This window comes from Euprymna scolopes, chromosome 21 (genome assembly GCF_053919585.1).
Source record: "Euprymna scolopes isolate OS-2025 chromosome 21, ASM5391958v1, whole genome shotgun sequence".
NCBI classification, from domain to species: Eukaryota; Metazoa; Mollusca; class Cephalopoda; order Sepiida; family Sepiolidae; genus Euprymna; species Euprymna scolopes.
The window spans coordinates 256,443-328,531 of record NC_136502.1 but is presented as its reverse complement, the minus strand read 5'-3'; the positions used below and the strand labels follow the sequence as shown (position 1 = coordinate 328,531).

General features: G+C 36.3%; 2 protein-coding genes across 3 annotated transcripts; one reads left to right on the top strand and one right to left on the bottom strand.

The window, feature by feature from the left end:
- Positions 1-18,275: 18,275 nt before the first annotated feature.
- On the bottom strand, positions 18,276-32,438 carry LOC145241948 (uncharacterized). Its single transcript, XM_080104822.1, has 2 exons — positions 32,219-32,438; positions 18,276-21,076 (listed from the first exon to the last, which is right to left on the bottom strand). The coding sequence occupies exon 2, from the start codon at positions 20,931-20,933 to the stop codon at positions 20,157-20,159; it is 777 nt and encodes a 258-aa protein (XP_079960948.1). The 5' UTR covers positions 20,934-21,076; positions 32,219-32,438; the 3' UTR covers positions 18,276-20,156.
- A 27-nt stretch (positions 32,439-32,465) lies between these two features.
- On the top strand, positions 32,466-52,097 carry LOC145241947 (uncharacterized). Of its 2 annotated transcripts, none has more exons than XM_080104821.1 (3): positions 32,466-32,708; positions 42,854-42,964; positions 49,033-52,097. In XM_080104821.1, the coding sequence occupies exon 3, from the start codon at positions 49,956-49,958 to the stop codon at positions 51,174-51,176; it is 1,221 nt and encodes a 406-aa protein (XP_079960947.1). In that variant the 5' UTR covers positions 32,466-32,708; positions 42,854-42,964; positions 49,033-49,955; the 3' UTR covers positions 51,177-52,097. The 2 variants fall into 2 exon arrangements, with proteins under 2 accessions (XP_079960947.1, XP_079960946.1); XM_080104820.1 differs by lacking the exon at positions 32,466-32,708 and adding an exon at positions 40,868-41,400.
- Positions 52,098-72,089: the final 19,992 nt, after the last annotated feature.

Sequence of the window (72,089 nt, the reverse complement as noted above, 5' to 3'; positions counted from 1 at the left end):
TGAATAAATTGTAATAGAAATAGAGACTTTTTAAATGAACAAAAAGGTTTTATTCAACATAAAATACAACCAGGATGGATGCATAACAAACGAACGACAAACAAAACGAATGAATGCACCAATTTCCAACGTTATTTTTTTAAGTCTATACGGTGCGTGCGTACTAACACTACACATCACATCATAACACAAAGTTCTTCACTATACCCGATGCATCAAATGCATTCTGGCAGATCAAATTGATGAAGAAAGCTTCAAACTTCTTACTTTCAACTCGTTTGTGAGCGGTTCAGATTCATACGTCTCTCATATAGCGTACACGGTAACAGTGAAATGTCATGCAAAAATAGCAGCTATTATTGAACATGTTGAAGGATGCAAAATTTCACAGGATTATATCATTATCTGCGCAGATACTACAGAACTTTTATCAAATCAAACTATTGAAGTTCTAAATGATATAAGAAAATCCAGCATGAAACTAAATCAATCAAGGTAGCAGTTCAACATAACTGAGTTGACATTTTAAGATACAAAATATCCAGTTGCGGAGTTGAACCTGATAAAAATGCAAAGCCATCAAAAACATGCCAGATCTAAAAAATAAAACAGAACTCCAGCGTTATTGTAGGCATGATAAATTACTTAGGAAAGTTCATTCCTAACTCATCAAATGAAACTGCACCTCTTCGCCTCTTATGGGAAAAAGATAACTCATGGTTTTTTGATAAACCACAAAAAGAAGCTATTCAACAATTAAAAAATTTAGTTATGCAGAATCCAACATTAAAATACTTTGACCCAGCACTTCCCACCAGAGTCTCTTCAGACGTATCAACGTTAGGGCTTGAAGCTATATTAGAACAAAAACACAATAATATTTAGTCACCAGTAACATTTGCTAGCCACTCTCTCACATCTATTGCCCCCTTGAACTTGAAATGTTGTCCATAGTATTTGCCTGTGAACATTTTCATTAATTTCTATATGGCAAACACTTTCTAATAAACAATGATCACAAGACATTGTGTCGTGTCAAAGTCATTGTCACAAAACCAATTGCTAAAACACTACCCAGAGTACAACGCTTCTTATTGCGCTTACAGAAATATAATCTTGAAATTTAGTACACTCAGGGCAAAAATCATGCATGTTGCTGATGCACTCAGCCGTACGGCACAGAAATATAACACTCTGGAAATCTCTGATAAATAAATTAATCTTTTTGTCCACTCCATAATGTCCTCAATACCCATCAGTGACAAACGTTGAAAACAGCTGACAACTGAGACAGCTAATGATGAAACACTACAATTGCAACAGCAAATTATGATAGGATGGCCAGATCATCGACACAACCTCAGCACCTGTCTCCTCCATAATTTGATTACAAAAATGACCTAACATACCAGGAAGGACTACCATTGAAGGGCCAACAAATTGTTGTCCCAACCAATATGTGAGCAGAAAGGCACATTTAAAAATTAAAAAAAAAAACTAAATCCAACGCCAGGCGGGCTCTTTTTTAGCCAAACATGAACAAAGAAATAGAAGACATGATAAAAAACCCCCTGCTATTCATGTTAACGGTTTAGAAATTAACAAAGTTCGGACCAGAGGTGTCTCATAATATACCCAACCAACCATGGCATAAACTTGGCACAGACCTCTTCAGACTGCGATGGAAAGATTATTTCATAGTAGTGGATTACTACTCAAATTTTTTAAAATTTAGTCATCTCACTGACACATCTGCATCAACAGTGATAACTAGTATAAAACACATCTTCTCTAAGCATGGAATACCTCAACTGGTAATCTCCACCCCAATTCAAGTTTCATGAATATAAGAAATTTGACAAAAAATAGGACTTTTCCCATGTAACTAGCAGCCCAGAATACCGAAAATCTAATGGTCTAGTGGGGAGAATCATTCAAACGGTTAAGAAAGCATTGCTCAAATTTTTCCAGACTGGAGATAACCCATACCTTGCCCAACTAATCTTATGCACAACACCCAGAAAAAACAACTCTTGTTCACCAGCAACTAAACTGATGAATCGCCTACTAAGAATACTTTTTCAAATAGGAGAAATTATAGTCATGATCCTCGCTGATCATCTTTGACTAACAAACCACAACAGCAATCAGTGTGAGCTGGCTCCACTAAAGATAGGGGATCATATCCGATTACGCAATAGGAAAACTTGGCTCAGGGTAAGCAAAGTGATTCAATATTGTTCCCAACAAAGGTCATACTTGTGTTGTTGTATCATAAAGGGGATCATGTATGATCGTCTAGTGGTCAGTCTATTAAATGATATGTTCATATGCTTTTGTGTGTGAATGTGTGTGTGGTACATGTATTTTCGGACATACCTTCTTGCGTGTTGGATGTTGGTCTATCTGGATTCATCTCGTATCTTGGAGGGAGACTGGTACCTGTTTGGACGAAAATTCAATCACTCCAAAACGATGAATTGGTTTTTATAGTTTATTTCACTTTCCAGATGTCTTGCAGAAGGATGGAAAGTGAATCTCTAGCTTGCGTGGTCTCTCTTGGTCTCATTTTTACACACGTCAGCGTCCCCCCCAGTGAAGAGGAGGAGACGTCTGTGAAGCCGCCCGTCGCCTTCTAAGTCCAAACCAAATCTCTTCGAGTCAGCTAACCTGATCATGTGACTCACATGCAATCCGATCAGCTGACCCTGACTTCCGGTCAACATATCTACAATATAATTTACTCATCCCCCTCTCTCTCTCAATCCATTCTATAACACTTGGTATTAATGGATAATGGCTGAAGTATATGCTGAAACTGTTGACATTTATTGCTGATACCTCTTTCAAAGATACTAGCAGCACAACCTTACCCAGACACAATACTCAATGTACCCAAACAGGTTCATCAACCAAGATCAAGAGCACCAGATCCAGCACATCAGAATTAGGAGCTCCATTAAGACCAGGACGACTAATATTTCAACCAAGATGAAAAAGATAATATATATATAAGTTTATGTATACAAACATTAATGGCTACATATGTGCATACATGTTTCTGTAATCACATGTGCTTAGGAAGATTACGTCTTCAGACCATGAATTATCTTCAAAAACTGCCATTTCAAGACACAAAAAGGCAAAAAAACAACAAACTTTTCTACATTTCGTTTACAAACTTTAAAAATCTTGCCACCTAATAGAGGTGGGGGTTATGTGTAGGAGGATGAGCAAAGTACTTGAACGATCCATTTATCACAGGTTTTTATCTTACTAATATCTTAACCCTTTATTTTTATTATTCTTTTTATCATTCTCTTTCTTTGGTCACTCATATTAACGTGCTTAAGGGACTAGACATTTTGTCTAGTTTGGCCTGCGGTTCAAAGAGTTTAGATATGTTACCCATTGGGATGTAGCTGGCATTCTTCGTTTGCACACACATTCTATTTTAGCAGCAAAACAAACATATATACATATACACTTAATAGTGGGCACACACGTTTGTTAAAATCCAACTTACACATACGCACCGAAATATAAATTATAAGCACAAAACTTAAATATAAATATGAATTTATAAAATTTAATCAGACTACCAACTCCCACACGCATAAAATATGCATAAATTCATATATAAAACTCCCTACTTTGATACCTCTGCGTACATATAAACATACTCACACATATATATAATGATTACATACAGTTAAATCCATTTATATTAAATGTAAACACATCCATTATAACCCAACATAGATACTCATATATGAAGCTATATCCATACACCTCCGTGTTTTTCTCATATACCATCCCCATTATTATACAAGTATCAATAAAACTGTTAATCGGGAACCTTCAAACTCCAATCGGATATACCTTTCAATAAGGTACATACATACAGACATACAGGTATAGATACATATACATATAGGTATAAATATGAGATATATAAATAATATAGACATCCATATATAAATTTGCATATGGCTACACATATACAAACACATATACAGGTATCTGCTTACCCCTAATTCCAAAAATACACAGTCATACAGGTATATACACAAAACTCTATTTAATAAATCCCATTTAATTTAATAAAATATAATTTAACAAATTTTATTCCGTAAATCTTATCCAATAATGTGCCTTCTACTTCCGGTGGTGTGGTAACCCCTTTATATAAACAGTGTATTATTATAGTTTACATAGGTGTATATACACACACACACACACACACACACATAGATTCATACATGTGCATACACATATACTCTCTGGTAATATATACACTTGTTGTTATTCTTCTATATATAAGACAACCTATTTTAATAGTTCCGATATATATATATAACTACTTCATTTACTCACATAAATTTAATATACGAAAGTATAGATTTATGCGTAAACTTTAAGTATTTACTTCAAAAGTGCTCAATACGTAGGTAGAGCTAGTTAGTAATTTATAAAATATATATGGCGATTAAGCTACACTGAATATTCTGCGTTTCATCCACTCTAGGATTCGTCAGGCTTATGCGCGAATTCTGTGGTTGCTTCTTGATTTTATATATGTGGAGGATTTCTAGTTAGCCAATCAGCTTTCTAGTATCCACCGCACCCCTTCCTATCAGCCAATGGGCATGCATTTTATCGAACAAAGGATCTGTTTTAGAACTAGGTTAGTGGTTTACGGTAGATCTTGCCCTTCCTTTTTTATATATATATAAATATACCTATGTGTACACACATACATGCACATATATATACATATATATATATATATATATATATATACGTATATGTGTGATCGTTTATGTATATTCATGTTTGTTTAATTTATTTGTTTTTTTCTATTGTTATTGTTAGTTTTAAAGCTATTTTGTATCGCTATCCTAGAGTAAGTTTTATTTTGTGAACACAGTTGTTTGCTATTTCTCGTCTACAGTTTAATAGATTTTGAGGTTCTTTAAAGTACAGGATAGCAATTTTTTCATGGAGGCATAATTTACATGGGTCGTCTAAATGTCTGCACGTGGAAGCTTGTCTCATTATTTTCCATTCGACTACCGGCAAATGTCCGCTTTCTTTGAGATCCCAGTATTTATTCGCTAGTGTTGTTTTTATACGGTGTTTTTTATTTTTGAATGTACTTTTGTGGTCATAGTATCGGGTTTTGAAATCTAAGGAAGTCATGCCTATGTAATATTTCTTGTTATTCGGGTTTTCTTTCGCAAATATTGTTGCTTGATAAACTACACTTTTTTTTAGACATTTATTTTGGACTGGGCAAAGTGTGCGGTGTCTACAATTGCATTTATCTTGTTCGTTATTAGTATTTTTATTTATGGTATGGTTGTTCTTGTCCGGGGTTGGTTTTTTATTATTATTATTATTATTATTATTATTATTATTATTATTATTATTATTTCTGCTAATGTTGGTTTTATTTCTGTCATGGTGTCTACTTTTTATTTTGTTGTTGTTTACATTGTTTTCATTTAGTATTTTGTTATTATGTGCTTTAATTATCATCTCTAAATTTTCGCAACAACTGTAAGATAACTTCAAGGTATTTTTATTGAAGATTTTGTGTAAGGGGTTGGTTGCGGGAAAGTGTTTTTCAATAAGGTCTAGAAATTTCTTGCCAAGTTTTGTTTTTAACATTTGATTGTATGGGGCCGTATACCAAATTATAGTTCTTTTTCTTCTATTTTTAATTTTATTATAGTTGTTGGTGTTTTGTTGCTTATATTTGATATCGATATTTTTGTATCCACTATTTTTTAGGACTGTTTCGTAGATATTGGTTGACCTGTTAAATGCATTTTCATCGCTTGAGTTATTACTGAGTCTACTTACGATCGAGTTAGGAATGTGTTTTATAATTGATGATGGGTGGTTGGACTTAAGATTTACGTAAATTGGAGTAACGTTATCTTTTAAGTATGGTTCATATGTGTTTTTATCTAAGTTTAACGTGACGTCCAGGAATATACATAAACGATCACACATATATGTATATATATATATATGTATATATATGTGCATGTATGTGTGTACACATAGGTATATTTATATATATATAAAAAAAAGAAGGAAAAGATCTACCTTAAACCACTAACCTAGTTCTAAAACAGATCCTTTGTTCGATAAAATGCATGCCCATTGGCTGATAGGAAGGGGCGCCATGGATACTAGAAAACTGATTGGCTAACTAGAAATCCTCAACATATATAAAAACAAGAAGCAACCACAGAATTCACGCATAAGCCTGACGAATCCTATAGTGGATGAAACGCAGACTATTCAGTGTAGCTTAATCGCCATATGTATTTTATAAATTACTATATATATATATATACAAACATCTACATAGATACACACTTTTGTACGTTCACATATCCATGATACATCTAAAGTAGATATAGATATGAACGCATTCTCAACATAACTCTTCTACGCAACATTATATATGCATACTAATATTAAAGCACCCCCGCACCTGTTATTTTTCACAATTTTTTATGTTTTTTATTAGATGAAACTTATAGTAAATCCAGGTTTGAATTTATAGGTCTATCAACCGATTGGGCAACTACTCCCTTTCGGTTTATATAGATATATAACAATATATAACAAAATATAACAACAAATTCGTAGCATTTAGGTTATACAAACAGAATAGGAATGTCTACATATTGTAGTACTTACCTATTTTAATTTCATGGTGCTTTAGGTATAGATACACACAGCGTACATATATCTGCTTACTTACATAACATACACACATACATCTGTATACATTATTTTGACGTTCGTCTAATTATTTACTACTCGTTTGGTTCAGATATACCATTATATAGACATCCATTCAGAATAGTAATATTATAACTACTTAAGAGAATCGAATATTAAGGGGCTTATGTAATCAATCTGGGTCGGATCATAATCATAACCTCACCCATCCTCCTTTTTTGGAGGGGGGGACTAGACGGGGGATACTTGCTATTGTAGTTGTCTTGATTTTCATTAATTAGAGTTCCTTAAGCGTATACATTCTGAAATGTTTGTAGGTTATAGCAGTTTCTTGTTTAATATTTAATAGTTTAACCCTGTCCTTAAACCTAGCTATCTAAAGTTTTTCTGATAAGCATAATTGACATGGTGAGTTTATTGAATGGCAAGTACTGGCTCTTCTAATAATCTTCCATTCTATTTTAGGAGTTTTATTTTCCCTAACTAGCTTCCAGTAATATAATGATAATGACATGTCCTTTTCATACGTTTGATTATTTATCGAACATTTATGTTCATAAAACCTATATCTTTTCCAAGTCCTGTGATGTTGGGATGCAAGTTCTCTTGTGTAATCTTGTATTCATCTTGATTGAAGTGTTGGTCGTCCTGATCTTTATATATATATATATATATATATATATATATATATATATATATATATATATATATATAATCATACAACTACAATATCAACATCTACAATCATACAACTAGCAATAATAATAATAATATTAATAAGAATAATATTTCTCCTAACAGCCATCCTAACACTAACAACGCTCATTATCCCCTCCAAAATAGTCCTCATACAGACATTGAGCCATCCTTTGTTGAAGACTATGAACAAAATTCAAACTATTTAACTAATACAAATCAGCAAATTAATATTAATACCAGACCTCGAGCTTTTAATAAAGTACATACATATATCGGCGCTACTTCAACATTAATTAAGAAAAGAATATCAAATCACATTTCTTCTTTTAACAACCATAATTCTAATAATAACCAAGGAACTTCTCTAACCACTTTAATTAAAAAACTTAACTCTAACAATACTCCCTTCTCAATCAAATGAACTATCATAAAAAAGTTAAGTCTTATACTCCAGGCTCTAAGTCATGTCGCCTCTGCACAACCGAAGCTATAAATAATTACTTCCCCTCGAAATAACAATATAATAAATTCTAAAAACGAACTGATCTCTTTCTGTAAACATAAGTCCAAATTTAATCATGGTAATTTTGAAATTACATAGTTATTATTGATTGAGATTGTCGGACTGACTTCCTCATCTTGGTTGTTATTGTCACAACGTTTCGGCCGTTTTGCCCTCCGGCCTTCGTCAGGTGAACGGTTTGTTAGGAGTCTCGAACCCAACCCTTTATTATTATTACGGGGGTACCGTGTTCGGACTCCAGCTAGGCTTTGGGACATAGTTGCTGATTCTCTGTTTTTCAATGTTACTTTTTCACTGCCTTCGTTCAGGATTGAACTCAGCACCTTTGGGTAACTGTAAACTTTGATACAACGTCTAGGACCACTCGGCCATATGTCATATGGTCCTCGTGACATATGGCCGAGTGGTCCTAGACGTTGTATCAAAGTTTACAGTTACCCAAAGGTGCTGAGTTCAATCCTGAACGAAGGCAGTGAAAAAGTAACATTGAAAAACAGAGAATCAGCAACTATGTCCCAAAGCCTAGCTGGAGTCCGAACACGGTACCCCCGTAATAATAATAAAGGGTTGGGTTCGAGACTCCTAACAAACCGTTCACCTGACGAAGGCCGGGGGGCAAAACGGCCGAAACGTTGTGACAATAACAACCAAGATGAGGAAGTCAGTCCGACAATCTCAATCAATGAAAACAACTCATCTCAAAAATACAGACAATTACTACATAGTTATTACTTTAATCTTTCAGATAGATATATAATTTTTCTTTAACATTATCGGTTTTTTCTACATACTTTCTTAATACTTTATAACTTAATAATCCTTTACTTTTTAATTCTTTGCTTGGCCGGTTTTTTATCTGTAATTTCTGTTTTAGTCTTTAAATATTCCTATCTAATATATCAATCTACCCACGCATTCATATCCTGTATGTATATTTACTTATATTTTACTATATACATTTACTTGCTTTATCCGGAATTTGCAGATACCGGTCATCCTCTCTCCTTAAAATTTTATTTTATTTTTTATTAATTATTTTATTTATTTATTCCATTTAGTGTCTTTAACAACTCTTGCTGACATTTTCTTACGTAATAAACTTGTACATTTCAGTTGAGCTATTTTTTGCCCTATATATTTCGCCTTTTAAAGTTATTTTGTCTGGGTCATTTTGACATTTGCTTTTCTATTTCATTCTATCATATTTAATTTTTTTTCTCTCTTCTTCTTCACTGATTTTTCATAACATTTTGTCTCGGCAGCCGTGTCAAATGCATATCTTATTTTTCTTTTATTAATATTATTGGAATTCCCCCCCTTTTGCCTTGTAAATATTTGTGAATTATTCCATGGATTTCGGCCTTTAGGGTTATTTTGGACCATCCTCCAATTACGTGATTTCCTTGGATTTTACTTGTGCAAATGGAAATTCAATTAACTTTCTTGGAGTTATATTTTTGGATTTTACGATGATTGGATAATTTACCTTTCACCAGACTATCCATTCATGTGAAATAACCTTTTTCTTCACCATATTCCCTCTGCTTCACTTTTTGTTATCAAGTAAGATCTTTGACTTACTTGCAGTTTCATCAATTACTTTTTATATGCAAAATCCGATCCTGCATTTTGTTAATTCCTACCCTCTGATGAGAAGGAAAGTATTTCTTCGAAACTCTGCGGATTAAGGACTATCCACTTATTAAGTTTTTCCTTTTCAGATTAAATATGTTTTTAACTCTTTTTCAAAGTGTTTTTAACACGTTTTATTAACTATTTGCTCTTAGTATAAGCTCTATCTCCTATTTGGCTTTATCGAGCTTTTACATCTGGTTGAGATTACTTTATAAATATTAATTATTTAATATTTATAATATACTTTACTTTTACCATCTTGAATAAATTTAGTAAATTTAATTGTAATTTTTATTATATATATATATATATATATATATATATATATATATATATATATATATATATATATACACACACACACAGAAAAGACATTTTACTGCAGAATTATGATTTGTTACTTCTGGTTTGACCGAGGTCTTCCAGTAAATGACTTTTCCTCAATAAAATTTATAATATCACTCCATGTTTATTTCTTTCTTTATATCTTTTCTAAAGAACATCAGGATCTCTATTCTCTCATAATACCATGGAACACAGGCCTAAACGGCTAGAAAAATTTATTCAATCATTATCACACCCACAAATGCATAAACAAAGTCTATCTCAGTGTAGTTTCCAACAAGGTGTGTGAAACAACAATACTACACTTATATGTTAGTGTTCAGACGATTAATTGAAATTAGAATTGAGAATCAGAAAAAGCAAAACTCTTTGGAATATCGGAATCGGAAAAATTATAGCCTAATTTCCGATTCCAACCCGATTCTTTTAATTCTTTTTTTTTTTTTTTGACAATAAAAATGAAACACGCAATTTTTTTTTATTAGAACTTGTTCATTTACAACATAAGACTGAGAAGGATCACAGTATGGGTTATAAATCTCATTTACAGATTTAACATGGATTCACAGAGTTTAATTTCTTTTACTTATTGGTCATTAATCGAGAGCTAACTTGCTTACTCCCTTTATAAATTTTTCGCATCTATTTGCTAAATCTCTATATGTTCCCATCCAGGAAGTTCACTTAATTATTGAAAGGATTCAATAGCTCTGAACGGAGTTTTTAAATTTCGTTGACACCAGCTGTGCATTGGCGGTATATGACATTGGCTGTTAACAGCGATGACTTTTTTTTTTTTTTTAACAAATATAAGCGAATTTCATTCCAAATTCCACGTTTAAAAATAACGACTTCAATACAAACAAGTAGACCGAACTACATTCTAACACGTTTATTTGACGACGATACTTAAAGAAATACAACGAATCCCACTGGGATTAACAAATAAAAAAACAAAAAAGTCTGACACTTCATATCTTCAACCTTCGCAGTTTGACACGACTCATTCAATTCTCTCTTTGACAATACTTTTCAATTTTTAATGCGACTTTTAATTTTTCAGGTTTGACGCAAATCATTTAACATTTACCATTTCATCTCGGCCGCATTGGCTCCATATTTAAAGCCGAAATAGCTTCTAATCGAAAAAAAAAAAGCCTGGACTCGATTCGCACTGCTCTAACCAGGTTCCATCCAGTTCTCAAGAACTCAACGGCTGGACTCTCTCAAACATCTTAACTCCCGGCCTTATATTATCTCATTTATACAAATTAATGCGCAATTGAACCTGCTGATTTATCGCCTTCTCGTCTCCCATCGTTCGGGTTTCGAGTTCGCACATGCAGCCCACCTCCGTGACTGCAGTCACACTCAATTTTCACTACATGTTCCAAATCAACTTTTATATAAAATATGTGATTTGTACAAATGTGATGTAATATGTAAAAACTTATAAAAAACACGCCCCTTTCCTACTACAAACCCTAAGTTTGGGTCGTAATACGAAAAATAAAGCAATTACATGTGCTTTTATGGTTTTGCTGATTGGACTTAGAATTAGTGGTAAAAATTACTTGACTGCTTAAAAAGTTAGAATGTACCGGAAATGGGATCATTGTACATTATACTTATGTTCAAACTGAACACCCATTCTAAATTCTTAAATAACGTTTTAGTATGTTCACGCATAATCGTCTAAAAAAGTAAAATCCCATAAGTTTGGGGCATTTTAAATGTAAATAATTTTTTTTAAGTTAACAAACTTCTAAATGTTTGCTCTTTATATGTCCTAGCCAAGGTTTTGATAAACTTGTGAGATTTTCATCTATATTTTTCACTTTTGTAAAAAAAAAATAAATATATAAGGAAACATGAAATATTTTAGAAGATGTGGTGATCAGACAACACCAAGGTCAAACAGCGTCAGAAAGAAATGTCCAAGCATTTTAAATCTTTTAATATTAAAGTGTGAAGTCTCTTATATGCACTATATGATCGTTTATCAAATAGGCGCAACAATCTTTTTAAAATCTGTGATATTGAATAGGCAAGTGAACTCTAGAATATTTATTTTGCTTACCATAAAAACTAATAAAAAGCAAATTAAATTAGGTTGGAGAGTCAATGCTACATGTAGGAATGGGATATATTTTATTTGAGATTTTCTTTGTAAAATATGCTTGGAATAACAATTGCCACAGTCGTGAAGGATTTCCAGTCATTACTTGTGCAGTCCTTCTGTCTATCCTCTTTTTAACTTGACACATTTCGAATCGTTTCTTTTCAATTCTTTCACAATTTGCCGAATTTTTGTTTCGTGTTTATTTTGTTTTACCATACAAATTTTCAAGCTGTTTACATGTAATTACCTAAAAATGGAGAATCGTGTTTTTCTTTTTTAGGTGTATTAGAATATAAGTTGGATTTTAAAAAATAATAAACATGGTTTTTCATAGTGCTCAGTAAATATGGCACCGGTAAAAATGGCAAAAGTGAATAAATAGGTAAAAATGGCACTTTGACAACGGAAAAGAGGGACTGTCTGAGAAATGCGGATTAAGCTCCCATTCCCCTAGTTTAAAATTGGGCTACGCCCCCTTAGCTTTAGTTTGGAAAAAGTCGGTTTAGTTAGGTTCACATTCGGTAGAAGTACCAAAAACTTATTATAGCGTTTTATTTAATAATTATTTTATCATAAATATTTATGCATAATAATCTGAAAAAAAATCTAAATAAAATTTTCCCACTGCCATATTTACCTTTATTTTTTAAGTGTGGAAAATGAAAACTTAATTCAAAGATTTAATCGCTGGCGGCTACTGCTTTTAATTTTTTTTTCCACCAAACGAGTTTTACTTATTAAAGAAGAAGAATAAAACGAAAAACAAACGGGTTATTTTCTTATTTAACCATTTTATTTCTATTAAGATCCTGTACTCATTGCCCTTTCAAGCAACTATTTTTTTTTTTTAAATATAATCATCATTTAGTGAATTCTGTATACTTCTAATTGAACATTTATGTTGAAATTATGATATTGTTTTTAAAAAGCGTGCAAGGATTTCATTCGTCGCATTCCTGTTGCTGTTGGGACAGTATAAAAAGAGGTTTACTTCTCTTTACTTTTCTTTCCCCCATTAAATAATTATCTTTTTCCCCACCCCTAATATTCTTAAAAAGAAAAAAAGAAAAAGAAAAAAAACCCTGACTTATTGGTAAGGGCGATTCTCTGGGTTTACTAAATATGTATGACCAACTTATTCACGATCTTTGTACAACTGACTGCTCCAGCTATTTGTCATATAGAAACAACGTGTAAAGTAGCTTGAATCAGCAGCAGTCGAACCGGGTTTAGTAATGCCGGATTTTGATCATATATAAGGGGGTTTACTAAAATTGTATGACTACTTATGTACGATTATTTGCTACTGCTGATATTTTACTATTCAAGCAACTTTTACATGAACTTGCTACTGAGTTTGTCAGCGCAAAATATCGTAAAAATCTGTTGTATTATTAAAATAAACAATCAAATTAATTTTCTCACAAATTTCAATCGAGAGGTTATTTTTGGCAAAAATATTTTTAGATTCATATAAAAAGTATTCACCAAAATTTTTTTTTATATTATTTTTTCCAATTCTGTGTGCTACTTTTATTCCATTTTTTTTTCGTTAAAAATCTTTGTAAAAATATAAACAAATTTATTTTACCTTAGTCTTGCCTTGGTTTTACTAATTATGCAGGACTAAAAATTAAACAGGATTTATGTATTGTACATCTAATTAAATCGTTAAAACCTGAGACAATTATTTGGCACATTGTATTAGAACATTGCCCCAGTCTTTAAGGATTTAATTAGTCAAAGCAACTTCGACACGGGTGATTTACTCAATTTGTTAACGTAAAAAAAATCTTGTATTATTTAAATAAACAATTGTCGCGGTTTCAAATCACTGCCTCCATTTTTCTTTCTTTCTTACTCCCCGTTGTTCTCTTTGCCTTCCCTTGCCATAAATAAATGGCATGATTGACTAACACGAGCTAGACATATGAACAATATCTGGGTTCAGTGAATACATTCACCTTCCATTTCTTTTTGTCTTCAACTCCGATACGCATGTCGGAATTCAAATACATCAAACAAAGCGCCAATAATTCAGGCAATTGACGTTTTACTTTTTAGACAAAATTAGTTTAAATGGAATCAACAAACTCCCAAGCTACTATTGATTGCATAAATTTTGTTCTAGAATTAATTAGAGTCGTTTGTTTGTCTCATTAGGAGCAACGCCTCTAACATCACGTTGGCCAAATGAATACAGTCAGCCTCAGCCCAACGAGGCTGTTTTGGCCAGGAGCCAGACCCGACCAGGGAGTAGTTGGAGGCTCACATCGACCAAATCTACCAGCCGAAGGATTCCCAACAGCAGCAGTAGCCGTTTCAGGGCTAACAAGTTTTTCTACTAATGCGATTCACTGCTGCTTGCCTCCTGAGACACACCAGCAGCAAACCACTCCCAGTCTCCAGCGCTTCCAGCTCATTTCAGCGGCTTCCTGCTCATTCCTGCAGCCTTTCCAGTTCTTGGTGCCTCCAGCTCATTTTTGCGCCTTTCTGCTCACTCCTGCAGCCTTCCAACCCTTGGTGCCTTCCAGCTCCTCCTGTAGCTTTCTGGCAACCTTGCCTGTACCTTGCTCCTCGGCATGCAACCTCGCTCCTCCCACCCTGCAACCTCGCTCCTCCAGCCTGAAAACCTTGCTTGCACCTCGCTCCTCCGGCCTGCAACCTCACCTGCACCTCGCTCCTCTGGTCTGCAACCTTGCATGCACCTTGCTCCTTCGGCCTGCAACTTCACCTGCACCTGGCTCCCTACCGACCATCCGTTCCTTAACATTGACCCCTATGCTCTCAGTGTCGTCCATTCCTTAGCACTGACCCTACATTATCAGTGTCATCTGTTCCTTAACACTGACCCTATGTTCTCAGTGTCATCCATTCCTTAACACTGACCCTACATTCTCAGTGTTGTCCGTACCTTAACACTGACCTCCACGTTCTCAGTGTCCATCGTCCGTTCCGGATCTCCCTGACATCCAGACGATCATTCCAGACCCAGCGAGCAATCCTAAACCATGCTACGTCTCGAGTACCTCTTCCAGACCTTCAAACCTTAACCTCCGGTGACGTGTTATCTTCCAGACAACCAGCATCCAGATCATACGATTTTTTGCTTTCTTTGTAAATAAAAGGCAAACCCTCATCTTTGACTAAATAACCTATGTTTGTCATTCTTCTTTGCCTTTTTGCGGTTTACATTTTGCCTGTGTCTACCTTGTTAGTTGTTGGGTCGATTGTCCCTGGACGACCAGCCCCGCAACACAATAAAACGAATTTAGTTTTAGTCAAGGTTATTTTTGGCAAATATCTTTTTAGTTTCATACCTTAAGATATTTGTAAAATATAAACTATTGTTTTAATATTCTCTCTTAAATCAGAAAGTAAACAAAATAGAAATACAACTATTAGGTTGGTGCAAAAATAATATCGTTTTTTGGCATTCAACTTCAAGTCCAAAAAAATTACTTTTGCACCAACCTGATAGTTATGTGCTGCAAGATATTTCCAATTTTGTTATAAATTTTCGTTTCAAAGTTTTAGAATATAGTTTGTGTTAAAAAAAATCAAAGTTAAAGAAAAAAGTCACTTCAGTCCATTAAAAATTTAGTTTGACCATTTTTACTCCAGTTTAATTAAAAAACAAAAACAAAAAAGACTAGCTGTAGTCGATAACATAAACTAAAAAAATGCTTGAGAAAACTTTAAAAAATGATTTCCTTTGCTTTTTTTTGTCAATGTGCGCTGTTTGTCCAACCTGCAAAGGGTGTTTATTTTGTTCTTAACATGGGTAAGTTAAGGGTGTTTATCCCGAAAGCCGTTCTTATCAGTGAGAGGTTTGAGGTGGTTATTCCGAAAGGCATTTTCTTATTTTCAAACTCCTCACAACTTTCGGAATAAACACCCTTTGCAGGTTGGATAAGCAGGCAGCGCACATTGACATTTTTTTTTGAGAAATGAATCAGGAGTCGCGTTATCATAAAACAGAACTTTATGCAATATTAATTAAAGAAATAAAAAGAAAAAAACTGAAAATAATTTTTAAAAAATAATTATTATTTACTTGCCTTCCCACAAGAGCAGTTAGATACTAATGTTTTAAATGTGGGGAAAACTAGTTCCCCCAGAGGCACACAGGATTGAAAACATTGTTTCAGTTTAAAGGAATTTATTCTACTTTAAAAAAAAATTTTTTTTTCTAGTTCTACATTGCTATTGTGTTATAAAATTCAGATTAAAAAAAAGATCACTTGTAAAATTTAATTTGAAAAAAAACCCAAAAAACTCAGCTGAAAGTTGTGACTGACTAAATTCGTTTTGTTTTTATTTCAGTAATAAAGAAATAAACTTATTTATTTATTTATTTTAAAACGATTAAATTTTAAAAAAAGTGGCACACAGGTTTGAAAAATGTATCGGTCTTTAAAAATTTGCCAAAAGTAATTGCGACTGACTAAAGTGCTATTGTTTAATAACATTTTTCTTTCACACTGACAGACTCAGTAGACCGCTCATATAAGAGATAATCTATAATATAAATCTCACCGTCTGTTTAAAAGTATGTATGCATGTATGTATGTTTGCCTAAAACTTTCGACAGAAACGATGGATTTTCATGAGATCGGTATCATTTGGAAGCTTGATGACAAATATTGAAAAATTGGCCAAAAACATTAATCTCTTCACCCTGAATTGGACAGTTTTCTATAAGGAGGGGGTCGATTTTTGTGAGCCATTTTTCCAACTAATTGTATCGGTTGGATTGACTTTGCCTAATTTTAACGTTCTGAACTTCTGGTCACATCATGGAGTAATGGTAAGATATTATATTTTCTTTCACTTTCTTTTCCGCCTTCACGTCACGGGTTTGAGCCTATCTCACTGCCTGCCTACTACTACTTTTTTTTTCTACACACACCTCCAAAGACCCGGGAAATCAGGCTAGTATTTAAAAATCGGGACTTTTCTTTAGTTAATATCTTTTTAGGCATGGACTTAAAAAGATATTTTACAAAAATTAACCTCTCGAAACTTCTGAGTAAATTCTTTTTATTGTTTACAAGTAATTAAACCCAGCTTTGCTCGGGCCATGACTTTATGTGCATATGTATATATATATTAAAAAGTTTGACTCATCTTCAGTTAATCTACATCTAAAATTTCAAATTAATGGAGGAGTTTGGTAGAGTCTGCAAAAGTCAACTCTTTCGACTTTGACCTCTTGGCAGCCAAATTTTCGCCCAAAAACTGATTAAAAAGCTTGCTGTATGTCTGAATACCCTTTTTGTAAAATTTCAAATGTTTAGATAAAAAAAAATGGCTAAATAGTTTGCTAGAGACTGCAAAGGTAAAATCCTTTGAACTTTGACCCTTTAGCAGTCAAATTTTCGGCCAAAAACCGATTAAAAAGCTTGCTCTAGTTCTGAATACACTTTATATAAAATTTCAAATGTTTAGACCAAAAATTGGCTGAGTAATTTGGTAGAGACCGCAATGGTCAATTTTTTTTTTAACTTTGACTCCAATTATGATCCCTTAACATTTATTGTTTAGGGCTCAAATCAAATTAAAAAGTTTGATCTATGTCCAAGTAACCTACATCTTAAATTTCAAGTGTTTAAACCCAAAATTGGCGACGAAGTTTGGCAAAGTTTTTAAAGGTCAAACTGTTGAACTTTGACTCCTTGACAGCCAATTTCTGGCCGAAAACTGATCAAAAAGATTTTCCCAAATCTCAATATCCCTTATGTCAAATCTGAGGTCTGTAGACTGAAAATTGACAGAGTAGTTTGGTAGGGAAATGTACACATACAGACAATTTCACTTTTATAAATATATAGATTACAAGATTGTTTTGCGATATTTTATGCTGATCAACCCAGCTGATCGCCTGCGTTGAAGTTGCTTTAATCAGCAGCAGTGGCAATTTAGCCGTGCAATGATTGGACATCATTTTTAGTCGTACATATTTAGTAAAACCTGGCAATTCTCCTTAACCAATCAGCGGGCATGCTGAATACAAAAAAGCCCCTTATTCTCCCTCTTTTTGAATACGAGACAATCCAGTCAATAAGGAAACTTTCCGCCTTAATTTAAATATGACTTAGTTATAATGTGCTACCGTTGTACATATTGTCCTGAAGGGAAGCAGAGTGGTGTCACTGCACCATCAAAAGAATTGCAGCCAGGATGCAGTGTTTTATTTCAGAAGTTGTGTACTGGTATAATGTGACACCTAAGGATGATGCAACACCATCAACTCTGCAAGCCAATGGAATTTACCACTACGAACAGTTATAAAAAGAATAGATGTCACACTATCAGTTGTTAGAGTTGTCGACACACCGTATAAAGTGGTAGATCGTGTTTGGGTAAAACCACCAAATGCTTGTGCACTACAAGGTTTGGTAATGGACGAATAGAAAAAATAATAAGTCCTCAGACTATATTCGTTGATGGTGTCCACCATCATGTGAAAGATACCCGCCCCTGTTGTGTCTCCTCTACCTCAGAGGACAATGAGGAAGGAAACATACAATTTGAGAATAGCCCTGATCTTCTACTACCCCTTTGGATGAGTTCAGAAATGCTGTCCACAGGACCAAAAGAGGAAATTGTGGAACGTGCCGGTAGTGATAAGGAAGATGGGAATGAGGAAGTGACACTTCCAATTCTACATAGAAGTACACGTCAAAGGCGATCACCATCTGCCTGCTATTTATGTGATAGTGATATCAAGAGGAGATGTAATAGAAATCACTCTCACAAATGAACTCATGTTTGCTTAGCCTGTAAAATGCCAGCAGAAAACGTAGAAAAGACAAGCATAATTTTGTAGGTCGCTCATTGTTGAACGTATGTCATTAATTTGCATATGAACACAATTGGTAACTGTTAAATGGGATGAATTCTAAAGCATGAGGGTGTAGTTGAGTTTTTTGTTGGACAGCTTAGAATGAGAACGAATGGTGGAAGATAATATCAAATGCACGATAATTTGTTGTAACTTCAAGAAAGAAAGGAAAAAATACTTTTTGTGCATTATATTGACAAGAGGACGGTTTGCCACTGCTAGTTTTTTTACTTCCTTTTCCATTTCATAGGTTTACCAGCTCTATTTCCTAGGTACACAGCTATAGGAATAGTTTTATACACATCAAAGCGTCACATATAAAACTTTTTTCATTTTCTTCGATAAAGTAGTTATTTATTTGTTTGTTCATTTTCATTCTTTTTTTAAGTTATTTTGTTTTCAGAAGGGTGTTTTTGCGTTTTAAAATGTCTGCTTGTCACCAATCTGTTCCCGGGTCTCGGGCTTTGATAGTGCCTATTTTGTAATGACTATAGCATATTTGAGTATTACCAAGAACCACAGCGACATTTAATATACATAGGTATAAGAATTATACAGTAAAAATGGATAGTGTATGATTTTCCAGTTGTTTTTCTGATGTTTTTTTCCAGGATTTATTGCAACAAGGGATATGGTCCTTTAGAGATATTTACACATTCTATAGTGTTGCATTGTATAGTATGTGTTCCCCAGCAGAATCTTATAGCTGGATGTCAGGTTGTTCACACTACTTCAGAACCTGCACTTGTTTCATTCTTTATATTTTACTTTGGTTAGCTTTAAGAGATCAATGGGTTAATCCCTCCTGGAGCTAACACTTGATTTCAATACAACTTAAATTTATATCCGAGGGCTCTTTTAAAGATAGATACTATTCCCTTTATGGCTGCTATGTGCATTTCATTACAGTTCAGTCTTCCAGGGATTGCTTCTAAAAATTTCTGAAAATTATTTTTATTAGGCCAATTGCTTCTATCACAACTGGTATAATATTTATTTCTTTTCAAGACCATGTAATTTTAAATCATTCTTTAGGTCCCAATATTTTGTTATTTTTTCACGTTTAGCTCTATTAAGGCCATAATCATTTGGGATGGTAACATCAATAATGAGTGAAGGTCTTTTGGCCTTGTTCCATATTACAATGTCTGGCATGATGGCTTTGTCTTTTATGTATCTGCCTGCCTGTATGTCTTTGTCAGAGAACACTGCCACTTGTTTCATTTAATGTGTGTTCGCATGTGTATCTTTAAATTGGACAATTGTGAAAACGTTGAGTCACACACTTTGCACGGATAAGGTTTTTCACCAGTGTGTGTACGCATGTGTGTTTTTAAATTGCATTTTCCAGAGAATGCTGCACCGCACACTTCACAAGAAAAAGGTTTTTCACCCGTGTGTTTTCGCATGTGGATTTTCAAGTTGTATTTGCCTGAAAATGCTGCACCACACACTTCACATGAAAAAGGCTTTTCACCAGTGTGTGTGCGCAGATGCATTTTTAAGTTGGATTTTCCAGAGAATTTCAAGTCGCACACTTTACAAGCGAAAGGTTTTTCTCCAGTATGAGTTCGAATGTGAAATTGTAAACTGGATATTTGTGAGAATGATGCACCACACACTTCACATGCATAAGGTTTTTCGCCGGTATGTGTTCGTTTATGCACTTGTAAATGCGATGGACGTGAAAATGATGAACCACACGCTTCACATGAATATGGTTTTTCACCGGTGTGTATGCGCATGTGTACATTTAATGTTGATTTGTCTGAAAATGCAGAATCGCATAGTTCACAGGCATAGGGCTTTTTGCCCGTGTGTCGTCGCATGTGGATGTTTAAATGAGATGTTCGTGAAAATCTTGAACCACACACTTCGCATGAATAAGGTTTTTCACCTGTATGTATTCGAACGTGTATTTTTAATGCAGATTCTTTCGAAAATACTGAACCACACACTTCACAGCTATAAGCTTTTTCGCTAGTCAGTTTTTGCATAGCTCATTCAAAGAGTGGTAGATAGCAAAATAATGAGAAACTCAGTTCAAAAGCATAAATCGTTTCTTTTGTGGATATTTCTGTTACTATTTTTTATTTAATTTGTATATATTTATAACATCCTTTGGTTTTGAGCAGTGATTCTGTAAATGAATAAGATACTAATGAATCAATCATAATAAATATAAATTGTATGCAAGAAAGCATTCCAAATTATTACATTAAATATAATGACTGTTTAAAATATTTATAACATCCATTGGTTTTGATCGATCACCCCGTAAATGAATAAGAGATTAATAAAGCAACCATAATAAACATAAATTGTATGCAAGAAAGAATTCCATATTTATTAAATACAATGACTGTTTTAAATATTTCATTGCATTCATTTATGATAACTGATTATTTTAAGACGAAATAACAGTATTTGTTAATGTATTTTCTGATCATGTGTATTTTTAATCGACGTATTATGTAATTCTATAGATGACTCTTAAAATATAACATTGAATTCTGGTATTCAAAAACTAAACCAACATATTAAAGTTCCATAAGTATTTATTTAAAATGATTATAAAATAGATACACATATAATATACAAAATAGTTCATACTTCACAATCTTATATAAATTGTTCTAGAATGTAATCTTAGTCAATATTTTTTAAATTTTATTATATATCTGTAAGTTATGGGATTGATTGTTCACAAAATATATCGTGTAACTGACAGAATGCAAAGTTACATGAAAAGATATTCCTTTATTTTTTAAATAGTCATTAAAATTATGAATGCTATTTATTTCAAATGATTAAAAGAGATATACATATAATATACAAAATACTTTACACTTCATAATCTTATATAAATTGTTCTAGAATTGAAATAATCAATGAAAACATGTTTATGTATTTTAGGTTAACAGATTTTTTTTTAATAAAAAGATGTGCGTCAGCTTGTTTATAACTGGTGAAAATATTGAAACAAAGCCTTTAGATGTATATTATTTTAGAAACTCATGACAATATTGGTGAAATAAGTAGCAAAACATGTAAGATGGATTCGACTTTTAGGTCAAATATGGACAAATGATATTCACAGGAATATAGATTGTGGATAGAATGTGGCACTTATGTGGATAGGATATAGCATTCAAACTTATTTTTTTTTAACTATTAGCAGGCAATAAAAGATTTGATTCAATGCCAATCCTAGAAGACAGCAAAGGTGGATATTATAACTATTGGAGGTGCGTCTTATGCATATTGCAACAGTAGAGTAATCACTATTTCTACTGATGAAAATAATCTCGTTAGGATCAATATTATGGTTGTGCATAGTCAACCTCTGGGATTTGATCTGTTGTTTTAGATTCAATAAAAGAAAATAGGAGGCATCACTGTTTGGCTTAAAAGAGCAGTTTATATCAGCAATGGAAAAGTTGCAAGAGACTGGGAGTCGTCATGTTATACAGAATTTTTAATACAATTCAAGAGTCAGATGTTTGGATATTATATTTTTTGTGTATGATAGGAAATCAAGAAGAATATAATACCTGATTATGAGAGCATCAATGCTATGCCTGAAGGGCTAGTAATGTTTAAGCATGCATTGATTGCTACTTGTGTCTGGTAGTGTATTAAGGGCTCAAGATTAAAGTGCTAATCTGGGCATGGGAATATTCGATGTGAAATAATTGCTAAAGATCATGGTGACCTTTGGTTTAAGGATATAAAGGCATTAATTTGTATATAAAGGGATATAGCTGCGTTAGGACAGATGGATTGGGGAGTATAACAAGGAGAGATTCTGTAACTGAGAAAACACAAAGTTAAGAGTTGGTATAAATTACAGTATCAGTAAAAAGAAGTTCTGTCAATTTTTATTTAGATTTAGTTGATCATTATAATTCAGCAGAATAAAATAAAAATGTGCCCAGTTAAAGCTATCGCAAACTACCCTGTCTGCATTGCTAAAATGCACAAATGGCGTCAAAAAGGTTCCTCCACATCTCTGCCATATTCTTATTTTGTGGACGGCTTGTTAGGCACCATCTTCAGTGGCTTGGTGTGGCATGCAGAATAATAAAGCAGACAGATAGTTAAACCACAAAAGGTTGAGATGATAAAGTGATAGTCCTTGTTACAGCATATACTGTGGAAACATGTGAATGCAGTATGGCAACTTGTTATGATTGGTCTGTAGAAGGCTAGGAATATATACCAACAACTGGGGCTGGATTGGAAAAATATGAAATAGTGTTGAAAGATGTTTTTTGCCTGCATTCTGAAAATAATACCCAGTATATTACTTTAATTAAACTGGGCATCAATTTGACTCTCCAGTGGCAAGACAAAGACTTGCACAGACAAATGGCCACTGCATGTGTGTACCACTAGGTATTGTGCACTCTCACTGGAAAATTGGGAGTTCAAAACAAGACAGCCAGCAAAATCCTCATTCGTGGACGATTGAGTACACTGAATGGGCTGGTGAATATGTACAAGTTCTCAGTGGATGAAATGTTTTCATCAATTAAAAATATACCCGACCAATTTATTCATGTCCCACAGTACTGGTCAGTGTAAAAGAAAAATAGAATTAAGTTCCTGATCAGTGATGTACCCATAGATGAGTTATAAGTAATGTGAATCATGGTTATTCACAAAAATCGTGGACACCAACAAGTGTGACACACCACTTATTTATCAAAAGAGTTTAATCAATAATGGTTAAAGCAATAGTTTCTATGTGGATAAAGTTTGTATCTACTAGAGGCTCTCTAAAGGCAAAATATGATGATTCACACTTGATCTCACGAATCAATGTGATTCCTCATTATGATGTTTGGGTAAAAGAAATTGAACACAGCTCTTACCAGTTTGGAGATTGTACATGGGTGAAAGTACTGTAGAATTGGTACACCATGCAATTTGACAAAGGTTTAGTAACTAAAATAATCAGTTCATAGTTCATTGTGGTAGATGCAGTGCCCTAACATGTGAAGAATGTGCACTCGCACAACAGTGTATTCTTATTGTAGGAAGATTCTGACAGGATAAGGTCTTCAGAGAGCAGGTCAAAGAGTATTATACATGACGATGAAACAGACAGTAAGACAATTTACCGAAGACAGAAATGGAAACCCACCTCTCCAAAGAAACCCACACTTCTAAAGAAGTACAGATTTTGTGAGAAAATACTCAACAAATATGACCGGTCCAAAAATTCCACCTTAGTCACCACAAGATAAAGGATGTTGTAATGTTGTTGTGGAAAGACCAGAAGTGATCAGAATTAGCATAGAAATTTGGCTGAAGAAAATAGTTAAAGTGAGATTTTAGCTCGAATATCAGTTCGTAATTTCGTGACTGAAATAGGAATTAATTAACCAAATATATTTTTCACATTGTACAAATCACACCCAAGACGAGAATTGTATTCCGAATTATTCAAATGATATAAATAACATTTGCTCTATTTTTTTAAAGGGAGATATTTTTCACTGTTTCTTCTTTATTGAAATGGTGTTTATTTTATTCAATTCATGATTTTCAGAATAACAGTTTGTATGTCTAGTCTATCAACCAACATCAAATTAACTGACATAAGTGTTAACTCATGGTAATTCATATTTTTCAAAATTAACAAAATAATTAAATAAAATTTAATTTGAACTAAGCTAAAACAAAACTATTTTTATTTGAAACAATTTTCGTTAGATTGCTAAATTAATACATTGAATTAAATGTGGAAAACTTATTATATGAATAGCATGTTATGATAAATCAATTGAAGAGAAATCAAACCATCCATTAGCTTTTCATTATGTGACATTTTCACTTTTGGTAGTTGAAATTTGATAAAATTATAAAGTTTGCTATTATGTATGTAATTCACCTAAAATTAAATATTAAAAATACAAAACAAACTTAATTGCAGCTTTAAAATGTTCATCTTTATCTAATCCCAATCTTATACTGCATGTGAAAAATCAATTTATTTCTTATTTTTGTGACTGTGCAAAGTGAACACAGTTTTTTGGTGAATTGAAAATATAAATAAATATCAGATATGAACAAACATTTTTTTCGTTATGTACCCCCTGCTTCTCTAGCCTTCAATACACACAAAAATAAAAATAAAAATAAAATAAAATAAACAGCGTCGATGATAGTTACATATTAAATGCTGGGAAGAGATTGTTTTCTTTATTTCAATGTGTATATGTTTATCCAGTGATCAGATTTCTAACACTATCTGTATTTCTCGTATTCACTCAATCGAAATTTAAAAAAATGTGAATGTAGAAATAAAACAGCATTTATTATTTACCTCATTCACCTAAAATTAAAAATTTAAAAAGGTTAAAAGCAATTTTATAATAGTTTTAAAAGGTTTTAGTTTATTTAATCAAAATTAGCGCTATATTTCTCCAAACATTACTTCCACTTCAATAACGAATACAGTCTGATATCTCGAGAAAGTTATTAGAATATCTATACAAAAGAGTGGAAGATTTTACAACAAATCGAAACAGTTGTCAAAAAAACAAATATATGGGAAAATGTTTCACTACAACAGAACACTGAACACTCTAGTGTATTTTTTTTTTTTTTTTTTTTTTTTTTTTTTAGGAGTTTAGGGATCTGCTAAAAAAGAATATGACACCTAAATCTGTTCCAAATTTACTGTTTGGATGGTATTAACATCTCTTACTTGGAATTATTTTCTTATGGACAACTGCCATTTTGTAAACAAGCTACTCACATAGGTTTGCGTATAGGGTTGCGCATGAGTGAAGAAGTGTCTCTTTGTTATTAGAGCGGAATTGAAAATATTGAATTTCAAGTAAAATCAATGGTATCTACTTAATCGTCATGTCACAGAAAAAAAGTTCTCTACATAAGCACCAAAACAAGCAAAATTCAATTTTTACAATATATAATTTTTTTTTTTTTACAAAAAACAGAAAAAAAAAAAAACGTGCTGAAATAATAACGTTATTATTTAGAAACCCATTCTTAATATGGGAAGGGAGAGTGTTTTTTTTTTTAACTATTCTGTACTTTCACCTAACAATTTAGGCAGATTTGCCATTTATTGTACAAATATCCTCGAACCAGATAATCACTAAAAGGAACTCTTAAAGGTCGACACCGGTATCGAGCACAAGCTTTTTTTGTTTGTTTGTTTTACACATGTTTCACAAACTTTAAATGGGTAAAATATAATCACATGATTATTGAAAATGTGATCTGTGTAATAAATTGCGAACAGACGGGCTTACCTGACAAATGCTCGAGGTGTGCACTCTGCAAAGCGGGCACGTCCAAAGAAAAATGGCAAGATGGCGGCGGCCAGTTAATATTGCCAAGTAATCACGCAAAATATTGTGTTCTCTCGCACACACTAGAGTTCAGCTTAGCATAAAAACGGGTCACTGTGAGCAAGAAGGGAGAAGGAAAAACGTAGTCAAGACAAAGACGACGCTTCTGACGACTGAGAAGAAAAAAAAAGGAAGAAAAAGAGCAAGAAGTAGAAGAGGAAGAAGAGAACGATACATGAGAATACGAGGTGTGTGCGGTTTTGAGTAAATCGAAACAGACAGAAAAAAAAACTCTGATTACAAGCTATTCCGGCTTTGGTATGGAGAAATTTGACATCAGATTAATTCCGGAATTCGATGGCTCCCCCACTGGTCCCTCGGTGGTCGAATGGCTGGAAAAGGCTGAGCGCGTTTGCCGGTTGTGCAAGATTAAAGAACCAGCTATGGTTATCCCATTGAGACTCACTAAAGGGGCTTATGCCATGTACCAGCAGCTAGGGGAGGATCCGACCATGGAGCAGATTACACAAGCGCTATACGAGGCATTTGGTACAGACCCTTTTGTCGCCTGGAGGCAGTTTTCCGAACGCCGACTTGGGCCGGGGGAGACAGTGGATGTCTACATGGCCGACTTGAAAAAGCTTGCCACTCCCTTCGGCGGTGCAAGTGATCGCATATTGGCATGCGCCTTTTTGTCGGGACTTCCGGATGAGGCAAGTCGACTGCTGCGAGCATCGTCAAGACTCACTGAGATTGGATTGGAGGAGTTATTGGCTAGAGCACGAAACATCTTGAAAGACGATCGAGAACTATTCTCCGCAGCTGTTGACACTCTGGACTCGCCAACGAAGGGTCTACGATGTTATACCTGTGGTGGCCCTAACCACTTTTCCAGAGACTGCAAAAGCGGTACAAGGCGCACCCCTAATTATGGAGCACGACAAGTAATACGGTGTCACCAATGCAATAAGCCAGGCCACATAGCGCGGAATTGTCCGGGAAACGGGCAAGGGGAGGACGCCGCAGCGCTGGCACCCTCCCCAACGCGGCATTGAACAAAGCGCTGCCTGCAGTAACAGTTCAAGTTGATGGATGTGAACGTTCAGCGCTGGTTGACACCGGCTGTACCCAAACCCTTCTTCGAAAGGAATATTGCGCCACATGGAAGAAACGAAGGATCCCTGTACTTACTGTCGGCCAAGGCTCATTGGTGCGTTGTGGAGTCAGCGTTGTTCATATCAGCATTGGCAATGGCTCTCCGGTTGCTGTGACGGTGTTAGTGGTCGATGGGGAGCTGTTTGGATATGACCTTCTCCTTGGAATGGACGCTATCACACAGCTAGGCGGAATTACTGTGAACGGCGCCGGTGATGTGAGCTTCTCTTGACCAAACAAACAAATGTGTGCAGCAATCACTCTCGATGAGCCCGACTTCCATGCAGAATATGATAAGGGCACAAACATTTGGACAGCGTCCTGGAAATGGGCAGGCGACCCGCCACCAGTGTCATTGCGGAATCGACTTACAGAGTATCCCCCTCCTGCGTGGCTTAGGGGGCAGTACGAGGCAGAACTTCAAGTGTGGCTGGATAATGGCTGGTTAGTTTCATACCCAGAGGATGAGCTCGGGCCCCCGCGGGGGCTAATTCCCCTGATGGCTGTCAGACAAGAGAACAAGCAGAAAGTTCGACCTGTTCTTGATTACCGGGAACTTAATGAATACGTTGACCCACACACTGAGAAGGCTGATGTCTGTGCTCATAAACTACGGGAGTGGCGGCGGCAGGGTGCGGAAGCAGTCATACTGGACTTGCGAAGAGCGTACTTGCAAATACGTGTTGAGAAATCGCTGTGGCCGTTCCAGACGGTGATGATCAAAGGAACTCGCTATTGCTTGACCAGGCTAGGATTCGGCCTGAATGTAGCCCCTAACATCATGACAGCAATCATGCAGGCGATCCGGCGTCAAGATGAAGCGGTGCAACATGCGACATCGTCGTATATAGACGATATTTTTGTCAATGAGAGCCTCCTGTCTGCCCAGGCGGTCAAAGAACACTTCGAGCACTTCGGATTGTCGTGCAAGGAGCCGGAGCGGCTACAGGATGGGGCGAAAGTGCTCGGACTGCAGGTGAGCGGAAGTGCAGATGGCCTTCAATGGGGAAGGAGTGGTGAAATCCCGGAAATCCCATCTACCAACACACGTCGGAGCACGTTTTCCATTTGCGGAAAATTGGTGGGTCACTTCTCTGTGTGTGGGTGGCTCCGAGTGGCTGTAGCGGCCATAAAGCGACGGGCAACTTCTATGTCAACTAGATGGGACGATGAGGTGCATGATCCTGCCCTGCGAAGCATGCTGGTGGAAGTTGTGGCCAGAGTGACCAATGATGACCCTGTACGGGGGAGCTGGTGCGTCGATGGGAGTGAATTTACAGTTTGGGTAGACGCCAGCTCACTTGCCCTTGGCGTTGCTCTGGCGGTCGACGGAAGGATAATAGAAGATGCCTGCTGGCTTTGGCCGGAGAATGACGCCAAGCATATAAACCTAGCTGAACTCGATGCTACACTGAAAGGAGTCAATCTAGCGCTTCAGTGGCAGGCTATAATCCTTCACATCATCACGGATTCCACGTGTGTGCATCGGTGGATGACCAATGCCTTGAACGGAAAAGCACATCTGACAACGAAGGCGTCGGCCGAAATGTTGATCCGGAGGCGGCTTGCTACCCTAACCGAAACCACTAAGGAATACGACTTGGTCATAGATGTGACACTGGTGCAGTCCTGTTTGAATCAGGCGGATCGTCTGACCAGAGTGCCACGCTGTTGGCTAGACCTGCCAAAAGAAGTGAACGAGTCAGCACCTGTAAATTGCGCTGCAGTGGGACATAGACTCAGCCCGGAGCATATTAATGATGTCCATTGCCAAAGCGGGCACCCCGATGTAAACCGAACGCTTTACTTCACCAGATTGGTTGACCCCTCTGTGTCTCGGAGGGCTGTGAAATCTGTTGTGGGAAGCTGCAACACCTGCCGATCGATCGACCCAGCACCTGTCCGGTGGAAGAAGGGAATACTCAGTGTGAAGCGTAATTGGGATAGGATTGCGATGGACATAACGCACTACAACGGGAGGCATTTTTTGACGCTTATCGACTGTGGACCATCTAGGTTTTCATTGTGGCGGCCCCTTCGCCGGCAGGACGCGGCTGCCATTATCCATGAGTTTGAAGGTGTGTTCCTCGAGCGTGGCCCTCCTTCTGAGATACTCACCGACAATGGCCCCGCTTTTGTTAGTGAGCCGTTTAAACAGTTTGCAGATGGCTGGGGTGTCTATCTGCGTTTTCGGTGTGCCCATGTTCCCAGTGGAAACGGGATTATTGAGCGCAATCACAGAACTGTTAAGACAATCGCAGTGCGGAAGGGGTGTACGGTACCTGAAGCAGTCTATTGGTACAACGTCACCCCTAAGGACGATGTTTCACCCTCCACCGCGCCAGCCAACGCGCTACATACATACCGTGTCAGGGTGAGAGGTTTGGAGAGCAGCTCACTACCCGAACCGGAGCCGCCACAAAAGAACATAAAAGAAGATGTCGTCTGGGTTAAAAAACCCCGAGGCCAGTGCACGACTCGCTACGGAACCGGTCATGTCACTGAAGTGATCAGCCCGCAGGCGGTGCAAGTTGATGGAGTACCTCGTCATATTAAAGACTTAAGATCAGTATTCCAAACGCAGCTGCCGCTTGACGAAGATAGTGAAATTGAATCCGTGACCAGCGACCCATCATTCTGGTTCATGACGGCTTCAATGCACAGCGACACTGAGAGTGGTAGCCTTCAAAGTACTGACCCTCCTGCTGATGATGAAGACCCGGACAGTGATACTGCGATGCTCAGCTTTAGGTTCGCCGACCTTCGTGTCACGGAAGACAGCGCAGACGATGATGAAGCCCCGAATCCCCCTCTCCGAAGAAGCACTCGAAGAAAAAAGCCACCGCCTCCCTGCTCTTTCTGTGATAATGAGATCAGGGGGGAGTGTGTAATAAATTGCGAACAGACGGGCTTACCTGACAAATGCTCGAGGTGTGCACTCTGCAAAGCGGGCACGTCCAAAGAAAAATGGCAAGATGGCGGCGGCCGGTTAATATTGCCAAGTAATCACGCAAAATATTGTGTTCTCTCGCACACACGAGTTCAGCTTAGCATAAAAACGGGTCACTGTGAGCGAGAAGGGAGAAGGAAAAACGTAGTCAAGACAAAGACGACGCTGCTGACGACTGAGAAGAAAAAAAAAGGAAGAAAAAGAGCAAGAAGTAGAAGAGGAAGAAGAGAACGATACATGAGAATACGAGGTGTGTGCGGTTTTGAGTAAATCGAAACAGACAGAAAAAAAAACTCTGATTACATGATCATCATGTTATAAAAATTTAATTTTTCAGTTTAAATTCACGTTTCACTATATCTTTTATTACTATTATTATTATAATAATAATTATTATTATTATTATTATTATTATTATTAACTTGTAAGGTGGAAGCACAGAATAGTTACAAAACATCCTCACCTCCTCATTAAGAATGATTTTAAAAATAATAACGTTATTATTTCAGCACGGCACTAAACATACATAAGTACCCAAAATTTCATTTTAATTGGTCAAGGTTTTTAATTTTAAATTATAAAATAAAATATATTAATTAAATTTTAATCATACGATTACATTTTCAATAATCATGTTTTAATATCAGGAAAACTGCTACCCCAGTTTTTAATACGTTTCGTTTACAACAAATCCGTAGATCTATAAAAGTTATCATTTTAAAAGGTGAATGTTGAATGTTGAGTCGGAAAGAAAATAAAAATTGACCAAAAAAGACATAAAATTTGAATTTAGCTTGAAAATAGAGTGCATGCACGGAAGTTATTGCACTATTTTTTAAATAATATTTTTACGTTAAATTCAATTTTTACGATATTTTTGTTAATTAAATTGTTAGAATTATTATTATTGCGAAAAAGAAAAGATTAAATTAAAAAGAAAAAGGGGGAAAAGACTTTCGCATGCGAAGAATAAAGACAATTTATTTTTAAAATGTACTTGTTTGCATGAAGGTTACATTATTGCAACTTCTTTGAAAAATAAGGTTTAACTTATTCTTTACGCATCGCTTCTTCGAAGAAACAGGTATTAAATACTATCTAAAGCATTGCGCCTTCTTTACAAAATGGCAATCGTTCATGAGAAAACAATTCCAAGAAATGGTAAATTTGCAACGAATTTGAATGTCATATTCGTTCTTAACGAATCCGGAAACCTATATATATATAAATTAAAAAAAAAAAAAGCTACGCCACAGTAGTGCTCGGTATTCTGTTGTAGTGAAAGGTAACATTTACCCCTAGATGTTATGAAAGGCAAGATAAGTTACTCTTCTACCTTCCTTGATAAGCTTTTTATGGTTTAACATATTTTGAAGCGTCTATTTAATTCGAAACAAAGCAGTGCCTTGACAAGGCACTGCTTGTGTTGGTAAGTTACAATGACAAGATGGCCGCCGGCATCAAACGGTTATCTAGGAAGTCTCAATAATAGCTTAAATCATGAAAATAAAACAAAATACTGATAGAACTTCACTCAATAAATGTCAGTGCTTTGTTTATTTTTTTTGAGTTTTGAAACCTTACCCACACTCCGAAGACGGCATGTTCTTGTCGGGTTAACTTAAATCGGTACTACTTGTTTTTCGAATCGAATCGAACCAAAACTTTAAAATGTTAAAATACACACACACAAATAAATAAATAAATAAAAATAAAACTATCCAGATAGGTAGAAGAGTAATTTATCTTATCTTCGATAACATTTATATTTGTTTCTTTAACACATTTTCCCTTTGTTATATCTTGAAAAATTCTCTGAGTGAAATAATTCAAGTAACATTACACTTACTTTTATCTAATTTTCGTTCGCTGTGGAAACTTTCGTTGACTGTTTTGTTGCTTACGTGTTTTATTGAATATTCTTGGAACAAATCTCATCGAGGTCGTATTGAAGTAACAGCGCATGCGTCATCAGTTATCAATGAGCGTGACGTCTGTCTGTCTGTCTGTCTGTCTCTCTCTCTCTCTCTCTCTCCCTCTCTCTCTCTCTCTCAACCTGTTAACATTATTGTTACTACTTGTTATTGTGACTCTTTATAACATGGCTACCGAGAAGGAAGGCCAATGCATATGACAGCGTAACGTCACTTCCTAAATAAGTTGTAGGTATAGACAGCTCCCGGTATTGAAGCACGTGGTCATGCTAACAGGCATAAAAAAATATGGCTACCAATATGTGTTACCGATTGTCCATGTATGTTCTAAAAAAAAAGACAAATCTCTAACTCGGAAAATAATTATTATAATTGCACATTTAGGATAATTTTAATCAAAATATCGTAAGTGAATTCGTGTTTGAACTTTTATTTTTATTGGAGAAAGTCGAATATTTCATTTTATTATTTTTTTTTTTTTACTGCAAAACAAACAATTTTTGGGTTTGTATTACTGTACACATAGATTCGAAAAAGTTGTCAAAAAACAAATATATAACAAATAAATGTTATCAAAAGCAAGATAAGTTACTTTTCTACCAAACTGGATATATTTTTCGTGTTTTTATTCAATGTAACATGTTTATTCAGCTCGAAAAACATACATTGTTTACCGATGTATTGGAAAATTCAAAATGGCGCCCGAATCTCTCTTTAACACGGTAAGTTCGGGAAAAGGTGTTATAGATAATAAACTAGACAAAATACTATTAAAAAACACCGAACATATGTCAACCTATGTCACGGTAATATATATTGAGCGAGTTTCTAACAGTATTTTGTCTAGTCTTATATTTATAGCACCTTTTTCCAAACTTACCATGTTAAAGAGAGAGTCGAGCGAGCGCCATTTTGAATTTTCCAATACATCGGTAAACAGTATGTTTTTCGAGCTGAATAAACATGTTACATTAAATAAAAGCACTGAAAACATATCCAGTTAGGTAGAAAAGTAACTTATCTTGCCATTGATAACATTTATTTGTTATATATTTGTTTGTTTTTTTGACAACATTTTAGAATCTATGTGTACAGTAATACAAACCCCAATTTGTATATAATATTTTTCAGTCCGTTCTTTTAATAATAAATAAAACTTTTCATTGAGTATTTTCAAATATTTTAAAGTAAGCATTTTTCACGGCAGTGTTTTTTTTTTTTTTTTTTTTTTTTACGATTGGTGAATTATCAATATTTTAGCACGGGGCGTAATTCATTTCTTTGAAATATATTTAAAACTTCAATTTTTTGTTTTTTATAACATTTTAACTGTAAATAATCTACATAACGAGTTTGTTTTACTGTACACATAGATTCGAAAAAGTTGTCAAAAAAACAAATATATAACAAATAAATGTTATCAAAGGTAAGATAAATTACAAACGTGCCGACGTTTTTCTTTTTAAAATATGTTGATAAACATTGTATGATTTTCGAAGCGATTACGCGTTTTAAAATGAGTAAAACCACCAAAAACCTTCCCAGATAGGTAGAAGAGTAACTTATCTTGCCTTTGATAACATTTATTTATGATATATTTGTTTTGTGACAACGTTTTCGAATCTATGTGTACAGTAATACAAATCTAAAATTTAATTTAACTTGAAAATAATATTTAAAATACACGTGCGTACACTGTACAAGCACACTTATTATAATAATAATAATAATAATAATAATAATAGTAATAATAATTTAAAAAAAACTGGTGTGGATGACATCGACTGGCGCCACGCCACACCAACTAGTTGTGAAGGGTCAGGGAGGATGGAAAGACCGAGGTGAGAGAGTACTGACCAAATCTCCACTGGAAGTGTGCAGTTCAAATCTGGTACCTTGGGGAGTCATTTTGTCACTCAAACCCCAGGAAACGCCAATGGCCGATGCCAACGAGAAATCAGTGACAACGGCTGTTGCGATAACATGCAATCATCTGCACAAGTGGTCAAAAGGTGGAGAACACTGGAAATCTGGGAAGACTTGTGACTTGTCACTTGGTCTCCAGGGAACACCACAGGTTACTGCCAGTGAGCAGTCACTGATGATGGCTTGTGAGACAACTAATACGCTACACATTTTGATGAAAAACATGGGGAAAAATGGACATAGAAGAACAGAAAATCAAAACTTTAAATATAATTTCTGTATTTAAAGTAATAGAAATATATAAATTAAATATTTCAACATAAAATCTTGTGGAGAAAATCCAGCTTCCCAATAAGGGGCACTCTGGATAGGAACAAAAATAATCTCAGTCATGAAAGATTTTGTAGTGTTTCTCACTGAGGACGCAAACGCCGAGTTTGTTTTAAGATTTTATTCAGCCGAGAGCCGACCGCAAGTATCTACATGCTGTCTCCTTTTTGCCCCACCCGTTTTCCGGTGTCCCCCCTGGTAGCGTCCCCTGTGTACCTACGCACACTACATCTCCCCCCAAAAAAGAAAGGTCCATTTATCATGGAAAAAGGTCAGGGTTGACTGCCCTTGTGACCCTTTTGTGGTCGAGGATTATTCTGCCTCAGTATGTGACCATTGAAATCCCCCCCCCTTTTTTTTTTTTTTTAAAGTTAAGAAAAAATAAAAGGTAATTGTTCAATCTTTAGTCAATCCGGACTAAAACGATTCGGTGGTCTTATTGTACGGCCCGATCGTCGTGGCAGGGCTAGTGGGGTATGCTCACTCACTTCTCTATCTGGCTGCTCATAATCGAGCGAATTCTCATGTGTCAATGGAGTCTGTGGATGTGTGTTATTTTCTGTTGCCATATCTGGAGGCATGTTTAGTTCCATGAAAATGCGTTCTGGATTGTTTTCACTTGGGGATTGAGGTGCTGGCTCGGTGATACAACGGCGAGACCTGATGTGATCCTGATGACGATGAACCAACCGGCTATCCTGCAATCTGATTAGAAAGGATAAAGGAGATACTCTTTCCAGAATGTGACCAGCCTACCACATGGATCCGGAACCAAGGTTCTGTGCAAATACTGTTTGGTCTTCATCAAATGAACGCATCTGGGCAGATTTGTCATGGTGAAACTTTTGATATTCTTGGTTGTTATATACAACACTTGAGGTGGCGGGCTTCATACGATCCAGATTGGTGCGCAATCTTTGCTTCATCAACAACTCTGCCGGGGTAGATCCCGTTGTTGTGTGAGGCGTTGTCCGGTATGTCAGCAGAAAACGGGATATCTTTGTTTCCAGAGTTCCTCCCGACATGTTTTTAATACCGTTTTTAACCAGCCCAACTGAGCATTCGGCTAAACCATTTGATGCCTGATGATGTGGACTGACAAATTTATGTCCGATACCATTCCGTTTCATGAACTCTGCAAATTCTGAACTGGTGAAGCATGGGCCATTATCACTGACAACAATGTGCGGGAGACCATGAGTAGCAAAACAGCGCCTCAACCTTTCAATTGTAGTCGCTGCAGTAGCTGCACTTGTGGTTTAGACATCAACCCATTTTGAGTGTGCATCCGTAATGACAAGCAGGTATTGGCCATTGTAATCGGCATAATCGTGAACCCGCTGCCAAGGTTAAGCTGGCCATTCCCAGGGTTGTAGTGGTGCCTTAGCAGGTAGGCTTCTGGAGCACTGACAAGGGTAACAGTTGTTCACCTTTTTTTCGATGTCAGCATCTATCCCAGGCCACCATACATAGGTCCGGGCGAGGGCCTTCATCTTGACTATGCCACGGTGGCATTGGTGGAACTCGTCCAACACTCTCTGCCTGAGATGGTGGGGAATTACCACTCGTGAACCCCACAGCAGGCACCCTCTTTCAACACTTAGTTCGTTTTTACGAGCGTGAAATGGTAAATACAGAACATCATGTGGGAGATTGCACCCTCCATGTTTTGTGGCTTGAACAACCTTAGAGAGGATGGGGTCTTTGCGTGTATGAGCACAAATGTCAGTCGAGTCAACGGTGGAATTGTCCAGGTGATCCATGAGATGTATAATGCAGCCTGGTGTTGGGACATCTAACACTTCCTGCAGGGGGAGACGACTCATTGCGTCGGCAGTGACGATGTGTGAACCAGGCCTATATTCTATCGTGTAATCGTAAGCACTCATCAACAGTGACCAACGTATTATTCTTGGTGGCAGGGTGTCCAATATTGGCTTTGTTGGGCTAAAGAGGCTGATAAGTGGCTTATGACCCGTAATGATACGGAATGCACGTCCAAATAAGTAGTGATGAAACTTTTTAACCCCAAAGATAATACTCAGTCCCTCCTTATCCGACTATAATTTTTCTCAGCCGGTGACATTGTTCTCAAAGCAAAAGCAATAGGTTTCTCTGAACCGTTGGCAAAGATGTGCGACAAAACAGTTCCGACACCATATTGACTGGCATCACAGGTCAGTACCAGTTCCTTCTTCGGGTCATAGTGTACCAGGACATTTGTGGTCTGCAATGCATCTTTGGCTCGCTGAAAAGCTGTTAATTGGGGGGTGCCCCACGTCCAAGAGACACCTTTCTGCAGTAGATAATAGAGGGGGCCCAACTTATCTGCGACGTTGGGGACGTACCTAGCGTAGAACTGGAATAAGCCCAAGAAAGCCTTAAGTTAGGTCACATTGCGTGGGGCTGGTGCATCCCGGATGGCACGGATCTTTTCTGCTGTAGGGTGAAGGCCTTCGGAGTCAATCCAATGACCTAAGTAGGTTACGGAGGATGCCATGAACTTGCACTTGTCCAGACGAACGCGGAGACCAGATTCTGAGAGTTTCCCTAACACTCGGTTAAGGGTGCTCAAGTGTTCTGCGTCTGATGAACCTGTAATTAGTATGTTGTCCTGATAGCATATGACATGTGGTTCATTTGCCAACAAATTGTCCATACAGCGTTGATAAATACCAGGAGCTGATTTTACTCCAAAACTGAGGCGGTTGAACCTGTAGAGACCCTGTGGTGTATTGATTGTAAGGTACTGCTTTGAGTTTTCCTCTAACGGAACCTGCAGGAACGCTGATCTCAAGTCAAGCTTGGTGAATTTCTTTCCCTGCACCAATTTTGCATACAAATCATCAATCCTGGGGATAGGGTACTGGTCGAGATTTGAACATTTGTTCATTGTAGTTTTATAATCTCCACACAACCATATTGTTTGGTCAGTTTTGACAACTGCTACTATAGGGGCAGCCCATTCTGAGTATTGTACTGGTTCGATAATACCCAGAGACTCTAGTCGATCCAGCTCCTTGTCAACCTTTTCATGCAATGCAAAGGGCACGTGTCAAGCCTTGCAGAATATGGGCTTTGTTTTCGGGTCAACACTAAGTTTTGCTGTGAAACCCTTCAGTGCGCCGAATTCATCCTTGAAAACATTGGGGTATTTTGCAATAATATCTTCAATTGCAGGTGTAGCATTTACTGCTTTCAGCTGATGGATGCGTTTCCAGCTGAGTTGCACTACTCGTAACCAGTTTCTACCAAGAAGTGCAGGGCCAGAACCAGGAACAATCACTAATGGCAGGCGAAACTGTCGGCCATCATAGTCTACCGACACTTGACACGTACCACACGGCGTGATACTTTCTCCCGTGTAGGTTGCTAGTTTCTGCGACATAGGCTTAAGTACCGGCTTATCAGGTTCACACCATAGTTTTTCAAATGCATTGCGGCTGATCAATGAAACAGCAGCTCCGGTGTCGATCTCCATCTCGACATTGCGACCATTTATGCCCACCAACACCATCAGGGGCTCAGTTTGGCTATTTGCTGGCAGGTTAAACAGCCTGTGCACCGAGGCGCAGTCGCTGCCTGTATCTTCGTCTACTGGTTCTTCCCTGGTGACCTTGTGGGTTTTACGATTTTCAGCTCTGTCGTTGTACTTCCGGGTCAAACAGGCTGGCGAAATGTGACCGGTTTTGTGACAAAAATTACACGTTGCCTCTTTGAAACGACAGGAATCGGGATAATGCTTTCCGTTACATCGGAAACATGGTCTTTGTTTTTGTCTCTGTAGTGGAGTAGGCCGTTCAACCTGGTTGACTTTCGTCTGTATTGTAAAATTGGACGTTGAACAGGCTGCCATGTCACTAACATTCCTGTCTGCACTTTCCATCGCAAGAGCTATCTGTCGAGCATAAGGAAATGTTAGTTTCCTCTCGGAAAGCAGTCGCCGATGGATTTGGTCATCCATCAATCCAACGACGAGCAAATCTCTCAACATCTCTTCTATCGTATTTCCAAACTCACAAAACTTTGTAATTTTTTTTAAATGTGCAATAAAATCCGAAATGGACTGACCTGGTTGTTGGCGGCACATGTAAAAGTTGAATCGCTCAACAATTACGGACGGTGTTGGGTTGCAGTGCTCTTTTAACGAGAGCGAGAGTTCCTCATAACTTTTGTCTTAAGCTCTGCGGCGTAACAAGATCCTTCAGCAGAGAAAATGTTTCACCACCACAAACAGAAAGAAGGACGGCCTTTTTCTTTCCTGGATCTTGTATTTTGTTAGCCTCGAAATAATACTCCAATCTTTCTGAGTATGTGTCTCAATCACCTTCACTCGGCGAGCATTCGTCGATTTTACGATAAGACGTTATGTTTTTAAAATGCGTGTGTTACGAATGTAGACTCTAAGTCCGTGCATATGTCTGTCAGAGTCCTTACGGCAGGTAAGCGCATTCTTGATTCTTGATTCTACAGATGTGATAATCAAAGGGGTCAATCTGGCCTTGAAATGGGGACTGTGTGACATCTGCATCAAAATAGACTCTGGCACTGTGTTTGCTTGGCTAAAGTCCCTCATTTCAAGAGAAAAAGGCTAAGAACGAAAGTGGCAGCAGAGATATTAGTCAAGCGCAGGCTTGGAATGCTAGCTGAGCTGATGCAGGTGTTTTGTTTGAAGCTTCGCATAGACATGGTGGCTTCTGAGAAGAACCGAGCAGATGCTCTCACGAGTGAAGAAGAGCTGGTTTGTGCCAAAGAAAGATGTTGTTGCTGCATCGGATCTAGATGATGTTGGCATGCGAGAGCTACACAATCCGCACCATATAGGGGTAGAGAGGACGTGGTACTTGGTGAAGAAAGTCGACCTGAGTGCCACCAAGGAGCAAGTGAGGCAAGTGGTCAGGACATGTGACAGATGTCAGTCGATTGATCCTGCTCCAAGCACGCATGAAGCTTGTCAATTGGGGGTGAGTGGGACCTGGGAGACACTGGCATGCGATGTCACCCATTATAGGGGTAGATTTTACCTGACCATGATTGACTGCGGGGCCAGGCGATTTACCCTATGGAAGAAGCTACATGGAAGAACAGGCAATGACATAGCGGCAATCCTCAATGAGGTGTTTTTGGAGCGAGGTCCCGTGGAAGAGCTGTTAACCGACAACGGGACCGCATTCAAGTCAGTAGCAGTGACTGGAGTAATGAAGAAATGGAATATCCAACAATTTTTCAGAACTGCCAACAGACCCAGTGGCAATGGGATCATGGAGAGAAACCACCACACCATAAAGGCACTTGCGGAAAGAGGAGGCACCTCACCTGAGCAAGCTGTCTTCTGGTATAATATGTCGCCTAGATTGGGACAAGTGCCAGAGACGGTTCCGTAACTGTCAAAGTTCACATATTCCTGGAGACATCCCAGGGTTGAGCCGGCAAGCAGAGAGGCAGAGGCCACAGGGACCATTAAACTCAGGGATGAGGTATGAGTGAAGCCACTAGGGGTGCACTGCACCACACAATGGAGTAGAGGTCACGTGACTGGGAGGAACACCAGAAACAACATTGTGGTGGACGGAGTACCAAGGCATATTCTCAACATCAGACTAGTGGAAGGCGAAGTAATGGAGGGGAATGTGCAGCAACAGGAGGAGGACGAGACACCTCAGACGCCAAGTAAAGAGAGGTGATCGCCACAGTGGATGAGAGATTATGAAATATGATCTTGAGATCAGAAGATAAGAAAAACAGAAGTCTTACCATGGGTGTGCAGCCGAGAAAAGGAAAAACAAAGATGGCGACCAGCATTTTATTACGTGTGTTCTCGCAAAATCTCGTGTGCGTGTGAAGCTGGAAACTACAAAACGAGCTTCATTTTTCGGTGCTACAGAGATTCCAGATCTGGCAAGAGAGTAGGTGGAACGGGAGTGGAGATTCTACGTTCTCGGATTTATTCCCTTTTGTGTATTTGAGGTGAACCCCCCCCCCGTTTTTTTAAAAGATAGTATTACGATGCTTTATTTATATAAAAAAAGCAAAAATAAATTCTTGCGTTTTTTATTTACTAGTGAAAACCATAAGTTTAGTAAAGGTATTTTTTGTTTAAACAAAATAATACATTTCCACTAAGAGTTAAATAAAAAATAATTCATTCATTATATTCCGCGATCATTATTTGATAAATACTGAAAATTTTATTGAAATTGGTTAATTTCCTGATTTTTGGTGAATTTTTAAGTAAAGGGTGGGGTCAAAATGTTTATACATTTTCAGCGTCAGCATTCATTTTGCCTGTACCTACGTGAGACTTTTATTTTGTAAAAGCAATTTTTAAGTTTTAAAAAATTAAAAAAAAAATTATTCACATCTTAACTTTTCGGTATTCTCGATTTGCACCAAATTGTATAACGTCATTTTCGATCGAACAGGGCTGTTAAACGAAGGTTGTGAGTGCGGGATACTTTTTTAGAAGCAAGTAGCTTAACTCGGTTGATATGCCCTTCCACTCAATCCTGCCATCTTTGTTTTGTCCCCATTTAATTATTTAAATGTTTAAATGAAATAATTTTACCCAAAATATTCACCAAAGAGATCGATCCTTTAATTTTTTTTTGTCCTCAGCTGTTAAATATAGCGATAAATAAAATAATAATTTTGTGCGTAATATTCGCCGAAAAGATTGCTCATTTCATAATGTTTCTGTTTAATTAATCTGTTTAAATTTTCTGCGAACCTGTTTTTCCGGTCGCCATTTAGACTTCTAGCCGTTATACTTTTAGTGTTTTAATCAAAACATCTTATAGTATTTTTTCTTGAAAGCAATTTGTCAAAAGAAAAACAAAAGGAGGTAAGTATTACTTGAATTTAATTGCTTTTATGGATTCTTTTATACCTATAAGGGCACCTACATCTTAGCCATTATGATTATCTTTGGTTTAATGTTCCAAACGAAAACTTTATATAAATCGATAGTTTTTTGTTGTTGTTGTTGTTTTTTGGTGCTAATGCACTTATTGATCCGCGCTTTTTTTTTAAATAATATTTTCAAGTTTAACGATATCTGTTTTTATTAAATTGTTAGGTGAAAGTACAGAATAGATACATCCCCATGTTAAGAATGGCTTTCTAAATAATAACGTTTTTATTTCAGCACGGATCAATAAGTGCATGAGTACCGTTAAAAAAAATTTTTTTTTAATATAAATTTTGTTTTGTTTTCGAATGTTGAGGGAACGATTTTGACATTGGAATCTTCACTAACTGCGCCCCAACTGGGAGATTTTTTTTTTTATTGAAATGGATTAAAAGTAGAGCCGATGGAGACCTCTGCCCTTTAACCTAATTTTTTCAACATATATACCAATGATCAACAAAAGTTCCCGATCACATGGCAGTGGCCCATAAAATGTCAGGTTTCCTGTCTACTTGATCATCACATTCAACCAAACCATATCCTACAATGACCACTGTAAAAGATAAAGGAAAAAGATTACATACAGAATTAATTTGTTGACAAAACTCACAAATACAAATGTGAGAACTGATCCTAATACCTTGCACACAACAGCATTAACACTTTGTTATTCTGTTATTAAATACTTAGCTGAACTTTGGACTGGATTGTGCCATACTAAATCAATTAAATTAATGAACTCTACAGACTCATCTATATAGATCTTCAAAAATATTTGACAATGGAGCAGTAACTTCGGTGATAGATCAACTTCTACTGATCAATAGTTTATGCCCAATAATCAATCTAGTATTGACATAAGTTACGATCATGATATGCTTACAGTCATATAGTTATATTAATAAGTGATATAAAATAAAATTCTATTTGTTCTGCATTGATCAACATTTCAAATTAATGAATTTATGAAGCCTTAAAACATTTTTGCTCTGAAAATCTTTTTTGTATTAAATATAAACTTAATTATCTTTGTTTTTCAGATTTATTCCAAGAACACATAAAAATTTAAATATAATGTGAACTAATACTTTCAATTACCTTCTCAGTTTTGTAATTTAGTAAATTAGCTTTTATTTTGAGATGTTTCAATAGTTTTCATTTAAATGTAGAATAAGTAATGTAATCTTAACTTCAAATTATTTTATTTCTAAATATATTTACCTTAGATTTATATTTATATTAGAAAAATTTGTAGCCTGATTTTTAGTGTAACAAAATATATAAAAAACTAAAATTTCATAAATACAATTTTAACAATGAGAAATCAAAACAACTCACATCTTTTTGTTATGTAAAACCAAAATTTATTGATTTATTATTTTCACAGACTTATTTCTGAAAATCTGACCTGCATATTATTGTCCAAAATCTGAAGCATCACCTCAGGACATTCAAAGGAAATAGCCAGCTTCAATGTTCAAATATTTTTGATTAACAGGTAATTATCTTAATTTGTAAAAATATTTTGTGCTTATTATTTCTTTCGTAATTGTTTTTATTCTGTTAGTTTATTTGTTTGAATTGCAGAATTCTTTAAGATCCATTAATTTGAATGTTATAACTATTATGAATGTTCTGCACAGAAATGAATGAAGGTTGTGGTATTTTTTTAAACAAAAGGAAGATATTGAAATTTTTAATGAGATAAAATAAAAAATACTTTTGAATATTTTTGATAAAAATATTAACCCAAATGGCAAAGTTAAAAGCAGCTTAGAAATTTTTTAAAAAAGGGTGGAAAAAAACCTCTGGGTACTCAGATTTCTGGTTGATCATTACGGTACAGGCATGCAATTGCCTAAACTTGCAAATTTCCTTCTTTTTCTTTGAATTTTCTTTGTTTTTTTTTTTTATTATTCTCCATTTGTTTGGCTATTGGCAGTAGTTTTTCTGGGCAGTGTATCCTAGACAAGAGAATTGTGGAGTGCACTAGGTTTAGGGCACCCTTTTTTATTCCTTATCTTCTAGGGAGTGAGCAGAGTGGATCCTTAAAAAGCCTACTCAATTGCAGATGCAGCTACCTAATATTTTCTCTGCTTTTTCTGGAAAAGTTGAACAAAATTCCACATCCACTGCTTCTGTTAGTTCAAGTACTAGCTATTACATGGCCTACCCACATCAGTCACAGTGCCCTGAAAAATCTTTTGACTAGTTGTTGCACAATATAATCATCAAAATATATGCATGAATTTATTTTTACTTACATGTAATGTCATATTTTTTTTACTTAAATATAATGACTAGAATGCACACCTTCCTTCCTGAATCCATGTGCAATTTCCAATGGCAAGTAAAATTCTATGATTGAAGCAGATAGATAGGTTGCATGTCTTCATATACTTATCTGAACATTTGCTTCATAAAACTCTTCTGCCCATTGAGACTTTGGAGGTTCTTTCAGAGTTACTTGACCCTTAGCCTTTGGTATCCTTAAATATTCGATGTTTATTTCATGATATGTTTTCATTAAGTATGCAGTGTTTATATTAAGATATAAAATCGTGAAATATCCACTTTTACTTTCATGATATAAAATTGGAAAATCTTCACTTTTTATTTATGATATAAACTCATTAAATATTCTGTGTCTATTTAGTTATCTAAAATTATTAAATCACCACTGTTTATTGCATGATATAAATTATTTAAATACAAAAATGTTTCTGTATGATATAAAATTATTAATTCTCTATTTATTTCATTACATTCAATCATTAGAGGATATAAAGTAATTAAATCTCATTTGTTTATTCCACATTATCAATGATTAAATATTCAGTGTTTATTCCTTATAAAATCATGTACTCCAGAGCAAATTTGCTAATATAAAAACACTACATTTGTACTGGATATATTAGGATACAAAATCATAAAAATTCCAATGTTTATGATATAAAATTATTAAATATCTGACAGTTATTCCCTGATATAAAATTATTTAATATCCAGGATCTACACCATGCTATAATATCATTAGATATCTAATGTTTGTTTCATCATATTAAATTATTAAATCTCTAATGTTTATTCCAGCATATAAACTCATAACATTTTCAGTTTTATTCCATGAAATAAACACATTAAATCGCTACTGTTTGCCTCTCAATACAAATTCAGTAAATCTCCATAATATAGCATAATTAAACCACTAATGTTTATTCCATTATACAAAAACATAAAATCGCCATGAACAAATTAGGAAAACTACCAGAATTTGGCAATTTTGTTCATCATTTTATTTATTATTCATTTCTACTAGGTATGAAATTGTATGAATAAACAACCTTTTGTACAATTCATCACTTCTTGTTACTGATTGATAAACAGTTTGCTCAACACAACAATATCTAACAGTGTGTATACATATCAAACATGCAGTGGCCCATATCAACTCTGCAAACTTTCTGGTGCTGTTGCTATTCAAAGTTTCTTTATGTCAGTGATTCTCCACTCATCATTGTGTCACCAGACTACAAAAACTTGTAAGCCTACACTCACTAGGGGTGAGATAGTGAGTTCTCCCATTTTGGTTTTCCAAACAGCAAACATTAGCAAAAATTTAAAGCTTCTAATTTTCTCTCTTTGCAATCGAATCTTCACCAGATAAATTAACATGCACTGTCAGCAGAACTCAATTGCTGATTCAAAGACCATGTTTTTTACTAGTGTCAATCTTCAATCTTCTTGTCCATTTCAGAGTATCCGCTATTAGAATGGATTAATTGTATTTGACTCAGCTCATGCTGCCATTGATAGCAGCATATGTCTGCATCACAGGCCCTTTAGGAGTCTACTTGCTATTGGATCTTTCCTGACTTAAAAGTATATACTCTGCCAGAGGCTTCATCATCCTACTGAGATAATTTGTAATATTTTCAAGTAAAATACTTTCAACTTTTATCACTTTACATCTTCATATTTTATAATTGTTTTAAGTCTTCCTTCAACCGTAATTGTTTTCAAGTCTTCCTAAAATATTTATTACTTTCAACGCCATATTCAAACTTGGTCAATGAAACAACTTATGTTTTTTTATTAAATATCATAGCTGTTATTTATGGCACAGTTGATTCTACGTCATTTCTACAAGGAGATAGAGTTTTCTTATTATAATTGGCTATAGCAGGGACTGTGTATGTCATCAAATATCTGAATCATTTGTATGGTGAATAATTCGTTCTTAGTGGCACTTGACATATCAAGCCTGGCTACTTTTTTATCATTTACTAAATGATATTAAACCAGTTAAGTAAATCAAAATTTAAATTTTGTCTACATATATATTACAGAAGTGCTGAAGTTTACATAAGAAATTCACTCCATTCCCTAACTGCAAAATCATTCATGCCCCTGAAATATAATTTTATCAGATTAGAAAAAAAAGAGGTTCATTAAATTACTGAAAATTTCTTAACATAGAAAAACATTGACTTAAAGAAATGGAGAAATCTTAACAACTTAAATTAAAATATTATGGCTTAGGTTATTTAAAAAAATATTTGATTAAAACCATTGCTTAATCTGATTTATTTAAAAAAAAAATGATAGCGGATTTAAGAATATATTTTGCAAATTTTATTTCATTAAGAATATCTTTTAATTTATATAGCAATTCTCAACGATTTATGAATTAATATCCGTTAAAATTAATTCATTCCGAGACATTTTTTCATATTCTGAAGATGTTATATTTTCTTTTATCTTGTGGATGGAATAGCAAGGGTTTAACTCTTTGGATTTTTCCATTTTCCACTGACAATATTTAATCATACATTTTTAAGCCTTCCACTGAATGTTAAAGTCAAACTTATGTTCAAAGATTTAACCTATTTTATACAATTAAACATAAAATAATTAAATATTTTACAACATATTTAAAAAAAGATAAGCAGGTTCTTTAAATTATATTTTATCACATCAATCCTTTGTATTGAATTTTTGTGATTCTAGTCTGACGATATCAAGTTAAAAGGGTTAATACAAACCTGGTTAAAGCAAAAATATGGCGATAAATGAATAAATTGATTTCAGAGTATAAGAAATTCGTATGATAAATGAGAATTATGATATAGTTTGAATATTTTATGGTGCCAGAAAAACATGTCAATGATATCTGGCTTTTGTAACTGGTGTAGTGCATTAAAGGTTAAGGGAAAGTAATGACTGACTGTCAAGATACATATTCCAATTTTGAAAAGTGTACTTGTTCATGTGACGATGAGTCTGAAACTAAGAGGAGAACCATTGCTAGTCATAGTAACAGAGATGGAAAATAAATGAATCTGAAAGAAAGAGAGCTCTCCACTGCCTACTGAGGTAACAGTGAGATAAAGACAGATGAAGAAAAAGGAAAGAAGAGTGTTATAGAAATTTATTGATCCTTATAATGTCAGAAAGGCAAATCCCACAGATTACAAATCGTAAATATCACCAAATCTTAAGATATTTTAATTTGTTAATAAAATTCTGTTGCAAAAAAGGCAAAGTCATACACATCTTATTCTCAATGTAAAGTAAAGCATAACAATCTTCTTGCATGCAAACCATATCCATGTTGTTAATAGACAGACCCTGGAGTTAGGGTTGATATTACCAAACTTAAATCGCCCAGAACTTGACAATAATCAATTTGAAAACACATGAAATAGAAACTGCATTTAGATGTTTTCTACACGAATGCAACATTGTCATTTAACTTAGAATAATGTTCCTATACAAAAAGAAAAACAATCAAATTCTTTTTCGTGCTTAAAATTGATCTTTGCTTCTCAACACCAGATGATCAACACCAGATTTGATGATCCAAACCAGATTATTGCCCTACATAAGAGACCTAAACCCTTTAAGTATACATTCATAAACACATCAACCTTTTTGTGAGTAGGTACCAAATTACCAATCAGGACCTAGAAACTGCCAACGATAGGCATAAATGATATCTGAAATAATACTGAGAGAAATATTTCCTAGTTATGGAGCTCTCAACAGCTAGTCACAGTCACTTACAGAGATTGAGAAGAAAAACTGGGATTTTTGTCTGACTCAGATGTTGCTTTAGGGTTCACAAGGAATGAGATCATGAAATTTTATCCCTATTACCTGTTTACTAGAGATGTGATCCTACTGATAGATAACCTGTTGAAACCATGTTGGAAATAGATGTATGGTGACTACTATGAAATAATTTTAGAAAAGCAGCATAAGAGTTTTTTTATAGGCGAGAAGAAGGTTTAAGAGAGCACAAAAGTAAAAGAACAACTAGTTAATCAAAAGTAAAAATAGCGGTTAACCTACAGAAAGGCGAGTCGTCAAATGCTTATTTATTTTTCATGCTTGAAGGTGATCTTTGCTCCTGAACAGCACATCTTTGATGATCAATGTCAGATGATTACGTTCTTGATCAATTTTGATGAAGTAATGAGTAGTGGGGGTATACTAATATATTCCCATTTAATAATATCTTAAAATATTTTGGAGTTATTTTGTTGAATGAATTCTATCACACCACATATGTTCATCAAGCTAATGACCTAACCGTTTTCCATTATATATTTTTGCTCAGCCTATACATTAAAATAAAAAGCAATGAAATGAAATTGTCCAATTTATTACCTGCATTTTAAAACATTAATCAAACATTCTTGCAAATAAAATGTAATTATTATAATTCTGATAAGGTCACCACTAAAGTATTCAAAATAATTTTTTTTTTTTGAAAATTATGAAAATAAAAGCAGAGAAAGAAAAAGGTCAGAACTCTTCTTAACTCTCAGCATTTTACTTGGCTGATTTGCCTAAACAGCCATCATATTTTTCTTTTCTTATTCTTTTTCTTCTCATTCTCAAATGCACGTGAACAAGATAATATCTATGCCAGAGAGAAACGTCTTTTTATGCTGCCACCTCAAATCCTGATAGCGCCAAATTTGCATTTATCCTCTTATTTTAATATTTTTTGCATCATATAGGTTCCAGGTTTTGGTGCATGTGCTTCTCTGCAATGAGCACACACAACTGTAGGCATTTTTTGCTGTGATTCCCAAGTCTATTCACAAAAGTTTTTATAATTTATGAGAAAGAAGATTATTATGTTTTGAATCTCATTAAAGACGGTTTTGTGGACCTTAATTCCAATATTATCTAAAAGAATTCATCTTATAAATATGTGTTGCAACAAATGTCTTCAATCTATTTTTAATTTAATCAATAATAAATTTGGAAACTTCCTCATAGACTTGTACAGAACTGTAATTTTGCCTTTTAGTCCACAATGTGTAATTTAATTTACTTTATAAAATAAGCATTTACACATATGTTCAACGTGATAAAATAATTTTGTTTTTAAAGAACATTTATAAAAAATTAATATCTTTTTTGGAAATGTAGTTTTAAAATTTGTTATATTTTTAAAAACCTTAACGATAAAATGTGCATTATTAGATTGGAATATATCTATTTTCTGTTATCTTTTCTTGTAATTTATAATTTATTTTTTGATATTTGCAGAATATCTAACAGTCATAAGAAAAAAAACAAGTATTATTTTATTGGAATTGATCTACATTGTGTTGGTGACTTGACCCATGCAAATGCCAGATGGAAAGATATTTTGAAATATCTTAATGTAAATTGCGCAATGTTAAAACATAAAATGAGAGAAGTCATACCCTTGTGAACAATGCCAATACTTTTTTCTTGCATCAAATCGAACTTTGTTATAATATATTGGAAAAAATATTTTCTTGTCAAGATTATATATATTTTTTTTGCTTTCCTATCCATATTAAATAATATGTTAACTAGAGTATTCGTTTCAAGTGGACTGTACGTGTGTAATGTTCTAATGAAATTTTAAACAAAAACCAAATTCAAGTATCAAAATATTGAAAAAACAACACATATCACAAATGGTCAGAACTTTAATTATTGCTTAATTAGCATCTGCATAACTTCTCCAAATGTAGAATAATACATTAAAATGTTTCGAAAATTATCCAACTTAGTCCAAAGTCAGCGTATCTCTACACATTTTGGTATATGCATAAGGTTTATATAACATTTAGATAAGATGCACAAAAATCCATTGAATATATCCCTTATATTCCATTTACTTCTATTTACTTAGATATAAAATCATTATTGCTAAATTTCAACACTATAGATCCAATTGTAACCTATTACACTAAGAAACACAAGTTTTATATTGATATATATTAACCAATTATTAATAAGAACAAGTAATATTTTTTTCTGAAACATGAGATTAATATAAGTCAATACCTTCTTCAATTTAACAAATTTCAAATCCAGAAATAATTGAAACAAACATTGCGAATGTTCCATAATTCTTTGGTTTATTGCACAAAACACAATATGGAAAAAATAAAAAATAAATAACACTAAAAATCTAACATATTTTTACTTAAAAAATGAACAATAAATCTGATACTGGAGAGGAACCATATTCTTGTGAAGTATGTGCCTATTCTTGTACAAAGAAACAACATATTTTACAACATATGCGAACTCATACTGGAGAAAAACCATATTCTTGTGAAATATGTGGTTCTTCTTTTAAACAGAAAACACATGTGCGGCAACATATGCGAATGCATACTGGAGAGAAACCACATTCTTGTGAAGTATGTGGTTCTTCTTTTACAAGAAAACAAAGTATGTTGCGACACATGCAAGTACATACTGGAGAGAAACCATATTCATGTGAAATATGTAACTCTACTTTTACACAAAAGCAACATGTGGTGCAACATATGTTAACACATACTGGAGAGAAACCATATTCGTGTAAAGTATGTGGCACTTCCTTTACACAGAAAGTAAGTATGAAGCAACACATGCGAACACATACTGGTGAGAAGCCATATTCTTGTGAAGTATGTGATTCCTCTTTTACAAGAAAACAACATGTGTTGCTACATATGCGAATACATACTGGAGAGAAACCATATTCTTGTAAAGTGTGTGGCTCATCTTTTACATGGAAACAAAGCATGTTGCTACATATGCGAACACATACGGGAGAAAAACCATATTCTTGTGAGGTTTGTGGCTGTTCTTTTACACAAAAGCAACATGTGCTGCAACATATGCGGACGCATACTGGAGAAAAACCATATTCTTGTGAAGTATGTGGCTGTTCTTTTACAATGAAACATGAAATGTTGCGACATAAGCGAATGCATACTGGAGAGAAACCATATTCCTGTGAAGTATGTGGCTCTTCTTTTACGAGTAAGCAACAAATGTTGCAACATATGCGAACACATACTGGAGAGAGACCGTTTTCTTGTGAAGTATGTGGCTCTTCTTTTACGCAGAAGCAACACATGTTGCGACATATGCAAACACATACTGGAGAGAAACCATATTCTTGTGAAGTATGTGGTTCGTCTTTTACAACAAAACAACATAGGTTGCAACATATTAGAATGCACACTGGAGAGAAACCATATTCTTGTGAAGTATGTAACTCTTCATTCACAAGAAAAGAAAGCATGATGCAACATTTACATAGGCATTCTGGAGAGAAACCATATTCTTGTGAAGTATGTGGTTCTTCTTTTACAATGAAACAAAATATGTTTAAACATATGCAAATGCACATTGAAGAGACACCATACCCTTGTTAAATATTTTGTCTTGTTTATAAAGAAATCCTATATGTGCATGTGAACACATACTGTAAAAATATTCTTGTGAAGTATATTGTTCTTAATTTTACAAGTATGTACTACGTATTAACTATATTACTGTGAAGTGTGTGGCTCTTCTTTTTTGAACAAACTTGATATGTTGTTTCTTAACATAAACCATAATCTCCTAAAGTATTTCGTTAGTTTAGAAAAAACTGCCTATATTGCAATATAGGTACATTTATACATAATTGAAATGAAATTATTTTCCTTGTGTGTCTTTTGTATGGAAGTTATACTTATTGCAGCATATGTCAACACATATTTGAGGCAAATTGTTTTATGAAATTTGTGCCTTTTTGGTACAAAAAAGTGAATTATGTTACAGTACATGTGAATAAATCTGCGAACAATAATCTTATATAAATATGCAGCTTATTTTTGTCACATCTTATAATGAGGATGGAGAAATTATTCTTGTGAAATACATTCATGCAGAGTATTTTGTAGCTCTCACAAGCATACTTATTAAAAATAAATTGTGAAATATTTTGTTTTTTTGGTACTGTTTAAGTACTAAAAACTTTGTGCAGAAGAAATACCATATTATTGTTACGTATGTGCTCTATCAATTAAACAAAAGTTATTTTCAACATATGCAGGCACATACAGGCCATAATTTAAGTATTCATACACGCCACTTGCACCATGAAAAACAAATTTAATAAATTACCTTTCAATTTATCTAGAGTACCAAATATACAAATTAATGAACGTCTGACGTCTTTCTATATCCAGTTATGGCAAAGCAAAGAAAAAAAATGAAAAATAATATATTTGTGAACTTGTACACTAAAATACACTACATTGACATGTGTGAACTTTTGGCAAATAAAAATTATATTTTTTTGAAATATTTTTCAATGAATAATACTTTGTTATTCCAGATGTGCAAGAGCTAACATAAAGGATTTGTGTAGCGGGGGTGCATGTGATGGGACAAAATTTATAATGGAATGTAATAGTGTACACAGTACTTGGTGAATTTATATTATTAATAGGAGGTTGATATAGGTTAAGAGGTGTGTAATGGACAGTTCTTTTTAACACGAAAGGGAAATACCATTATTTGAAAGGGGATGCAAACAACAGCTTTGGAAAGGGGTTTCATATAACGTTCATCTTATGAAAGATAAGATGAAGATAAAACATTACCTTGCAGTTGAAATGCTGAAAAAGACTGAACTAACATAAAAGATTAAGTGTATATTTGCCAATATTTCTTCAATGCAAACAACAAGAACTACTTGTAAATAAAATATGTGGAGAAATATTTCAAAATAAAATTTAATAGCAGGAAAATAAAGTAATTTTTAGCATTTAATTAAATAGGAACATAAATTTTAAGACATAAAAAATTAGAAATCAACAGGACATTAACTGCATTGCTTGAATTACTTAGTATATTTAAAAAGGAATTTGGTAATAAAAAAAAAACTCCTAGCATTGCTGTATTAGGGAAGATTCTGAAACGATAGCTAGAAAGAGAAAATTAATGAAAGGAAAATTAAAAAATGACAGCTATTAAAACCACAAAAGTCTTGTTCATCTTTTTCTTAACAAAAACAAAATTTTATTTAAAATATATATAAGTTTTTAACCTATTTGGAAATAAACAAAAAGCGCGTAAAATTTATTGGGTGAAGGGAAAGTGAAATGTGTAAGAATTAATTAGTTTATTTAAAAGTTAATTTGCACATTGCAGTTTATGCATAGGCTGGATTTTCAAGCAATTTTTTCCTATTTGGTGATCTTTGGTCTTCCTAGACTTGATTGTACTGCCTGCCTGTGGCTCTAAATTGAGCTGTTGAATTTGGACCAATATTGTGTCTATTATGTGTAATACTCACCAGAGTAGCAAGCGTCTGCATATTTGTGTATTGTGTAGATGTGCATGCGAGCAGTGGCATGATGGAGGAGGGGTGGACTTGCTGCAGGGAAGTGTTGGGTGGGAAAAGAGAAAAAAGATGGCGCCTGGTGTTTTATAAAGTGTGGTCTCGCGAGATCATGAGAAAACAGGGACACATGCAAATGAGACAGGATGAAAGACTGCATAAAAAGCAAGATTGAGTGAGAGGAAGGAACAGTATTGTTTACAGTCACGAAGTTATTGTGTTACTATTGCAGGCATTGGTGATTATTGAAGTTGAATTCAGTACAAGCTATTTCAGATATTTCTGTGAAAAATGACTAACTCAAAGTTTGATCTGAAACTGATTCCAGAATTTGATGGGTTCATATCTGGGTTGAGAGGGTCGAGTTGATCTGCAATCTCTGTGGTTCCCCTGAGATTTGCTGGGGGCGCTCTGAGTATATATCAGCAACTTAGTGCCACCGAGAAGGCTGATGTGACCACTATAAAAAATGCGCTGTACAAGGTATTTGCAATGGATCCTTGCATGGCTTATGAAAGATTCACCTTCAGGAAGCTCATGCCAGGAGAAACCGTGGATGTGTTCTTTGTGGAATTGAAGAAACTTGCTGTGCTGCTTGGCAATGGAGTGTCGGAGAGGATATTGGCATATGCATTTGTGGCCGGCCTTCCCACCCGTGTTAAGCAATTGTTGAGAGCCTCTACCAGTGTGTCCACAGCGCCTATGGAGCACTTGATGGAATGCACCCAGGCTATCATCAGAGATGAGGAGGACCTAGGGGAACCAGTTGTGATGGCGACAAAGGCAGCCCAGAACGAGGCCGGGGAGATTCCCAGTCTGAACCCCGTGACTAATGGAAGATGTTACCACCGTGGTTGGCGAGGTCATTTTGCGAGAAGCTGCACTGACAAAGGGCGGGGATGACTGTGCTGTTTCCAATGTGGCAGCATAGGGCACCTAGCCCATTACTGCATGAAATGCCTCAGGCGGCCAGATGTCAGCGCCACCCTGCTCCCTGACAAGATCTAAGTGACGCGCAACCTACGATAACTGTGTATGTGAATCGAGTGCCCTGCTCAGCTCTTCTCGACTCCGGCTGCTCACATACCATCATGAGTGCCAGATTGTGTCGGACCTGGACTAAAAGGAACATTAAAGTCATCACAATAGGCGGCAAGACACAAACATGCTGTGGAGCAGGAACCGTGAAGGTCCACATAAACTCTGGTATGGCCGTGGAAATTAATGTGTTGGTGACATGAGGGGATTTGCTGGGGTTCGACATACTGCTGGGATACGATGCTATCAAGGCACTGGGGGGAGTGATCATCGAAAGAGATGGGAGTGTGCCCTTTTTAAAAAACCCTGTGTGTGCTGCAATCCACATTGATCGCTCTGACTTCAAGGTGGGCTATGACTATAGTCAGCAGGCCTGGACTGCATCATGGAAGTGGACCGAGGGAAGGGCACCAACCGAATTAAAGAATTGTGTTGCAGAATACCTTATACCTGACAAGTCTCGTGATGAGTACGAGCAAGAGCTTGAGGTGTGGATCTGAGATGGATGGCTGATCCCATAACCCGAGAAGCTTGGTCTGCCCAAGGGACTGCTGTCCTTAATGGCGGTTATTCAGCATAACAAGTCAAAACTAAGACCAGTGCTGGATTATCGTGAGCTCAACCAGTACATTGAGGCTTACACTGCCAATGCTGATGTGTGCGCCAGCAAAATGAAGGAATGGCGTTAGAAGGGCTCCAATGTGTCAAGATTAAACCTGCAGAAGGCCTATTTGCAGGTGCGAGTAGATGAGACGCTCTGGCCATTCTAGACAGTGTGGTTTCAAGGTCAGAGTTACTGCCTAACATGACTCGACTTTGGTCTGAATGTGGCACTGCAGATCATGGAGACCATTGTGAATGCAGTGTTGTCTCAAGAAAAGACCATTGAGGACGCAATATCAGCCTACATTGACGATGTGTACATCAATGAGGACATAAAATCTGCATCGTGTGTCAGGGAAAAATTGGCTCAGTTTGGTATGCAGTGCAAGAATCCTGAATGAGGGATGGAGTTCGCATATTGAGATTAGATGTCTATGAGGAATATGGCACCCTATGATGGAGGCGTGGCAGTGGGATTCCAGGCATCCCTGATGTTGTTACGAGGCGGACCGTTTTTTCCTGGTGTGGAAAACTTGTTGGACACTTAACCAGCCTGTGGCTGGCTCTGTGTAACTGTAAGTGTCACCAAACGCAGAGCGAATTTGGAAATCGCAGGTTGGGATGATGTGCTTGACGATGCTCTTCTAACTCTGATGGTAACTGAGGAGCATCCATGTTTTGACAAGCTTAACCCTTATCCCTGAGTGGCTTCCGGGCCTTGATAAGTGGTGATCACTGTGTGAAAAAAAAAAAAAAGCTTCTGGGTTAGACCTAGCTTTACTCCTGACCTTAAATGGAACACATACATCAAATCTGTTGCCAGGGATGCTGGGAAAATGGTGGGATCCTTCTACCACTCCAGAAGATATCTCTCCACTGATGCAATTCTCTATCTGTATAAAAGTAAAGTACGTCCAAGGATGGAGTACTGCTGCCACATCTGGGCAGGAGCTGCTAAAAACAGCCTATCCTGCCTTGACAGTACAAAATAGACTTCGTGGTTTAGTGGGGGATGCGCTTTTCTCTTCCCTGCAATCTCTCTCCCACAGAAGAGACGTTGCGAGCCTGTCTTTGTTTTATCGTTATTTCCATGGCCGGTGCTCGTTTGAGCTCCAATCCCTCGTCCCCCTCACCAATCTTTCACGAGAAAAACCTGTCTGACTGAAACTACTGTCAATAATTTTCCCCACTCTCTATCTGTGTGTAAATTCAAACGTAGATTCCATGAGCAAAGCTCCTTTCTTAGAACTGCATGCCAGTTGAACTCTCTGCTGCTTGCCTGTTTCCCACCTGACTACAACTTGGACATCTTCAAGTCCAACATAAACAAACTCCTGACAAACCGCCCCCTTAAATAAGACACTATCAAAACCCCCAATACTAATGATTACCACAATACTATCTCATTGATTACTGTACACGCAATAACCCTTATCCCTGAGTTGCCTTCGGGGCTGTATAAGTGGTAACCCCCACGTAAAAAAAAAGACTTCAAGATGCTCCAGTCGCCCAGGACAAAAACCAAAGTGGCTCAATGATTATGAACATTAAACAGGGCAGAATAATTCCAGAACCAGAGTGCAGTCTACCCAATGATGGTTCATGACTGTCTCTTTATTTTATGTACAAGTGTTATAGAGAGAGGAGAGGTGCGAATGAACTCGAAATCTGGGTCATCAAAAATGGAACCTGGAATTGGATAACCTGGTCCTATGACGCAAGTCAGTTTATGGGTCAGACCGTTGAATGGAGCAAAGTTCGAATGAACTTAAACCCTGACCGACAAAAATGAAACCCGGGAATAAGATGACGTAATTCGGCCGAAAGTAAGACCAAAAGCAAACATCGAGAGGGTTAGAATGTGGGTCGATGACGTAAATTGGTTAACGGATGAGGAGGTCGAAAATTCATAAAATTCAAATGATAAACAAAAGAACGAGTCAGTGTGACAGCAGAAAGGGGAGGACAGACGACGCTCAACTGCCTGTCACGGTCGCAACCACACCCTCTCCACCTACACTATCTCCACCACCACCTCCACCGCCGTATTATGTGTATATGAATGTTTATTAAATAAACTAAGTTGTTTTATAACAAAGTGTCTCGTTATTCATTGATAAATGAACAGCGGTCATTCCATTCACTAGACGACTTACAACAAACATATAGGCATAAATGTCAAACGAACTATCTCTATATCTATCGAGATATTAAAAAATCTCGGATAGTTAAAATACAGGCTTGGTGCTAATAAAATAGACGTCACCGCCATACCACCCAGTATATAACACAAGCAGTACACTTATTAATTCTTATTTTAATTCATTTTCCCACATGATTTGAGGTCATATTGCAAAGACAGTATAAAGACACTATTAATATGTGCGTTGAAAAGTAATCATCACCAGTAACAAACGTTAAATCAGTCATTCAGAACACTCTCAAATGACTCGGGGAGGGATAGAGGATAGTGTATTACATAATCATAATCCAGCCATTAGTGCATCTTAGATTTATCCAACAGATAATTGAATTGTTATGTTATACTCATGTTACCATAATATCATTGTATGTTTATACTTATGTTATCATAATATCATTGTATGTTTCAGACCTCCATCATTTTTGATGAATAAAGTTATTATCTGAAAATAGTATCGGCCGACTTATCTAACAAACAGACATAAAATGATGCACAACGATTGAGAAGAGTTTTGAAATATCTGGCGAAGTTTCTACCACACATTTCTGACGTGATGGCTCCACAAATTTAACAAAGACAAATGCGCCATTCACTTGGCCACGGATCAGTGAAGAGGCTTTTAAGAGAATCAATAAGCTAGTTAGTGAAGTACCAGTGTTTAGATACTATGATCACAAAAAATACGGTTCTCATTCAGTGTGATGTAAGTAAAAATGCATGGGATCTGCATTGCTACAAGAATGTCAACCTTTAGCCTATATCAGTCCAGCACTTACAGACACAAAGATCATATATGAACAGACTGAAAAGTAACAGTTAGTAGTATACGAATATTAACGGTTTCACCAGTATCAATATTGGTCAACAAGTCACAGTGCTGACCGATCATAGGCCATTGAAAACAAAAAGAATTGGTGAACTTCCCAACACGACTGCAAAATATGTTGATTCGTTTGCAAGTTTACAATGTTATAATTCTATACTATTCTGGAAAGATGTTCCTTGCAGATACACTATCACAGGCATACATAATGGAGGGAATAATGAGTATATAGTTGATAATGATGTCATTGAAACTAAATATATCCCTGTGACAAAGGAAAGTTTAGTGGAACTGCTCTCAGCTATAAAAGAAGACAGAAATATGCCGCTGTTGCAACTGGAAAAATAGCTAGAAGACAAAGTACATCTTCACTCATAGATGAGCTCATATTTTAACATGCAGAATAAAATAAATGTACGCTGCAGAGCCCTAATAATCCATGAGGTTCCTGATGAATCCTGCAAAAGTAGGAGTAGATCTTTTCAAGTTTGTCGATAGGGACTAGCTCTGTACAGTTGATTACATTAGCAATTTCCAGAAAATTTACCATATTCCAACATCAAAGGCAAAGACGATAATAACTAAACTTTAACACTGTTTTGCACGACATGATGATCACTCGTACTGGACTCTAGTTCAGTAGCAAGGAATTTTCCACTTTTGAAATAAAGTAGTGTTTTACACATACACACCTGTCAGTTCGTACAGTAGCAAGATCGCAAAGAACCTTTCTCGGGAAGCGCCGATGGATCACAGAAATATGCTAGCTAAATGTCTCTTATGTCAGAAATTTATCATCTTTCAGATAAATTTGAGGCGAAAATAACTAGCCTTAAAAAGTAACAGCATGAAATAAAAAAAGGTGGGGTAAAGAATAATATATAAAGGTCTTATATCAAAACGAAGAAGAGATTTTATTTACAATAAAGTTAGTTGCAAATTTTCCCGTTGCAGGCATTAAATTAAAAAACAAAGAATGCCAAGGTAACAACATATAATGAAAAAAAAAACGCGCTGGTTCTTATATTGAAAATGTGTCAATGACCGAACACAATATACAAATAGTAGTTCCTAATCTATCTCTCATAAGCAATAAACTTTAGGAACGTACTCACAAATTGAAGGTATCAGGCATGTGCCTTTTTCTTTTTTTCTCATTTTAAAATCCTTTAAAAATTTCTCTCCTTCCATTTACATGCAAACCGTAGCCATGTAAAATAAAGTCTTCAACAGTTTACTTTCAACGCATTCGGGGTATTCTGTTGCCAGGCATTCTTCTTTGAAGGAGGTTCAGGATATTCTGCTTCTGCGCCGAGCAATGAATCTACGACCACTCTCCACACCGCCAGAATTCCCAAGAGACCGAATTTCATGCTGGGCTCGTGACGTCATCCAGGAGATAGCATTTCCTTTTTCTTCAAATTAAAGGGAGTTTCGTACAAACCCAACATATACGAAACTAAGAATCATAAGATACGAAATACAGAAAATCAAATATAAGAACCAGAATAAAAATGATAAATGTAAACAGCGGGATGCACTATTGGTACAAAAAATTCCAACATTCTCCCCCCCCCAAAAGACATGGCAGTCAACTTGCAGTTGGATGACACCTGTAAATTTTATAATGCCTTTTTTCTCTTTATACATATACCACACAATTTACGGTCAGAAGATCTCCAGGAAACACAGATAAGAGCAAAAAAGCAGAAAAATTCAAATAAGATTATTGTATAAAAATTCACTGGAATATGAAGGATAACGTTTAACACTCTTTATAGTAATATCCTCAGTGAAATATAACCTTGGAAGAGAGTGGGAAGAGAGTTTAAATATATAACTACATTGGGGGAGGGTACATGCCACTAATGTCACATGTGTATCTTTGAAGGAATCCAAATAACCAAATGCAAACACGGGCTAAGGTGAAGAAAAGGGAACTTGTTTTTTCACAAACTCTTAGTATAACAAAGTCCGGTAAGCAAATGGGTATGGACTCGCTATAGAAAACTATAAATATCTTCAACGTATAAGAAATCCTTTTTTACAATAAAATATGAAAGTAATCGCACAATGCGACTTCAACAAATTTTAGGTAAAGTAGAATTCAACACATAATACAATATCTGTAATAATATCATCTAGTTAATTCACAACCCATAGACATTTAGTACATGTGAGAGAACGCACATGTTCATTATAAATCAAAATAATGGGATATATACTTATTCCTTTTTTTCTAATATATTGGGGAAAATATGTACATACAACTAACCCCAGTTTCGAACACAGCGTCTCTATTTACTAGGTTCCCCACGAGAGTACAGTTAGATAAAAGTCGTTTCTTAAAGTGGGGAAAATCCAGCTTGCAAAAAATATCGAACATGCTGAATTAGGACGAAAAATAAAATTATCGCAGTCTAGCAGGATCTCTTATTCGCTAAATAGGGACAGAAAATGCTATAGTTTCTCCCAATGTAAATCGCAATACCCGTGGAATTTAAACTAGTGCAAGTATAATGCAAATTATATTCCGAAAGAGGGTTACAAATGTTACAACTTCAATTCTAAAGGGAAGAAAATGGAAAGTATATACGTATTGCTTAATCTCTTTTTATTAAGAAAAATATATATGAAAAATAGTGCGCTACACTAGGCGTACGTAAAATATATTAGACAGATATAAGTAAAGACATTAGATGTACATAAAAATGCTAAATTCAGGAATAAACTAAATATAACATTCCTATCTCTGTACAGACGTATTATGTAAAGTTTGGGAATTTTTAGTGAGGTGAATGTCGAATATTCGAAACATACAATGTTTTCTTAACTCAGGACATAGTAGTCATCGAATGTTTTAGAGGAGCGTTAAGAGACACGCTAAGTTACAAGTTAACAATGTGAGAAGGGAAGAAGGGAAAGTAATTTGTAGGCAGACGTTGGGAATGGGGAAGTAACAGAGAATTAAACACGTTTCGAAATAACGTATCTCGATTAGAAAAGGGTACACTTAATTTTAAAAGTGTCCCAAATAAGGGAACAAAAAATTTGCTAAATGTATAAATTGGGGAAAACAATTTGCAAAGTGCTTCTAAATAAGGGAAAACAAATTTGCAAAATGCTTTTACAGAAAGAGAATTAAAACGTATCTCGATGAAAAAAGAATACACTTTATTTTCAAAGTGTTCCGAAAAAGGGAACTAAAAATTTACAAAATGCTTCTAAATAACGGAAGAAAACCTGCAAAATACCTTCAAATTAAAGCAGAAAATCTACAAAATGCTTCTAAATAAGGGAAAACCAATTTGCAAAGTGTCGGAAATTTATCATCTTTCAGATAAATTTGACACGAAAATAACTAGCCTGAAAAAAAATAACAGCAATAAATGAAAAAGGGGGGTAAAGAATAATATATAAAGGTCTTGTTTTAAAACGAAGAAGAGATTTTATTTACAATTAAGTTAGTTGCAAATTTTTCCGTTGCAGGCATTAAATTAAAAAACAAAGAACGCCAATGTAACAACATATAATGAAAAAAAAATGCGCTGGTTCTTATATTGAAAATGTATCAATGACCGAATACAATATAATTCAAATAGTAGTTCCTAATCTATCTCTCATAAGCAATAAACTTTAGGAACGTACTCACAAATTGAAGGTATCAGGTATGTGCCTTTTTCTTTTTTTCTCATTTTAAAATCCTTTAAAAATTTCTCTCCTTCCATTTACATGCAAACCGTAGCCACATAAAATACAATCTTCAGGAGTTCGCTTTCAATGGGTCGGGGGTATTCTCTTGCTGGGCATTCTTCTTTGAAGGAGGTTCAGGATATTCCGCTTCAGCGCCGGGCAATGAATCTGTGACAACTCTCCAACTTCCCGCTATACTGTCATTCGCAATATTTTTTACATAAAATATGTTGATAATAACGATTTCCTCAGTCGTGGAGGATTTCCTCAGTCGCAAAAGACTTCCACCAAATACCCTTACAATTACATAAATATTATCCCCCTTTGGATTAGGTAATAATATCGCCTACTCTTTTCGTTTCAGATTTCAGGAACGTCAATCCGTTTTTTATATGTACAAACATGCATGCGCTTATCAATAAAATATACGCCATGACAGCTTCTCAATTATAATTAACACACGTGTTTGAGTTATCTTCATTTAATAATACTCATCCATGTACCACAGGGTATTACATCGTGGGAGTGTGACTGGATAATACAATAAACAACCATACAACATTACGGTACACAAATAAAACAGTCAGTACAAACAGCAGTTCATTTTTTTCTTAACATGGACGTTACATAAATTATTAGAATAGACAAATTGTCGCTCGTTCGACGTTCACAACATAACTGCTACTAACAGGCAGATATGATGACTACAGTATCAATACAAGTACCTAGTTTTAACTGGAGCTCGCCAAACATTACCCAGTCACTCAAACTATTTTGCAATGTATGGAGTTTTACTTCACTATCAAAGTAACAAAATTTGAAGACAAGGTGTCGCTAATTCTCCTCACAGCCGGCAAAGAAGGCCTACGCTTGCATAGGTTGATCGATAACAGAAGACAACCGCAAAGACCCACAGATAATATTCACTGCTTTCATGGAACAGCTCGAACTGGCAAGCAACCACCGCGTCTGTAGACTTAAACTCAGCAAATATCCACAAAGATCAACTGAAACAATAGACATCTTCATTAACAGATGTCGACTGCTTGCTAAGAAATGCAACTTCACCGCCGGCGAAGTAAACAAACGCCTCATTGAGTTATTAATTGCCAGCACGCCCATAACCGAACTACAAAAGGAATTACTGAGCAAATTAAAGGGTTACTGTTGTAGGGTAAGGAAACTTGGTTGTGCAGACCAAGCTTTACTCAACTTAAACCCAAGGTACAGCCTGCAATACAAAAGAACATAACGCTCCTGAGACATATTGTAAAGACAGTGACATATGAACAATGTACATATACAACAATAAATAAATAGTGAGGTAAAGTAAGTAATGAAAGCGAGACACCCATATGTCTGCACCGATGCTGAGCTTGTTTCCCGCCAGTCTCCAAAACATAAACAAATATGAAAACGTCGCTAGCGAAGTATGAAAATGTCACAGTAACAACAAAGTTAACCTACAAAACCAATATAACATTCTTCCCTCCTAGAAAGAAAATGATAGCACTGTAGGTATGCAGTATGCACTGACACAGCAGACCTTAGACAGACTAGAACAGAATTAATAATATACACAAACACATGTACACATCACCCTTCCTCTCAGCCAAAGACATATATACACCTGATTTAGTCCCAGCCATAGCGTATTGGAGGTTTTGAGATACGAGCAGATTTCCTTGTTTCACATGGAGTGTCATTTTCACAGTTCAAGTGTTGTACCTCCTCAGCAGCAGTCTCCTCCTGCACTGAGGCTGTCTGATCCTCTATGTTAGGTACAACATGTGTTAGATGAGTCTGTTCAGGTTCCTTAAGGTAAGTTCCTTGAATAGTTGAGGTGTCAGGACACCGGGCTAGATCACGGACAGATACCGTAGACTCTTGCCCGTCAGAGTACCTGATGGTGGCATAGGTGGGATTGCAGTCAAGAAGTTCAACCTGATCCACAAGAGGGTCATTCTTGCTGCTTCTTACAAACCGTCGCAGCAACACAGTACCAGGTGTAACCAAGAGGGCAGAGAGTTTCCATGAGTCAAACGTCGTTGAAATGTAAAGAACCTTTCATGTGGCGTGGTGTTGGTAGAGGTACATAAGAGTGATCTTAAGAAGTGCAGCACATCTGGAAGAACCAGGTCCCAATGAATATCAGGCAAGTTACGGGACTTGAGAGCTAATTTGTCAGATTTCCAAACTATGCCATTATATCGTTCCACTTGAGAGTTACCTGTGGGGTGGTATGGGGTCATGCAATTGGTTACAACTCCCTTTTGCGAAAGGTAGTCTTTTAGGTCCTTAGACATGAAGGAAGTCCCTTGGTCAGAATGAATGTAGTGTGGCATTCTACAAAGGGTAAAGATCTGCTCCAGACATTTTATCACTGTCGAAGTGTTCATATTAGGACAAGGGAATGCGAAGGGGAAGCGTGAATACTCATCAACCACTGTCAGCATATAAGGGTTACGTGAAGCAGTAGGTAAGGGTCCCTTGAAGTCAATGTTGAGCCGCTCCATCGGTTGTGTTGCTTTTATTAGCCTCCCTTCTGCAGGATTGTAAAACCGAGGTTTTAAGTCTGCACGGATCCTGCAGGAAGCACGTCCTCTTCACATCCTCTGTGGAAAAGGGGAGATTTTTTGTTCTCACAAAATGCAGCAGTCTGGTTACCCCTGGATGACAAAGTTCATTATGAAGATCTGTGAGGGTTGATGATGTAAAAGCTGAACAACAAAATGCTCGAGTGAGAGTATCTGGCACCACATTTTCCTTCCCTGGTCGATATCTTATAGTATAACTGAAGGCTGCAAGCTCCAGTCTCCATTCTTGGATCTTGCTATTCTTGATCTTGGTACGTTTTCTACAGTCAAACATGAATGCCACAGAACGTTGATCAGTCACAAGGTTGAAGTGACGACGTGCTAAGAAGTGGCTCCATTTCCTTCAATAATAGCAGTAGCCTCCTTTTCGACTATGTGGTAATGCAGCTCACTCCCTTGTAGTGTCCTGGACATAAAAGCAACAGGTCTGCCTCCCTGGTTGAGTACTGCAGAAACAGCAACATCAGATGCATCACACTCAACCTCAAAGGGCAGGTTTTCATCCACAGAGTGAAAAGTGGCCGCCTCCAGTTCACCTTTGAGCTCATTAAATGCTTGTGCTTTTTCATCAAGTGGAAACTTTCTTACTTTCACCAACGGTTGTATTTTCTGCGAGAAGTTTTGAATCCATTTAGCATAGTAGGCAAACATTCCTAGTGTCCTTTTTAAAGATCAAGCATTTGATGGTGCTGGAAGCTCCTGTAAAGGACGAAGTCTCTCAGGATCTGGCCTTATGACTTCCTCCCCCACACAGTACCCAAGAACATTGATGGAGTTCATAGATTTTATAGTTTTTGACTCATTAAGGGTTATGTTCCTCTGACTGACAACCTTCAAAAAGCGTTGCACATTTTGGTCGTGCTCCTCTTGCTTGTGACCAGCAATAGTAATATTATCAAGGTATGAGAAGGTATCTTGCAAGTGTTCATCCTTGATTAACTTGTCCATAGCCCACTGAAAGATGGCTACACCATTTGTGACTCCAAACGGCACCCTACAAAACTGGTATAGACAACCATTGGCTTCAAAGGCAGTGTATTTCCTCTCGGCCTCCTTTAATGGTATCTGATGGTAAGCACTTTTCAGGTCGAAAGTAGAGAATACACTGTATTTTGCCAAGTTGTTGACCATCTTATCAATTCTTGGAAGGGGGTACGCATCCAGTTCTGTGTACTGATTAATTGTCTGTGAGTAGTCAATATACATTTGTTTCTTGTGTCTATGTGTGGAATCCTTCACCACTATAACTTGAGCTCGCCAAGGGGACAAACTAGTCTCAATTATGTCTTCTTTGAGTAATCTATTTACTTCTTCCCCAATAAATTCTTGGTCTTCCTTACAGAAGCGTCTTGACCTGGAAGCAATCGGCTTGCAATTAGGTGATAAATTAGGGAACAGAGAGGGCTCATCTAATGATGCTGTAGCAAGAGCACAGTATGCATTGTCTCCCTTCAGAGTCAACTCAGGTCTGGGTCCTCCATACTCAAACTTTACACTCAAATGCATCTGCTGGAAATCCTGACCAAGGATCAAGTCTGAACAAAGATCTTTCATTATTCCTAGTCGTATACCTGAATAGTATTGGTTATTAGGGTTGAGTTGAAGGTCTGCTATTACAAATCCTGGAGAACTAGTTGTCAGAGATTTCTGGGCCAAAGAGATACCCCTACTGGTTTTGTGCACTTTCAGCCCTAACTCCCGGGCAACCCGCTCATCAATGTAGCTGTCCTTGCTGCAAGAATCCACGAGAGCACTCACCCTCCGACCACCAATGGTTACCGAGGCAGCAATCTTCGAGAGACCCTGGGGAACATTAGTGGCCAAAATATGAGAGGTGGAGCCGAAAGTTGTGCCCATTAAGCCTAAGGATCCCCTTGACTTGAACTCTCCCGACTTACACACCCGGGCAAAATGCCCCTTTTTGGCACATTTGTTATAAGTAGCCTCACGTGCTGGGCAGCGATTCCGTCCATGGTAAGGATCACCACAAAAGAAGCACTTTTTGGTATTACTACAGGTTGCAGCCACTTCTGATTTCTCAGATGCCAGCACTTCCTGAGCTCCACCCTCCTCAGTAGTAGTCGCCGAAGAACCTTCCGAGGTCCGTGAAGCAACTACAGCAGCAGTGTGAGCAGTCCATGGAGTATAAGCATCAGCATTACGCCTAGCCAGGTCTAGTGTGTAGGCTCTGTTGTAAGCAGCCTGCAGATCGAGAGTGTCACTTTCAAGGAGGCGTTGGCGTATCAGGGGTGAGGCAATGCCATTGATAAAAGCATCACGAATTGATTCCTCATGGTACTTTTCCGCACTCACAGCCTTAAAGTTACAATTCTTGCTTAACTTACGGAGTTCTCTGAGAAACTCGTCACGGGATTCACCTGGCTTCTGCTGTCTAGTTGCCAGCACGCCCATAACCGAACTACAAAAGGAATTACTGAGCAAATTAAAGGGTTACTGTTGTAGGGTAAGGAAACTTGGTTGTGCAGACCAAGCTTTACTCAACTTAAACCCAAGGTACAGCCTGCAATACAAAAGAACATAACGCTCCTGAGACATATTGTAAAGACAGTGACATATGAACAATGTACATATACAGCAATAAATAAATAGTGAGGTAAAGTAAGTAATGAAAGCGAGACACCCATATGTCTGCACCGATGCTGAGCTTGTTTCCCGCCAGTCTCCAAAACATAAACAAATATGAAAAGGCTCGCTAGCGAAGTATGAAAATGTCACAGTAACAACAAAGTTAACCTACAAAACCAATATAACAGTTACAAAATCGACGAGGCTGTTAAACTAACCAGCTCATATGAGTCATCGACAGTATATGTTAACCAGCACCAGCTATAGGGATTACCACAGATAGCCACAATACCGTCGTACATACCAACGGCAAGGGAGTGATTGAAAACATAGACAGGCTTGCAAAAATTGTGAACGCAGCCACTGTTTTGGCAAAGAACACATCTTTGCTAAGAATGACACATTGCAGCACATATGCCAAAATAGGCTACTGGGCTACAGTTCGCATCGCAGGAAAGTACAAGACCAAAAGACAACAAGGAGAATGCTGTTCTAGCAATCGTAAACAACTGAGGTGTCGCCAAACATAACGACCAAGCTATAGTTGACATAGACACAGCAAGGGAAAACCTCACCTTTAGCTCCATTGAAACCAACAGTGGAAAATCATCATCAGCATCGTGTTAATGGACCACCCAGGCACAGGCACACATAACTTGAACCTGAAGGTAGATATAGAGGCATAAGTAAACACATTACTTATCCACACATTCCACAAGATGTGCCCCACAAGTACAGACAACGCTGGAAACCCACTGCCCATATCACTCACCTCAACACAATACCTACTAACAGCCTATAACAACAAAAAAAATAAACTGTTATAGCACCACAAATATTAGGTACAAATACAAAAACTCTCCGTGGCCGGATACCCAATTCTACGTGGTCAATGTACCAGGGGAACCTACCTTGGGCCTGTATAACCTAATGTACCTCTGTCCTAACAAATTCGACCGTATTAGTGAATTTCGGAGGACTCACAAGCTTGTTGTCAACCAGGGATAAGGGTTATTGTGTGTACAGTAATCAAAGGGATAGTGTAGCAATAGTATTGGAGAAATTATGAGGTGTCATTACTTAGGGGGGGGGCGCGGTTCATCAGGAATTTGTTTGTATTGGACTTGAATACATCCAGGTTGAAGTCGGGAGGAAAACAGGCAAGCGGAACAGAGTTCCACAGGCGTGCAGTTCTAAGAAAGAAGCTTTGTTCATGGTATCTACGTTTTGATTTAGGTACAGATAGGGAGTAGAGAAAATTATTGACGGTGGTTTCAGCTAGTTGGGTGTTTTTTGAAAAAGATTATCGAGGAGGCCCAGAGAATGGAGCTCAGACGAGCACCTGCCATGGAAATAACGATAGAACAATGACAGGCTCGCTACGTCTCTTCTGTGGGAAAGAGGTTGCAGGGTAGAGAAAAGGGCATCCCTCACCAAGCCACGGAGTCTATTTTGTACTTTGTCAAGGCAAGATAGGCTGTTTTTAGCAGCCCCCGCCCAGATGTGGCAGCTGTACTCCATCTTTGGACGTACTTGGCTCTTATATAGCTAGAGAATTGCATCAGTAGTGAGATATCTTCTGGAGCGGGAGAAGGATCCCACCATTTTCCCAGCAACCTTGACCACAGACTTGATGTATGTGTTCCATTTAAGATCAGGTGTAAAGGTCAAACCCAGGAGCTTATCAAAGCCTGGGGCCTCCCTTAGACGAGAGCCATCCATTTCAATTGATGCCAGATGGGGATCAGAGCGTTTATGATGTAGAGATAGGAGCTTGGTCTTATCTGCATTAATTACCAGCAAAGCAGTAGCTGACAAAATCAAGAGCTACGCATCTCTATTCGGGCGACCTGACTAAATCATGACGGACAATGGCCCACAATTCACCGGGCAAGCCTTCCAGAACTTCATTACATCGTGGAGTATTAAACATATCACCAGCTCACCACGCTTCGCTAGAAGCAACGGATTTATTGAGAGACATGTGCGACATGTCAAATCAGTAATGAAAAAATGCCTTAAAGGCAAGGGTGACATACAACTAGCACTACTGCAGATCCGAGCAACCCCAATAGATAGCAACTTACCATCACCCGCTAAACTACTATTCGGACGAGCTATACCCATTACACTCCCCAGCCGAGCAGAGCCAAGAAAGGAAGAGCACTGACAGCAACTAGAAGAAAGGTCAGACGAAATGAAGAGAAACCACGACGACAAGATGCAAACCAGAAACCTACCACCACTATACCCAGGTCAACATGTGACCATAGCAAACCAAGACGACAAGCTATAGTACCCCGGGACAATTGTTCGGAAGGATGAGGACAACCCAAGGAGAAAAAGGTAGATATATTTTTTAATTATAATTTTTGTGTGAAAATATTAAATAAGCAATGTGTAATTCAATGATAATATCGGTAGTTCGAGCAATTGATTTTTCTTTGAGTTATATCGAATTCATTAAAACGGTCTTTAAGGGCTTTTTTCGTAAAATATTTTTCTTTTATATTGTTACAATTTATGATGCTTTATTTTCATTAAAAAAATATATATTTATTCATTTAAAAAAAAAACTACTGAAAATCATAACTTTAGTAAAGGTGTTTTTTTTGTTTTTTAAATATATTTCCACTAAAATTTATATAAAAATAATGGGTTCATTATATTGCGTGATCATTATTTGATAGATACTGCAAATTTCATTAAAATTGGTTAAGCTCCTGATTTTTTGTGAATTTTTACGTAAAGGAAGGAGGTAAAATGTTCATACATTTTAAGCCTAGGTTATACATTTTGTACGTGCCTATTAGAAGGATAGCATAGTTAACAATCCGGCACTTCAACATGTCAATGACATGAGGCGAATGTGTGCATTTTAGTTTCAAGAACGGCGTTTGTCAGCCTAGAACAGGGTCGATAATTCATACTTTTATTTTGATATATGTTTATACAATCTTACTGTAAAAAAAAAAAACAACGATTTTCTGTAAAAAAAAATATATTCTTAAACCTATAAATGTTTATGTTCTTTAAAATGATATTTTACTACATTGACAAACTAAAATTATCTATCATAAAATGATATTTTACTACATTGACAAACTAAAATTATCTATAATAAAATGATATTTTGCTACATTGACAAACAAATTATATTTTGATGTATGTTTATACAATATTACTGTGAAAAAACTCTCCCCAAAACAATCTTTCTGTACAAAAAATATTCTTAAACCTGAGATTGTCGGACTGACTTCCTCATCTTGGTTGTTATAGTCACAACGTTTTGGCCATTTGCCCCCCGGCCTTCATCAGGGGTTTTGTATCGAACTGAGAAACCGTTTGTTAGGAGTCTCGAACCCAACTCTTTATTATTATTACGGGGGTACCGTGTTCGGACTTCATCTAGGCTCTGTGACATAGTTGCTGATTCTCTGTTTTGAATGTTACTTTTCACTGCCTTCGTTCAGGATTGAACTCAGCACTTTGATACAACGTCTAGGACCACTCGGCCATATGTCACTAGGACAATTCTTAGTTGGTTTTTGTTAATGTTAAACCTATGTTGTTATTCAAGGTTTTCTCTCTATTAGAGGTGTCCAAATTGCATTCAACTCTACGCTTGGTTTGCTCAGTACCGAGCATGTGAGCTGTTTCTTTAAGTTTTCTCACTTTCGAGTGGGTCTCTCTGTTTATTTTTTTTTAACTTCATCCCATAGGGGGCGATGGTCCCCCCTCTCCATCCAGACATTGTTGGCTATACCCGATTTTTCTGTCTCCCCTTTAGTTACCGCTTTTCGGTGTTCTTCCACCCTTACTTTGAGGGGGCGGCATGTTTCACCCTTGTAAACCTTTCTGCAGCTTGTGATAGTATGAACCATTACCTCCCCTTAAAGAACTCTTCAGTAAAGAAGTCTCGGATACACAGAACTGGAGTTCAATAAAAAAAAAAATGGAGACCGTATTCAGCTTCTCATAAATGAACCTCATGTTTTGGTATTCTTTTACATAATGTTTCATGGTGGCAAGCGGTGGTGATTCCCATTTGGGAAACCTTACGAACAGGTCGTCCCCTATTATATACACACGACAGTAAAAGAAATATATATAAAAATAAAAATAAATAAATGAATAAAATTGGCCACGTTCAGACCGCATGGGAAAAAATTAATACTTGGCACCAAGCTTCAAACTGTGAGTAAGCTTTGTTTTTCGTGTTTCGTGTTTCAAATGCAACGAAAATAAATAAATAAATAAATAAATAAATGAATATATATATATATATATATATATATATATATATATATATATATATATATATATACATTACTGTCATTAAAAAAATGCATGTATTAGGAAGTATATGTATAAGTTCTCAGACGTTTAAGTTTTCCACGGAAAACACATATACATGTACATTTGTTCTGTCAGTTTATTAAAAAATAAAAAATAAAATAAAATAAATAAACGGAAGACTGAATTTATATCGTCTGGAAATAAACTAACTAAATAAATACAATGGCTACAAACGAACCGTCGATGAATTGGTCGTCCACAGACCTAACCGAAGCATTTTGATTATTTAAGCAACGTTGTAATCTTTACTTCTCAGTTAAAAATATTTCGTTGGAAAAACAGGTCGACCACATCCTGCTACTGTACGGAGAAGAAGGCCTTAAAAGTGACAACACTTAGTCATTCGAAAACGAGGCCGACAGGAATAATCCAGAAATATTTTGGGAAAAATTCGAGGAAAGACTGCAGCCGCAATTAAACTTGTGAATTGCTCGTTTTTACCTGCGCCAGTATAATCAAAAGGAATCAGAGAATTTCGATGACTTTCTGGCCCGGTGTAAATCGCAGGCATTGAAATGCAAGTTCCAGGATATCCAGGAAATGGAGGAACGCCTTATCGAGCAGGTTATATCAGGAACAAAGCACTCAGAACTCCAAAAGCAGCTTCTAACGAAAGGCGAACAATTGACACTGCCGGAAGCTATAAACTGTGGTAGGACACATGAAGTTTCCATAACCCACATGAAACAGTTGGCTGAACTAGAGCAGAATAAGCATGAAATAGATGCAATCAAGTACAAACAGCGTAACAGATGCGGAGGATCCCATCCGAGGCAAAAATGTCCAGCATGGGGTACCACATGTTCCGCGTGTGGACAACAAAATCTTTGGGCTAAGGTCTGCACAAGCAAAAATAAAAATGCAGCAGGACGTTTTCCGACACGCACAACGTGGAAAGATGGAGGTAATAAACCAGGACACGGAGAAGCACAAAGGGACCAGTACAAACACTGGAAACGCGGCAACCGTATGCACTCGGTAAATACCTCTCAGATGGACAATGAAGGGATTTATAACAAGTTTGAACAAATGTCTTTCGACTCTATTCAAGAA

Coding starts and splice junctions, on each gene's coding strand:
- LOC145241948 (XM_080104822.1), bottom strand. CDS start 20,933: ATGCAAAAACTGACTAGCGAAAAAGCTTATAGCTGTGAAGTGTGTGGT.
- LOC145241947 (XM_080104821.1), top strand. CDS start 49,956: ATGAACAATAAATCTGATACTGGAGAGGAACCATATTCTTGTGAAGTA.